The sequence below is a fragment of the Phoenix dactylifera genome, unplaced genomic scaffold (assembly GCF_009389715.1).
Source record: "Phoenix dactylifera cultivar Barhee BC4 unplaced genomic scaffold, palm_55x_up_171113_PBpolish2nd_filt_p 000678F, whole genome shotgun sequence".
NCBI lineage: Eukaryota > Viridiplantae > Streptophyta > Magnoliopsida > Arecales > Arecaceae > Phoenix > Phoenix dactylifera.
The window spans coordinates 166,960-239,048 of NW_024068064.1; the positions used below are offsets into that span (position 1 = coordinate 166,960).

Here is a 72,089-nt window from a genome sequence, read left to right on the forward strand (position 1 = left end):
CCATATTAGGATATGATCTAATCAAATTAGATCAATTAAAAATCAGATTCGAATCCAATTCGAATCAGATTCGAATCCAATTCGAATCAGATTCGAATCCAATTCGAATCAGGAGCTAAGGTTTGCAACACCTGCTAGGATGTTTATCTTGCAAACATGTTCTAAACCAATTAGACCCTTGATCAGTTTTCTTGTGTGTGACCCATTGGTTTCCATACTTAGCCAGCAGTAGGTGTGGGTTCGGGTTGACCTAACCTGGTTAGAACTCTTCTGATCGATTTAGGTCCAAAATGCGCGAACCCGAACTTAACAATTAGAACCCTTTCTAATTGGTGATCGAATTAAACTCTTTATTTCGTTCAAACCAACAAGAGAAGATTGACGTCTAGCAATGTGTCATGTCTATCCGAAAAATATAGAATTTGGTGAAAATATCAAAAATATCCTTCAGTGGCAAGTTACCGTACAATTCAATCCTTCAATCAAACTGCATCCCGAATATGTATATGAACATGAATCTATGTCAAACTCAATTATATATTCATGTTTCTCTTAATCTTCTAATGATAATTCAAATCATGAAACATTAGAAACTCTTTCTAATTTTCATTCTACTTTGATCAAAGGCTCCTGAAATTATCATATGATTAGAATAAATGGGATGCGATCTTCTCTTACCAGAAGTGATTGATTCTTTGTTGACCTACTCATAATCTTTGTACATAATCTACCATATCTAAAAGATCTCGTACACAACTTATTGTTATGAATGAGTGTAAACCAAAACATGGATTAATGTGCATAAGACACCATGGTGATCTCAGGTCAAAGGATCAGTTGCACAACTCCCACTAAGAGAATCATCTTTTGACATGTAAGTAATACTTCATAAGATATTCTCTTGGCAGGTCAATTCAGTGAATATAAGTGATTGTGAGATCAATCACCCTCTGCATCGAGCATACATAATATGTGTCAGTCTTTCTAGTAATATTGATCCCCGACTCAATGTACCAACGACTGAAAATACTTAAGATTAGAGTTTTAGGATTTTAGGTCTCACTAGTATGATCTCATAGCCCTAAAACCATTGCCCTAATCTAAGGGGTTCATCACAAATATAATAAACAGCGTATGATGAAAAATAATGCCTTTATTCATAATTAAATGTCACATACATGATTTGAAAAATTAAAAGAAAACCCTTCACAATACATATTGCGATTGGCTTGTAGGGCATCTATTCTTTCAAAATTAAATACACGTTGTTGGGCGCTGCTAGTTCAGACGTGCTATAGTAAAAATGCCATAACTTTCTCTAGAGATCTTCAAATGGCATGAGATCAGGTGCGTTGGAAACTAGAGACATAGAGCTTTCCAATGGTATATAACATGCTAGCTGATTAGTCATATATTATTTCCAAAATTAATTTAAAACCAACGCTATCATGCTGTCATGATCAAATCATGACTAACTAAACATATAAGTCGACTTATGAAAGCAATGAGTCGACCCCCGCTATACATGAGGCGACTCATGAAAGTAAAGAGTCGACCCCTGCTACACATGGGTCGACTCATGGAAGCAATGAGTCGACCCCTGTTGCTGCTGCTGCATCATTCTCCCCAGTTTGAAAAGAACTCACCTTCGAGTTGGAATTCAAGTCTTCCCAAAGCAGATGATCCAGTTTCTTGAGCTCCTCACTTGAAATCCATGCATCCTCAAAATTTGGTTTTCCTTGCCAATGGACCAAGTATTGTGTATAAGTGCCATGCCGAGTCATGATAGAACGTACATCCAGAACATCAACAGACTCACGTGGAGGATTAGAGGGGCGGCACTCGAAGTCTTTTAGTTGAAACACAATCTTCTCCTCATCTCCATAATAAGGATAAAGATCACATATGTTGAAGGTAGGACTGATTGAAAATTCTTTAGGCAGTTCAATTCGGTAGGCATTTAGACCCAACTTCTTCAGAATCCGACAAGGTCCAAACTTTCTCTGTTTCAGCTTACTATAAGTACCTGTAGGAAATCCATTCTTTTATCAAATATACCATGACCAAATCTCCTTCCTTGAACTCTAGCTTCCTTCGATGAACATCAGCTTGTAACTTGTACATTTGAGTAGATTACTACAGTTGATGTCGAACTTATTTATGGACCTCCTTTATGTGGTCAGCAAACTCTTCAGCTTCCATACTCACTCTTGTTTGATTTGGTAATGGTAAGAGATCAAGAACATGACTTGGATTTCTACCATAAACAACTTCGAATGGAGGTTTCTTCGTGGATCGACTGGCTGAAGTATTATAAGCAAATTTAGCTTAAGGAATGACAAATTCCCACTTCTTTGGGTGCTCTCCCACTAAGCTTCTCAGTAAATTCCCCAGGAATCTATTCACTACTTCAGTTTGTCTGTCGGTCTGAGGATGGTAAGCACTAGAAAATTGCAATCGAGTTTCCAAAAGTTTCCACAACGTCCTCCAGAAGTGACCAACAAACTTTACATCACGATCTGAAGTTATGGACTTTGGAACACCATGTAGACGAACAACTTCTCTGAAAAACAAAGTAGCTATGTGAGATGCATCATTAGAGCTCTTACATGGTATAAAGTGAGCCATCTTGGAGAATCGATCCACCACCACAAAAATGCAATCAAACCCATGCTGTGTTCTAGGCAAACCAAGAACAAAGTCCATTAATAAGTCTTCCTAGGGAGCATTAGGGACTGGTAAGGGCTGATAATAACCAGTATTTTGGACTCCCCCTTTGGCCTTTTGACATACAAGACAATTTTGCACAAATCGAAAAATATCATGCTTCAAGGTAGGCCAAAAGTATCGCAGCTTCACAAGAGCTTTAGTCTTGTCCCTTCCAAAATGTCCACCAAGTCCGCCAGCATGTAATTCTGCAATAACAAATAATCTCCAAGATCCTTCTGGAAAACAAAGTTGATTGCCTTTGAATAAATAGCCATTGATCAGCAAATAGTCTTTACTTTTATCATTATTCAAATTCTGCAACACCTTTTTAAAGAATAGATCTGCAACATAATAATCTGGTAAAAGATCAAAGCCAGTAATTTCATAAGAGAGTGTTGTCAACAAACTATGCCGTCGACTGAAAGCATCAGCAACTTTGTTTGATAAACCGGCTTTATGGTGTAGAACAAAAGAAAACTTCTCAAGGTATGATACCCAACCAGCATGGCAAGAATTCAGCTTCTTTTGGCCCTTCAAGAATCTCAAAGCTTCATGGTCGGAATAGAGCACAAATTTGACACCAATAAGATAATGTTCCCAATGCCGCAAGGCTTGAACAATTGCATATAGCTCCTTATCATAGGTTGAATATTTCAACTTTGCATTACTGAATTTCTCACTGAAATAAGCAACAGATCTTCCCCCTTGCAAAAGAATAGCTCCTATGCTAACTTTTGAAGCATCACACTCCACTTGGAATGGCTTAAAGAAATCTGGTAGTGCTAGGCTCGGTGCTTCAATAAGTTTGGACTTCAACTCTTGAAAACTTCTTTCAGCCTCATTAGTCCATTGAAATTCTTTCTTCTTTAGAACATCTATCATTGGAGCAGCAATGGTACTGAAGTGTCGGATGAATCTCGTGTAGAATGATGCCAAACAGTGAAAGCTTCTCACGTCAGCCAGACTTCTGAGTGTAGGCCAATCAAGAATAGCCTTTACCTTCTCGTCATCCATCTTCATGCCATCGGCACTAACAACGTAGCCTAGAAATACAACTTGATTAGTCGTGAAAGAGCACTTCTTCAAATTCACATACAACTGGTTTTTATGGAGCACTTTGAAAACATTGGATAGATAATTCACATGCTGTCTACTATCCTTGCAGTAAATCAGGATGTCATCAAAATACACCACAACATACTTACCATGAAGTTCTTCAAAACTTGTGTCATAAGTCTTATGAAAGTGTTGGAGGCATTTGATAATCCAAATGGCATAACCAGCCACTCATACAAACCATCTTTGGTTTTAAAGGCTGTTTTCCACTCATCACCTTTTCTAATTCGGATTTGGTGATAACCATTTCGTTAATCAATCTTAGAAAACACCTTTGCACTAGCCAACTCATCTAGCATATCATCAAGTCTAGGGATGGAAAACCTATACTTGATTGTAATCTTGTTTATAGCTCTATTATCAACACATATTCTCCATGTTTTATCTTTCTTAGGAGTTAAAAGGGCAGGGACAGCATAAGGACTAAGTGATTCTCTAATCAATCCCTTTTGCAATAAATCAATGATTTGCCTTTGTAATTCAGCATGCTCATTAGGAGACATTCGATAATACGGCAGATTAGGAAGAATAGCACCTGGAATGAAATCAATTTGATGCTAAATATCCCGAAGTGGTGGTAAACCAGCAGGAAGGTCAGCAGGAGCTAAGCCTTTGAATCTATCCAATAAGCCTCGAACTTCGTCTGGAACTTCTGTTTCAAGTTCTTCACTTTTTTCTGCAGCAACCAAAGTATAAACAATACCATCTTTTTTGTAGGACTCTTCAAATTTCTTGTAAGATAATAAGCTGATCTGGTTCGAAGAAGGCACATTATTTGAAATGTCTTTCACAGGGGTCAAAACATACTTCACATTGTTGTAGATAATTGTTAGATGTATGCCCTAGAAGCCAATCTGGCTGACACATTGTTAATTCTAGGGACATAATTTTATACTTGACTATTTATTATTGAATGAAAGGCATCTTTTTCATTCATATTGTTATTGTGTCTATGAATCGTCCAAGGAATTAATAAGATGATGATGCATATTCTCAAGAGTTGATAATTTGAGCCATGTATCATTAGTGATTAATTTCTAAACGCTCCTGATCGATAGATCATCACGAGGACGGTGATCGATCCGATGAGATCAGTGCACACATTACTTTCCCTATGGATGGACGAGACTCGAGTCCACGGTGTGGAGACACTGAAGTAATAGTGCAGGTGCTTGTTAGAGAACAAGGGTACTGAGCGTAACCAAGATAAGAAGTCACTTGGATGTCTATCCACTCGTCAGTGACTTGGTTGATGTTGTAGTAGTGTGACTGGTCCTTTGACCTGCGATGCTTCGGCTACTCACAGTGAGGTTATTGTAGTTTGACTGCACAAATACATGGTCTCTAGCCATATGGGTCCATGCAGTGTAGATTGGCTGCAGTAGGTTCACTGTAGGAGTAGGGTATGCATCTACAAGGAACCTATCGACCTTGATAGATAAGGAGAGATCCTATGTGATTTATAAGACTGAGTTCATAAGACCTCGGCCGGGGCAGATTGTACAGTAGAGAAAGAGTTCTCCACTCTTGAACTTAAGTCGAATAAATCTTGACATATGACAGACGAAGGGGTTTGACGAGTTATCCATGACCTCCGTCCTGTAGGGATCCACGATAGAAGAACTATATCATATGATAACTGCACCTAGAGGTTCATCATTCTATTCTACTGGGTAGCCACTACATGCTGCTAGGTGTCGCTGGTGGATGGTGAGACTCACAGAGATTATCTCGATGATCGATAAACCCTAATGAGTTGAGTTGGAATCGTTCCAACCCATTGAAAGGAGTTTTCAATGATATTGAGATAGAGATCACAATATATCTCACTACCAGTCAGAATAGAACCTATGGGGTCACACACACTAGAAGTATTAACCGATCCGATGGTTGAAAAGTGATTATGAATCACGAGTAATCAATTCGATTGATAATAAGTTGAAAGGAATGGGAATTGATTAATTGGACTTAAAACACAAATCCTACTTAGAATAGGATTCCTAGAGTCCTAATTGGATTAGGACTGGGAGTCCTACTTGGAGTAGGACTGGGATTCCTACTTAGAGTAGGATTCCTACAATCCTAATTAGATTAGAATTTTGAATTCATTTTAGATTCCTACTTGGAATAGGATTCCTAGAAATCCTAATTGGATTAGGACTAAAATTAAATAAATCCTAATTTGGATTAGGGTTTCTTAAGTCGCAATTAATTATTAATCTAATGAATCAAGATAACTCCTAATTAGATTAGGATTGAAGAGTTCAATTGAGTCATGGTTCATTGAGTTCTAATTGGATTAGGACTTACCAAGATTAAACCCAATTGGTTCAGCCTTAGACTAAGCCTAATTAGATTAGGGCTTAGCCACATTAAGGACTCCCAAACCTTACTTAATGAGGATTAGGGTTTACCAAGAGGGAGGGGCGCAAGCCCCTCCCCTTTTTCTCCCTTGGTGCGGCATGAAGAGAGGGGCCGGCACCCCTCTTATGGAAAAAGGTCAAGGGCTCCTAACTTGTAGGAGCCCTGGATGCTTTAAAAGGAGAGGTGTGGGCGGCACCTAGGGCATTGGAATTCTCCTCCCTTGGTGCCGTACGCCTCCCTCTCCTCTCCTCTTGGTTCAGCCGCAAGCAAGGAGAAGAAAAGAAGAAGGCCTTGGCGGCCTCCTCCTCCTCCTCCTCCTTCTTCCAACGCAGGGAAAAGAAAAGGCTGTGACTAGCCTTTGGTTCTTCTTCAAAGATCCTTTCTTCTTCTTCCTCTTTCCAAACACAATCAAGAGTTGATTAAAAGGAAGAAATCAGCCATCAAAGTTATCTCTGCAAGGGAACTAGCACCCCGGGGAGATAGAAAGCTTGGATCGGTTCCTGCTTCATGTGGATACCCGTAGAGGCCGGGCACTTGAACGGCTTCAAGCGAACCTTCATCCAAAACCGCGATCATCAGTTTGCGGTGATCATCTACCCGCACAAGGTGAAGATATGATCTTCTAATATTTTTTTAAAAAAAAATTTAATCCTTATCTATCTACGAACGGTTTTAAACAACATTCATGCGATGAACGGTTGATCCCGCGCATGCCTCTTCCGCTGCATCTGAAATTTTTAAATTTTTCTGCGGCATGGGCGGGTTCCCAACAATAATAGTGTAAGTGTTCTTCCTCCCATCATGATAAGCATTCCTATCAAACTGCTATGGTCTGCCAAGAACCAAATGACAGGCATCCATGGGCAGCACATCAAAATAAATTTCATCTTCATACTTGCCAACAGCAAACTTTACTTTGCATCTCTGAGTCACCATGATTTCTTCACCCTTTTTGAACCAGGAAAACTTGTAAGGCTTTGGATGGTGTTCACAAGAAAGATTCATCTTTTCTATCACTACTTTTGACACCATATTCTCACAACTTTCCGAATCAATCATCAAGATGCACTTCTTTCTATAAAAAAGATAATAGGTTCGAAAAATGTTATGCCTCAGCCATTTATCAATCTCTTGAACAGTCAGTACTTGCCAGATTACAGGACTTTCTGCATCACAATCACCTTCACAATATTCTTCATTAAGATCAGCCTCTGGTTCTTCATCATAAATTGGCTCTTCATCTTCTTCTTCCACAAGATGCAATTCAGTTTTCTTCTTTGGATATTCATAGGACCTATGCCCAGATTCACCACACCAAAAATATTTGTTGGAAGTTGAATGAAACTTTCCACTCTCCTTACTCTCTCCATCCTGATGTTGGGTTTGTTTTTCAGAGGTAGGAGCCAACTTCTTACCCTTCTCTTTCACCCCTTTGAGTTTTCACCCTTTCGATATGAACTCCATTTTATTTTCTCTTCTGCCTTCAATGCCTTTTGATATGCTTCCTCTAGAGAATGAAGTGAATGCATCATCAGCTCGCCTTTGAGGTTATATTTCAGTCCACTCACATATCTGGCCACCAATTGATCATCAGATTCTTGTAAGTTCACACGACTCATAAGCTTGTAGAATTGTTCTGTATAATCACCAACAGATTGCTCCACATGCTGATGCAACTGATGGAACTTTTGGTAGAGAGTTTGAGAATAATCCAAGAAAAGAAATTTCTCATCAAGCTTCAATTTCATCTTAGCCCAGGTATTGACTCTTGGGATTCCTCTTCGATCTCTGCTACGCTAATATTATTGCCACCAGATTAGAGCATGACCCTTCAGCTTCGTAGCCACGAACTGCACCTTTCTCTCATATGTAAGAAATTTCCAATCAAAGAAAGCTTCTAAAGATGCCATCCAGTCACAATAGCCATTAGCATCAAGTTTGCCATCAAAGTCTTGCACTTGAACTTGGATGCTTCGATCAATATTCTCCAAAGCATGGGTCAAGCGTTCCATGGACCATTGATCAGCGACACCAAGTTCTGGAACAGGATTGGAAGAAGATGAACGGTCATTTTGGCTGTGGTTGTTGAAGAAGATATTGTGTTCACTTTCTTGACTTCTATGGCTTCGAGTGGGTGAAGCTTGAATCCGCTGACAGAGTTTATTCACCTGTCTATCAGTGTTTGATTCGATTCTCGTAATGCAACAAGTTCAGCTTGCACTTCATCACGCTCCGTATCCCTTTGACATCATGGAGGATTCCTTTGATGCCATGGAGGCATTGTAGAGGACCTGAAGATACGAAGAATATCGAACAATTTCAAAATAAAGGACACCACAACAGAAAAATCTGCTCGGATACCAATTTGATGCAGGTTGAAACTTGCAAGTCTTGGCCAAACCAAAAGAATTCAACCAAAGAAAAGATGATCCTGGACTACCACTCAACCAGGGGTAGCGGATGCCACTCGATGCTACTAATCACAGATACCACTCGATGCGACCAAGCTACGCGTTTGATTGGTAGGAGGATGCCACTCAACTCACAAAGGCAAGAAATGTTTGCTGGAAAGGAATTCTGAAAATAACTACTCTGATTTTCATTTCATTCATTTACCAGTTTTATATGCTATCTTGGAACATCCCTCCAAGCATAGGTAAGACAAAACAGTGCTAAAACACATTGATGGGAGTCTAGTTACATATTCTAATATTTAGAAATACCAAAAGACACTTAAGAAAATGAAACTATGTGCTGAAAAAAGACCAAATTAAATGCACATCGCTGGGCGCTCCGAGTCCAGACGTGCTGTAGTAAAAATGCCATAACTTTCTCTAAGGATCTTCAAATGGCACGAGATCAGGTGCGTTGGAAACTACAGGCGTAGAGCTTTCCAATAGTATATAGAATGCTGGCTGATTAATCATATATTATTTTCAGAATTAATTTAAATCCAACTCTGTCATGCTGCCATGATCAAAGGATGACTCACTAAACACATGAGTCGACTCATGAAAGCAATGTGTCGACCCCCGCTACACATGAGGCGACTTATGAAAGTAAGAAGTCGACCCTCGCTACACATGGGTCGACTCATGAAAGCAATGAGTCGACCCCTGCTGCTCCTGCATCAGCGAACCTGACCCGCCTAGCCAAAAAGTGAGATTTTGAAGCGAGAAGAGGTAAATAACCTGATGCTTCAAAGTGTGTTTTCTAATCTTTGGTAAAGTTATAATTAGTTTATTAACTTTGAATGTGATCTCTATTTTATTCTTGATTAAACGGGTGAGGCATGTTATTATTATAATTTTTTTAAACTATGTTATGTATTATGTTATTCTTGTAAGATGAAATTTGAAAAATATGACTGGATAAATTATGAAATTTGTTTTATATATATGTAGTCTCATCATGGCTATAATCTGATTCTGCCAATAGGGATTATTCAATGGCCCTCTCAATTTGTACTCTGAAAAATTGGTTTCAATATTGAGCTACTGGTGATTAGAATAGTGGTATCTAGTACTTTATACATTTTATATCTGATCCATACCACTGGGTTACGTCACCATAGCCTGATGTTGGGTCTTTAGTATCAATTTATGAAAATAATAATAAATTTTAAAAAAGATATATATTATTCAAAAATTGATTTATTTTCGGTCAGTATCATGCTCTTTAATTATTTATTTATTTAGCATACTTAAACCCCACTTTGTAGTGTTATATTGCTTACTGGGCTAGTATAGATCATTATTCTGTCTTTTTCTATTTTTTTAGATCCTGAATCATGTTTGCTCAGGACTTGGGGGAGTGCGCTATCTTTTGAAGATATTTATAATTATTTGGATCTCAAGTTTAGCTTAAATTAGTTTAGTTCAGATTGAATATTTTATTCAATTTAAATAATAATAATTAGTTAGCATATTTTGACTAATGTTATTTTGAGACAATTGATTATAAGAATAATTTTGTTTAAATCTTGATTAAATTAGTTTTTGAGGATCAAAGAATTTTATTATTATTGCTTTGAGATTATTATGATTTGATCTATAGTCTTGCATGCTTGCATGGCCTACTTTGTAGATTTGCGATGTTTGTTATGTTCTAGGTTTGGGGCATCACAACAGTAGTAATCAGGTGTGTTCCTGACCGTTCTGGTTGACACCATGCAATACTTCCTTCCCTCCCACTAGCAAGCCAGCTTTATTGTTTTTCTTTCTTTGCACATAAAACACACTGCCGCAGAGGGTAAGCAAGCGCTATAAAGGTTGAATTACAGGCAGCAGAGTGAATCTCAGTGATTGATATGCATAGATACAGATATGACTCATTGTTACAACACTAGTAAAGAGTAGAAGCGGAGAGGTAGCAAGCATCTTATTTCATTAGTGAATCACTTGCCAGGAACAAAGTTGGTGGCATAGGCCCATGCATTGTTGGTGGCCGGGTCGGCGAGATGGTCGAAGAGGTTCTCGATGGGGCCCTTGCCGGTGACGATGGCCTGCACGAAGAAGCCGAACATGGAGAACATGGCAAGGCGGCCGTTCTTGATCTCCTTCACCTTGAGCTCAGCAAAGGCCTCGGGGTCGTCGGCCAGGCCGAGGGGGTCAAAGGCGCCGCCGGGGTAGATGGCGTCGAGTCCCTCACCCAATGGGCCTCCGCCGACACGGTAGCCTTCGACAAAGCCCATGAGGACAACCTGGCAGGCCCAGATGGCGAGGATGCTCTGCGCATGAATGAGGTTGGGGTTGCCAAGGTAGTCAAGGCCGCCCTCGGAGAAGATCTGGGCCCCGGCCTTGAACCAGACGGCCTCGCCGAACTTGACGCCATTTCTGGAGAGGATTTCAGGGAAGACGCAGCCTAGGGCGCCCAGCATTGCCCATCGGCAGTGGATCACCTCCAGCTCCCTGTTCTTGGCGAATGTCTCCGGATCGGCAGACAGCCCCGCCGTGTCCCACCCGTAGTCCCCTGGGAACTCCCCTGTCAGGTAGGACGGCGTCTGCTCCGAGAACGGACCCAAGTATTTGGGTCGGTCCGGCCCATACCTGTTTGTTATTGCTAAAAAAAAATTAAAAAACCAAGCCAAAATGAACCGCACATGTGCAATCGGTGTGGTTAAATTATTCAAAAAGAACGAGCGTTTTGTTTATCATGTACTCGTTTATCAAGCAAGAGAAAGGACTCCACAAGGGAGCCTGCATTTCTAACAGTGGAGATGATGTAAGAGCCTAATAGGAGCACGATTATGACTAAGAAGTAGCAAGGGACGAAGGGTAAAGTAGCTGAGGTCGTCGAATGATGTGTACCACATGCTCTGGGGAGCACTCTTTACGGTTCGGCGCATCGAGATCCGGCCTTGGAAGACGCCAACCTTCCGGACGAGCTCATTCTGCTGCTTCAACGCAGTCTGACCAGCGAAAGCGGAGCGTTGGAGCGCGGAAGCAGCAGCCATTAGAGAAGAGTGTTTGATAGGATGAGGTTGGAGGGAGGTGTGGGAGGCAGTAGCACCACCAGTGAGACGGGCGCAGAGAGGTTTAATAGGAGGAATAAATGAGGTAGTGGATGAGGACGCTGCCACGCCCGCACCAAACCATTGGCTCTCCTTCAACACCCCGGATATCGGAGCCGACTCTTTGCAGCCAGCGCTAACCAGATGCTGCCATGTGGTAGCGAGATCTTGGTGGGGATCAGCGTCCGATGGCTTAGCATTGTTGCTGGGCCCGCTCCTATCCGATTCCCCCATGCTCGAGAATGCTGCCCGCTTCGGTAGAGATGCGATGGTCCTGAATTGCTATTCGATTTGTCATCTTCTTAGATATTTCAAGTTCTTCAATTTTCAGTAAAATAAAATTGTCCTTTGCCTCATAGGGCTGGCGAAGCTGGTTGGAACTAGAACTCCAAAGCAGCAGCAAACGGGAACAAGTATTCCAAAACTGCAGCAAACCCATCTAAAGTAGTAAAAAATCATTAGACAGCACAGCATGCAGCAAACCCATCTAAAGTAGTAGAAAATCATTAGACAGCGCTGCATGCAGCAGAAGCACAGAGGTACAGAGAAGCTGGGACTTGCGATGGTACAATCCGATATCCACAGTTTGAAATAATCACCGTCGAAAACACGTCTTAGATTCACTAAGAGTCCAACAGAGCTCGTGCCAGTATGCTGCATTCCGTCTTCATCATAACTTGCCTAAAATTATCATGAACGTGCATACGACCTCCAGAATCTTTATCTAAACATACTTCTAAACAATATCATTACTACAACTAGGAAAAGTTGCTTAACCCAGCAAAATTCGGCTATGAATTGTCAAAGATGTATTTGACATTTCAACCATTAAAAAGTAAAATATGGGAAACACCACGGAATACTGAGCAGAATATCAGCAATAATACATTTCTCCCAGAAGCCAAAAGTAACACAACAATCAACTGCAAAGGGAAAACTTTAGCACAGACCTGCCTATCATTTACAACCAACCAGCGAGCCCTCTAAAGCAGCAGCTTGCAGATTTACTTTCTGTGCGTATATCATCAAGTTACAACAGGAAAATAATTTTCTTAGGTGCCAACCATGAAGAATGCAAGCTCGCCCTTCTCTACAACCATGAACAATACAAGTTTCATTAAAGACGCACCTAGACTCAATATCTCATTCACTACGTACATTCCTTGCCCTCAGCAATTTGCTTTGCCTAACAGCTCAAACTGATACTGCTGTTGACTCTGATTCAAGTGATCAGTCAACCTAGATGATATAGGCCTTGTCAAAAAAGCGAAGACCGAAACCCAACATGGACTTTATCGGGAATCCATAGCCATGTCCTCTTCAACTACAGCATCATTTCCTTCCTTACCCATGATGATTGCAGTCAGCATCAGCTTACCTGCATCAGGAAAATCCTTGTGCTGCATCAGAAGTCCTTCTACTGAAGAACTTACATCTCTTAAATTTGGAAATCCCATATCCTCCTTTTGGAGAGGCAATACTTCCTCAAAGTCACCATCATAGGTCTCCGCTCCAGGTCCATAGCACCGGTTTGAAGCCTTAAAAAGCAGAGTGTTTTTCAGAGATTCTAAGACAATTTCATCACTCCATCCTTCTGCTGTTGATGCCTGGCAAAGCGCAGCCCAATCATCTTGATCTGCTGCATTCTTCCAGCACTCCTCCAAAAGGCTTCTGTTGGAACTACGGAAGGATGAGCTTGTCCAAGCAAACACCTCAAAAGCTTTTAAAGCTAGTTCCGGACCCCCTCTTAAGCACAGCTCAATTAGTTCTCCCGGAGGAAGTGGCTTTTTAGTATCCAGGCCTTCTTTATTGTCTGTAAGATGGCCCAAAATTTCCTGTCAAAAAGAAGTTCAAAAAGCACAACAAAAGTGATGGTAAAGATGATGAACTAGCTGACAAAACAACTCAAACCATAAAAATTGCCAAAAATAAAGACAAGCATAAAATCAACTAAATTATACTGCCAGTAATTTCTCGAGTATGCACACCGAATGCCAATTACATGTTTTAACCATCCAAATTCAAATGGCTAGGTCATTCGGTTATTCCATATTATGGAACCATTTCAAGCACCCCTCCAATGATGAGGTAAGATATAAACTCGAAAATCTGGAATCACTGATTCTGGAATAACATAGAATTTTAAGCCATATAACAAATAAACCAGCACTACATTCTAGAAAGCAAAATATAACTTCCTAATTAGCACCAGATGCAACAATATTAAGAAATTATTCCATTGATGAAACTTTTGAGATTGGTCTTTTGAGCAAGAGTGAATAGAGGTGAACTGCCTCAACAACAGACAACCTAAATACCTTATTAGTTTCCTTGTTTAGAATGTAATTTATGCAGCATATCTAATTGCCACTTTTATTCCAGTTTGAGAATACACGCATTTAGCACGAGCCTGGTAGTTTTCAAATTTATCACTTCTCTTATTCACTGAATAGGCAAAACTGCACAAAACATGTGATAAGACTAACATCTGCTATAATATACTAGGTGACTATAAAAGAACAAGAATGGGTCATCATGTAACTCCAACAATAGGCTAGTGCGCAAACAAAATTGTGATTATTAACATTCTGTAGAACTTCTAAATCTTGATGGATAAATGAGCAGCCAAAGATTAGGTATTTCAGCAACCTTGAAAGCAAGAGCTCACTCTCCTGAAACTAGCTCTAGTTTCTAGCCTCCTATCTTATATTGAAAGAGGGAAAAATAATCTGTAAAACCAGAAGTTTTGCAGCTATTTGATTAATTCCACTGTTAATAGAGGACTGGAAAAAGGGAGATTTATATGTACTTTCTAACTAGGCTGTTTAATTTATCCTCATGCACCCAAGCAAAACAAGAATTAGAGATCTAAGGGCCTGTTTGTGTAATCCAGAAAGATTAGGCTGAATTTCCTGCTAGATTCATGGATTGAGCAGCCCATTTAAGCATGACCCATATCAACCCAACCAACCCCAGCCTGGATCCTGCAGGAAGGAGGAAAAAAGCCTTCATTGGTCCTTTTTTTTCTTCCTGCAGAGCTTTTAGGCTGGGATTTCGGTGGGCCGTTAGAAGATGCGGGCTGCGCAGGCCAACAGGATTGATTCCTGCAGTAATATCCAAACAGAGGCCCTAGAGGACTTCTTGTCCTGTGCGTTGCAAACTAATATCAGTAAAAAGTTTTAGTTTTCACCAGCCAAATAGGGACTTAATCATAAAAAAGTAATAATGTTGAGTAAGAAAAAAAAAAGATCATTATATAGCTCACAGATAAAGAGACTTTATGATTTCACATAATCCGTTGGAGGAATGATAAGGTCTTCAATTTTGTCCTCTGGTACAACTGAGAACGATTCTTTTATTATTTCAATGAAGGAAAAAATACAAATTAGCCTTTTCATTTAGCACATATTCAATGTAAAATATAGCAAAAATATTCATCACATGCAAAATATTATGTGTTACTGTATAACCACTCAATGCAAGATTTCTATAAATCACAACCCGGTGATTTCTTCTAAAAATAAAAGTGATGGTTTGCCCATGATGCAACAAATACAGCATATATTGAGAGCAGAATTAACTAGACTAAAAATAAATTTTCCAGATAAAGAAATGTAGCAAACTCATAAATAAGCATTACCTGCAACTTTAGAATCTGCAAATCAGCTTCAATGCATCTGACCTTCATCTCAAAACCCACATTTTTTCCTGTCAATAAGTTTTAACTCATTAGCTACAAGTAGTGAAGCTAAAGAGAAAATAAATCAAACCAAGACTGATTGGCTAATATACAGTATAGGTGCAAATTGCATGCACAATATAACTTAAATATTTACTGGATTTGTAAAATAAAAGTCAGTAAATTACATCAGAAAGATGACAAAAAAGAACTGGCAGCTCATAAAATTTACTTTGCATTTATCTCAGTCAGTTCAACCAGCTATAGCACCATGCACAGAGAGCATAAAACTGTTTGCCATTTAAGCCACTTACCACGGATTGCGTCGGATCATTGCCCTGTGCTGGTAAGCACCTCCCCTACTATCTAAGCTTATGGCCCATTTCGGTTTGAGAAGCTGTGGCTTTCACATCCACGATCCTGGGAGGTGGTGAGGAAAGCCTAGCAGGTGCCGGTGCATGGGAATGCCTACCATTGATAGGGTGTCACGTAAGCTTGAGATGACCAAACGGCGCTTGAGAAGATGGAACAGGAATGAGGATGGGAATATTTTCAAGAGGATTGAAGGGGCCGAAGCACTGATTGCAGCTATTCAGGGAAGAGAAGAGCAGAATGGAGGTTTGTCTGAGAAGGAGCAGAGGGAGCTTCGGGCATAGTTGGCTATGCATCACTCCTTACTACGACGGCAAGAGACATTCTAGAGGCAAAAATCGCGGGTTCAGTGGATTCTGGAGGGGGACCGCAACATTAGATTTTTTTTCACTAGGCCACAATTATCAGTCGGCAGAGGAATAGAGTTCATAGGATCAGAGAGAGTAGTGGTCGGATGACTGAGGACCCAGACTCAGTCAGAAGGATATTGGAGGATTTCTTCAGGTCCAGGTGGACAGAGCATACTAGTGGTGGGCCGTCCATCCAGCCTACCCCGTCTAGGAGGGTTACAAAAGAGGAGAACACTAAGTTGATCAGGCCGGTGTCAGCGGTAGAAATTCAAGAGAGCCTTTGGTCCTTGGCTGAGGACAAGGCCCCTGGGCCGGATGGGTTCCCTCCTCTCTTTTTTTAGAGGTATTGGCATATTGTCAGGATGGATGTGATTGAAGCTATCTTGTTGTGCTTTAGTTCTGCCACTATACCAAGTGAAAACAGACCTTAATCACTCTGATTCCAAAAAAACAGGATACCACGGAGCCATGCCATTATTGCCCCATTAGCCTCTGCACCACCCTCTACAAGATTATAGCCAAAATCTTAGTGAGGAGAGTGCATGCGGTACTAGCTGAGTTGCTTAGCCTTGAGCAGGGGGCCTTCATTGGGGGCCGGTGTATTTCCGATAATGTATTGATTGCCCAGGAGTTCATGTTTGATCTCAGGCAGGCTTCACGTAGGCGGGGCTTGATGGGCATATGATAGATTGGACTGGCACTTTGTAGCACACTCCTTGAAGATATTTAGGTTCCATCATCAGTGGATCAGATGGGTATTGACGTGTGTCCGGGCTCCATCCTTTGCTATCCTAGTGAACGGCACGCCTACAAGGTTCTTCGAGTCCTCAGTGGGTTTGAGGCAAGAATGCCCGTTGTCACCTCTGCTTTTCATCCTTTGCTCGGACGCTCTATCCTGATCTCTCCGATGTGCCGCTGAGACTCACGAGCTGGAGCCCTATACACCGAGGTCAGGTACCATCCAGATCTTCCGTTTATTGTTTGTTGATGACTGCTTTTTGATGGCACGCACGAGTAGGTCGGCACAGACTCTTCGAAGGATATGGAGCACTGTAGTGTATCCGGACAGCGGGTCAATTTGGCTAAATCAGCTGTTTTCTTCAGCCCAAAGATCGATGCTCAGGTGAGAGGTGCCATCTCGGATATCTTGGGGATTGATGAGCAAGTTGGTACCATGCAGTACCTAAGGGTCCCCATCACTGGTGGGCGACTACGCAGGGTAGACTGCTCTGAGGTGGAGATGAGTCTCCGACAGTGTTTGGAGGGGTGGCAGGCGAGCACTCTCTCCATGATGGGCAAGGTGATCTTGGTCAGGTCAGTGTTGAGTTCTATACCATTGTATATGCTTTCTAATACTATTGTTCCGATAGCGTTTCTAAGGCAATTGGAGCAATTGATTTGGAGGTTTGTTTGGGGCGGGCAAGCACGTGGGGGCGGTATCCACTTGCTTGCTTGGGAGGTCTTCTGTCAGCCAATGAGCACCGAGGGTTTGGGCATTCATTCTCTTATCACTAGGCGGGAGGCATTGGCATTGAGGCATGTGGTCAGATTCCTTCTGAAGCCGAATGGGCTTTGGAGCAGGTTGATGAGAGCCAAATATGGGGAACGGTGCGCCGAGGACTCCTTCAGACCAAGGCGTCAGTGCTCCTACATTTGGTGCGAGATGTGCATTCGAGCTCCTCAGGTACTTTCTTGCATCTCCTGGGCGGTGAGGGATGGTCGCAGTATCGATGTTGTTGAGGATAGTTGGATGGTCAGATTGCCGCTATCCAGATGGCCTATCATGTTCGATCCAGTTGCGACGTCTGGGAGCAGGGTGAGCGACCTTGTTCCGGGAGAGACCAGATGGGATACTGATCGGATTCATCTGCTTTTCGCCGATGATTTAGTTGAAAAGGTGCTGGCCACACCTTTACCCTTCGAGGGGATGGCAGATAGGAGGGTGTGGAGCTCGACTGCGAGGGCGAGAGTTACAGTCGGTGATCTTCAGAAGATAGTGGACCCAGGGATGGCCCATCAGCTAGAGGGCTGCTGGATTTGGCGGTTACGGGTACATCCACGTGTGGCAATGTTCTTATGGAGGATGGCATGAGGCATTCTACCGACCAGAGGGATCTTGTCCAAAAGGGAGGTCCGGATACCAGCCGACTGCGAGGGATGCCCTAGGTAGAAGAAGACCATCGGTCACGTTCTGTTTACATGTCCACAGGCGCTTCAGGTTTGGGGCTTTGTATCCGCTCACCGGCAGACCTTCACTTCGATGGAGTGTTTTCTGCGGCAGTTGAGGAATTCAGCTAGGAGACGTGACACGGTAGATAGGGGAGCAGTATGGGCCTATGTGCATACCACATCTGGCTGGACAGGAGTGCAAGGATCTTCGAGGGCAGAGAATTTTATCCGAGATCAGTGGTCGATAGAGCTCTTGCACATGCAGCCGAGCTGGTGAGCGCTGTAGCTGACATTTCACCTGGAGATTACAGAGACACCTGGGGTTCCTCTTTGGCTCCTGCAGTGCCTGGGCATGCAATGATACCGATGGTATCCTAGGAGCCCCCACCCCCTGGTTGTCTCAAGGTGAATTTCGATAACAGTATATCGAAGGGCGGCAGCAGAAGTAGCGTAGGCTTTGTGATCAGAGACAAGTACTCTAGATTGATTGCGGCCGGAGGTCAGCGCACATTTGGTGGCTCTGTTCTTGTGGCGGAGTTGCACACAGCGTGGGAGGGTCTCGTTCATGCTAGAGTACACCTGGGTGCTCAGCGGGTATTCCTAGAGAGTGACTCCACCACAGTGATTGGCGGGATCCGGAGCCGGCAAGCCAGATTAGATTCACATCCACTACTATGGGACATTTGGCGCTTAGCGGAGGAGCTAGATTCATTCCGGATCTCACATGTGTTTCGGGAGGCGAATAGTGCTGCAGACTGGGTCGCCTCCTTTGCAGTCCACCACTCCGGATTTATAGTATGGGGTGTTTTCGATCGTGTGCCGCTAGCATTAGATCATGTTTTGTCTTGTGATGGCTCTGGGCTCTCTCACAGCTAAGTGTAGTGAGAAGCCGTTTCAACAAAAAAAAAAAAAAAAATTGTCTTGATAAGCATACCAACCACATTAAAAAATCAGCATTGACAAATAATGTTTCTATTCTATTGTTGAATGACAAAATACTAACTGCTTCCATCCATGTTGTTTCCCTCCATTAACTACTTACAGCTTAAATTTGGAAAAGGTAGAGTACATAGGAGTACAATTTAAGGGAGACCAAAGAAAAACTGTGTTCATTAAAGTGTTAAACAGAAAACAAGTTACTGTCCACTTTCAGTTCAACAACTTATATAAAGTTACTTGATAGTGATTACCTTTTGGCTTGGATCCAATCATAATCTTTTTCTTCATTTAATAATGAGACTAGTTTATTAAGTAATAATTACAGAAGAGAGGATAAAGTAGGTATATCTCCTCTTGCTTTCCTGCTTTTCTAGTACTAATTGTACCTGTTATGCAATGTTTTTAATGCTACCTGATTGCTCTTTTTCTGTTACTGCAAAGAACCAGTTCATCTCGTTCTGATATTCCAACAAAAGAGATTCTAGGATGGGCTAGCATGGCATGCCCACTTTGTCACATCATTAGATTGGCACCTTACAGTTGGAAAACTGTTCAACACATCAGCTAAAAGTAAACCAGTTTCAATGTTTTCTTATATGAAACACAGTAAAAGTCCAATAATACCATTTTTGAATCACTACTGCATTCTTGAATTCCACTTCCACATCTCTCACCAACAGCCTTGGAACCCTGCACCGCTACTTTGCTAACCTCAATTAACTCCATCATCCAAATGCTTTGAAGGAAAATGGGGATCAATGAGCCAATAAGCTCCTATCGGAAGAGAAAAGGTGAGGTCTATCAAGGAAGAAAGCCATAAAGGAGAAACCAGGGGGAAGGTTGGAAGCAGCAGCAGCAACACTGAGGTGCCCTGGCAGAGGCATGTGGCAAGGAGGTTGGCAGGAAGGCAGCAAGAGAGGTGGTGGCAACTATGGCAGGCACGAGGTGGATGGTGCGCTGTTGGTGGAAATAGATTCAGATTCAGTAAACAAAGGAGAGGTCAGGAGTGAAAAAAGGACAAGGCAGGCCTTAGTAAGGAGGTACTTTTGGAATAGTGGCCCAGGAAAGCAGGGATTTTCAGCATACACAGCCATGGGAGGGTGAGGAAGGAATAGAAAGGGAAGGAGGAAAAGAGGATGAACCAAAGAGCCACAAGGTTGAATACAAATTGTTGTGATGTATTGCCAGTTGCTCCAACCATAGAGAACCATAATTGTTGCAGCTGATACCACACCATTGGTTGAACCCCATGGTTTAACTCAAATTCATGCCCTCACAACAAAAATAACTTACTGGTGCACCTGGTCCAGCTCAGAACAAGACCATCACACCTGGTGGCAGCACCAAAGGGGGGCTACAGCCTACTAATCCAGCTTAAAACTGACATGAAGTATAGTACTTGAGTCTCAAAATCTGACCCAAAACTTTACCAAATTAGGTTCAGGTATAGGTCAAAGCACACTAAGGCCTGGTCCTATCATAAAATGAATCCGCACCTATATATAATATATGTTTAATATTTCATGTCCCGTTTACTCATCTCAACTAAGGAGGTAATTCCCAACACCCTTTCCCTCTCAAGAGTGAAGTTTCTACTCCTCTTCTACCAAAGGTGAAGGTGACAACAATAGTGCTAGCCAAAGTCTACCGTACCACCCCATACCATCCGGTATGGAAAGTACCGTATCATACCAGGAGAAAACTGGTACGAAACACACCGTCAAATCAGTACAAGTCTCTTATCGCCCGCATCGAGGCGTACCGTGGTGCATACCGGTCTGTATTAAGGCATACCAAGATAAAAATCGAAAAAAATCACTAGAAAGCTATTTCGGCACAAAGGTATACTGCATTGCACTAAACCGTACCGCACCGTACCGAACCGATAAGGTATTGATACGGTATCCAGTATTGAGATTGCGGACCTTGGTGCTAGCGAACACTGGTGTGACAAATAATAAAATGATGATTAAGCATGACTCATTGCCCATCCTCAACTTTCTACCAATCTATCCTTAGTCTTGCCCTTCCACATCTTACAACCAAGAAAGGGCCCAAAATAGCCCCACACCCCGCCATCGCCACCAAGAGAAAAGGATAAAAAAGGGGGAAGAAAAAAAGAAAAGAAAAACCTACATAACAATCCAAAATGGATTTTGCATAAAAATATACTCACTACTGATTTTGCAGGAAAAGTGGGAATTTTATTTTTTTTTTGCAAAACAAGACATTGTGGGGTCTCCAACGATTTTGTCCTTGAATCTAAGTACAAGATAAATAGAAATTGAGCAAACATGTATCGAGAATTTAGTAAATGAGCATCAGATGTTCATTAAATGTCTATCACCCTCTCACAATTAGATCTAGGGGTAAAATTTTCCAGAGACCCCAAAATGTGTATCTTTCTACGAAAAAATAATCCACCACCATTTCTTGTAAAATCAATAATTTGGTGGATTTTTTATGCAAAGTTCACCAGTCTGAAACCCAACAAATACTTGATTATTTTTTGAGTCTAGTAAAACATATGGGTGTAAAGATATAAATTAGGTTTGAATTTAGCTGAGATTGGAAAATATAATTTGTCTTAGAGTAGTGGATACTCGGATTAAACCCAAGATTAGCACTTGCCACAGTAAATGCAGGATACCTCCAAGGTCGCAACCAATGATGTCAAGGCTGGGATCATAACATAATCATAACACGGACCAGGCCTTGCATTGGAGTGCAAATTGTGAGATTAGCTATAATTTCCTTTAAACTTTAAACATGGGGCAAAATAATAAGAACATAAAGAAGCATTTTGGAAGTAATGAGTAAGAAATCATCACTTAAGGATGTAATTAATACAAAAGTAGATAGCGGGCATAGCCACCAGAGTTTTCATAGAGGGTAGTGGATAGCAAACGCCATGAACCCATAGTGGATTGTTAAAACATATAAATTATTTTTCCCTACAAAGTATCAAAAATCAATACTTCATATCATCTTCATGCAAAAATAATTAAAAAAATAAGGACAAATCCATAAGGCAAGGTATGTCAAACCGGGCTGAACCACCTGGTTCACCCCTTACCGAACCAAACCGACGCGAAACTGGCCTAATTAGGCATTTTTTTCAGAAAATATCAGGAACTGCTCCGAACCAAGCGGTTTGGAGTAGAACCGAAGCGAACGGTTTGTTGGCACCGGTTCGCCACACCCCTCTTAAAGGCTTAAAATTGGTAATGTTGAACCGAGGCTGAACCGCTCAGTGCATCCGGTATCGAACTGTACCTTACCAAACTGGTTCCAAAATAGTTTGGCTAACCTTGCTATAAGATATTATCAACTTGCTACTAAAATAGCATATCAACATTCATATAATGCAAAGATCCACAATATAATAACAAATATTATCATCCATGAGTTATAATATCACTCAAAAGATAAAGGTGTCCACAGTCATGTAACATCAACCATAAAATAAAAATGTCTAGCAAGACGAGCAGTGTGGCTATGAAGTGCTGGTGGTGGAGCTCCATCATTGGAGCTTTGGTGATGCTCTGGCTAGGAGGGATGCCTCCATTCTTCCCCAGTCTCCTTTCTTCTCTTCTCTCCTTCCCTGCCCCCCCCCCCCCAACTCCATTCAATTAGGGCACCAAATAAGTGAACTAGCCCTTCTCTTAATAAACACCTAAGCAAGTCAAATTATTGCTTAATTGCTGAACAAGTTCAATTAGAACTAGCTCAGTCCACTTTGGAACATAGCACCCGCTATAAAGCATTAGTGCAGCGGCCACTGTAGCAGCTTTTCACCTACCATATCACGTGATATATGAGGCCACCATGGCACATAGCATAGAGGTTTAGGTCCAAAACCGCTCTAGCAGTCTGAATTTTAGAACAATAATTATGTTCAAGAAATAAAGACCATGTTTAATTATTCAATATAGTTATACACCATCACATAAGCCTAGGGAATATCTCTATTAGACCAACAAAAACAAAGAAAAGAGATGTATGTGACATAGGCCTATTGAACAAAGAAAAAGATACACAACATGTCATCATCATCATTACTATTATCAGTCTATCACCGTCACCCAAAGATTTAAGAATTAGTAGGACAAGGGAAGTCACGGCCATCCCATCCATCCCTATGAGAAAGCAGGACTTGAGAGAAGGCGAGACCCCAAATCCCTTGCATGCAAGGCACCCCATCCATCCCATGGTGGTCCTAGCCAAGATGGGGACCGAAATACACAAGCCACTCCCGCATCCTAGTGTGTTCTCGGTTGATGGTAGCTAGACGTCACATGATGGAATGATTCCCTTTTTTTAAAAGGAATGTAGTGGGATTGGGTCCTAGCTTCACGTGTTGATATTTTTTTGAAGTGGGACTAGATCCCAAACCTAATGTCTTAGTGCCTCTCTTTTGAGGTGTCACGAGCTATTATGCCCACCATAGCATCACCTCTGCAACCACAACTAAATCTAGAACTAAGAAAGAGAGAGGAAGGAAGAGGAAGGGAACAAGCTACAAGATCTGCGATTTCAACGACTGTGGTCGGTTGCTCATCACCAAGAAGCTCCTAATTAAGATGAGTATTTTCTATTAATGTTTGACCAAGATAAAGGAAAGCTGAGGAAACCATGCCCCTTTTCCATTTGGTATGAAATTGTCATATGTTGAAGAGTGAGGATCAAACTACAATATTGTAACTTTTTTATGTTTAATATATATTCTATTTTTATAAAGTTGAAACATTTTCAAGATCAATTGGTGCCATGAACACTATAAATTTGCTGTGTTTGTGGTATTTGATCGATGTGCTCTGAACACCAATATATTTACTTACTGTTCATTATCAATTGCAAATCACACACACACATCAAGTTTTATTCTGCTGCATTTTGTTTAAATTTTTTAAAAAGTCCAATTCACCCCCCCCCCCCCCCCCCCCCTCTTGGGCTGCATAGCTAGGCAACAACATGTAATAAGATGAAATGGACATGTATGTTATAATCCAAAGGATTGCACAATCCACAAATCAGGTCTAGGGATCCAAATTGATCTTGACCTAAGGACACAACTAGATGGCTGAAGACCATTTTCATATGAATCAACGACAACGATCATGGGTTCTATGATCCTAACAACCATGACCAAAATATTAAGAAGCATTGGGCCAGTAGGCTTAGAAACTTGGGAGAGTTAAGAGAAGGGGGCTTGGTTGTTCAAATTTTCTTGAGGGGGAAATAGGTATGTTATGTTTTTCAATTTTAAAAACTGGAAGGTGTCGATTTAACTAGCATGACAAAGTGTGTTATGCTAGGTGTGGCTGCACAGCATCCACTTCCAACCAAGGAGCTTATCTAATTGGAGCTTGGAGATCCAGTTAATTGTAGTATTCATATTGTTACAAACAAAGCATAAAAAAAGGTGTCCGAGTGCATGAGGCTCCCGCCACTGCAGGATCTAGGAGGGTCAAATGTTTGTAGCCTTGTCTCACATGCGGAGAGGCTATCCCCAAGTTCCGAATTCATAATGCCTAGTTCATAATGGAGCAACCTTACTGTTGTATCAAGATCTGCCCTCACATTCAAACCTCAAATACGTGCACCTCTTAAATAGTGTCATTGGCTCATTTACTCATATTCGGATCAAACAATAAATGTCAGAAAGCAACCAACCTGCCACTGCAGCAATTTTGGAGAGATTAAGTAGGCACCTTCTATCAACAAGAGATGGCACTCTCTTCGACTGTGCAAGCTCTAGTTCCTCATCAATCAACAATGAAGAGCCATCACCAATGGATAGAGCCAATGCATGAAGAGTTTCTGAAGCAGAGGAGAATTGGTTTAAAAATATCTCATGAAGCCATAACAGATCTTTATGCTCTTTCAAAAAACTAGCTAGCTCATCCTGGAATTCTTCTCCAAGCCTCAGCAACTTAGCATACTGATGACTCTTAATCAGTTGTTTAAAGACGAAAGAGCTGAAACCTCCTTTCGGCCCAACACTGTCATGCTGCTCCATTTATCACAATAAGAAATGACAAGAAAAATTATGATCAGATAATAACAGAAGATTGAAAATGAAGAAACTCAACTCATATGTACGTGTGTATGCAGACACACACACACACACACACACACACACACACACACATACATACATACATACATATGCATGTATGTATGTATATGTTGAACACATATATTCTACATATTCCAAATATAGTTAAACTTTAAGCAAATAGTAATTTGGAAACAACATATACCAAAGTTTCCAAGGAACAAGTTATAGAATAAGGACCTTCAGAAAAATCTGATACTTGCACCGGATCATCAAATACCCATATCATTACTTCCATGGCACCCAAACTTTCCTCGTGAAGGGAAAATTGACATATAGATATTCTAGATATAAGAGAAAGAAAATAATTTCAAAAGATGCATTTCTAAGAGAATGGAAGCATGTTCATACCATTAGGCTACGGAGGAGCCCTGTATCACTAAGGTCATAACATATATGCCACAAGGTTTTGTAGCCTTCGTGTCGCTGGGCAATTGAAAGAATTGATGAAGTAACCTCTCGAAAAATAACTTCTTTTAGACTGGGATCATCAATGCCCTTGCATGAATCCTGAATAAGAAAAAGAAAACAACAAAGAAGAACATTCATTTCTATTGAATTTGTTTTGTTTAGCTAGAAAAACTAGAGGGTAAACACCCCAAAAAAAAAATCATTGAAGCAACTGTATTTTATTGGGGAAAAATAAATTTGGTATAGCTTATAGGAACATGACATCGTCAAGGGACCTAATCAGCACAAAATTATATCAAGCTCAAGAGCTAAGAAATATCTTAACTACACTCCAAATTTAGAATTGAAACATAGTGATCAACATATATACTTCTCACATTCATATATATTGAAAAGTGAAACATTTTGCAATACTATGCTACTTGAAGAAGTTAGACCAGTAAATGAAATCACCATGATAAATGGGTAATATTTAGGGGCTGTTAGGTTGCCTGCAAATATATTTGCTTGCAAAAGGATTTACAATTGCAAATAGAATTCTACATCCTTTTTATTTGCATTTGCAAAAAACTATATTATTTGGTTTACCTATAACTCATAACAACAAATGCCCTTGTAGTTTTTCAGTTGTATGATGCTGAAAGAGGGGTTGTAACCACTACAAGTGACTTGATAAGATTAGCCCCATGGAAACAGGAGGGAACCAACCATTACTAGAAGAGATGGGCACATACTTAGACAAAGAGATAGTGAGAGAGGAATGGGGCACTAGTGGTGGAGGCAAAGGAGGGAAAGTTGGTGATAATGGACAGGACATCCATGAGAACAAGGGAAGTTAGAGACAGAGGAAAGGGGCCAGTGGTCATGGTGGAGACAAAAGGGGGCAACTGGTGCCAATGGACGATAACAACCATGGACACACACAGAGAGCAGAGGGAGGGAGGGGGGGCAGGCACTGGTGGTGATGGAGCATAAATAGGATCAAGTAACATTTGTTAAGCTTGATATGTTATTCCTCGGTTAAGAAAAATTGAAGCTGGTAACAAGGAACCTCTTGAGTCTTGACGGTATTGTTCAGCTAAACAAATTCAGAAATTTTTCTTAAAAACGCCAAATACAAAACTTGAATTCAGATTTATACTGATTAACTTGAAATTCTGAGACAGAATTTGCACATACATCAATAGTTTTAAAGGTCAAACACATACAAAAGAGGAATTTCAATTTTGATAACACAAGTTGTCCGATCAGGTTAATGTCTAATATGGATGCTGCCATGAATTAGAGGTAATTGACATCTACCCCCTAGATTGATTTCCATTTGATATTTTATCCTTGGTGACCGAATATTTAACTCTTGTCCTTTTGGTTTCGATGACCATTTTATCCTTAGTCCCTAGCCCTATACATACTTATGCACAACAAAACAAAACAACGATGACTATCTGCCCAAATAAGCTTTACCGTAGAGAACACCCGCCAAATTGCGTACAGGGACTCCACAAAAATCAGTAACTGTGACAGGGCTAAACATAAAATAGCATACAAACAAAGTACTAAGTGTTAACTTTCTCCTTGTGAACTAAGAAATTAATGAGTTGGTTAAGTGGCAAACAGAAAAATGGATGAGTGATTAAACTAGTCAGATGGCTCCGGTGCAAAAAAAACAAAAAAAAAAAAGAAATATATCGATGGCTTTCATGGAATTCCAGGGTTGTCTACTTATACTATGCACCTAGTCAACAGCCTTTACTAAAAGATTGTTATAAGTACATGTAATATTAGCAAACACACAAATGTGATCAAGTCAACCAGCCCATGGTCAAACACATCTAGTTAACACCCAACTGTAGGAGCTGCAATAACTTGCTTAGTTGCCATAAAGACACGTAATATATTGGTAATTAAAGTTCATTTTCATGTGAATTCTTGTAAACACCCAACATGGTTAGAGTATTATTAGAAATGAATCTTTGGTGCAGCATACGGTGCAGGCAACAAGTACTATGACCAACTAGACTATACCAAGTATCGTAGGAGCCGGAACTCCAACAAGTTTGTAGTAGAATAATTTTCTTATAAATTTTCGATTAGGGACAATATTGAATTTTATCCAGGATTCTATATTTGTAATAGAATAAATCTAACATATTTCCTTATTGTTGAGTCCCTTTTTGCATGTGATTCAGAGTTCTATATTTATAGTAGGAAAACTCTAGCATGTTTTCATATTATCAAGTTATATTTCAAGCATGATATTATATTGGGTATAATGTCCGAATTAGGGTTAGGGGATCATGTCCTATATATATGCATCAAATACATTGTATAGATTAGCCTTTTGCCATATTATTATTTTTTTGAGAGAATTTCCTTCACCAAATGAAGCGTTCTTCAATCCAGATCACTTCTATTTGTGTGTTAATCTTCAAAGTGTAACCTCATCAATCAAATTGCCCCTTCTTCCTTTACTACTGCATCAAACTTAGAACTATCACTTGGTAGAGTACAACATCAATCTAGATTTATAAACATATCAAAATATCATTTCTATTTGTTAAGTCATTCCAACATTTTTAAGACATCCAAAAGTAGTGCAAACAAACTATGGATCGACTCACAAGATCAAGCAGGATATGATCAAAAGAAATAATTTTCTATCGACTTCACATAAATAATGTATCTTATGTATTTAAATCAGCAAGCAAATCTAAACGGCTAGCACTTTTTCAGAGAAACAAGAGAGCAGAAAAAGTTTATGAAGGAGAAAGTGAGCAAATATGTTATTTGAAGAGGAAGAGAGCTTCTAATCAAGTCATCAATCACCATGGGATAAAGCATTGTGGGCAATAAACCATTTTGTCGCTTCCATCCCGGAAACACAATGGTCATAGTGAAGTTTATATCATAACCAGCCAAATGCAGTTATAAAATATTGTGAAGTATATGAGGCTGATCACAAATTTCCTATTAACAAAGTGCATCGTGTAGGATTTGACTACATATCAAGTTTGGACTAGGGCTGACAACAGACTAATACAGATCAGATATCGGTATATACATATCCATATCCATTATTAGTTGATGAATACAGTATTAATTAGATGCTAAAATTCATATCCACATCTGATTCAAATGGATCTGAAAAAAAATTTGGATATTGACAGTTCAAACATAAATGCAGATATAAAGAGCATGGTTAAACTTTGCAAACCACCATGTCAAAAAAGATACCACTGCATGAAAGAAAAATAAAGTCTAATTTTTTTTAGTAATATCTTTATTCATTTTCTATTAAAGTTCATAAGAACTATAAGAGATTAAATAGAATTCAGACCGAACCAGATATTGGGATACGGATCAGATAATTATCTATCCATATTTGTATCCTTCTTGGACGGATATAGATAAAAACAGATAGATTCGCAAACGGAAATGGATCCAAATGGATATTATCCTATCCATTTTCACCCCCGGCTAGGATTGCAAATTTATTGGTAAAGAATAACCTCCTAATCTAACTGTAGTTCCAACATTGGCTACAATCGCAGCCAGCCAAAAAATATGACAATCACATTAAAAGAATTCCCTGACAATATTATTGCTTTCTAACCTAATATCAAAGCTATGAGTTGCCACCTGATAGAATGGAACTTACTTCTGGTATACCCCAATTGTGTATTCAACTTCATTATGCTTCTTATGATAAGCAGGAATCAACCTAAAAGATTACTTATACTAGGTCAAAGAAAAATGTGATATTAAGAATTACTCATCAAATTAAATCAGAGAAATTTATCTAGAAAAATGTTGCCAAAAATGCTAAATAATCATAGATATTGCAAAAATTTACCTGGTATTTAGCTTCTACAAATCTTTTGGCTAGTTCATATAGGGAGCCGAGAAGTTCATCTCTTCTTATACAGTACTCTTCTACCAAACCTTTGTGTTCTCCCCCACATTCAATTTTAGCAGTGATTATACCAGTATATGCCTCAAGTAAAACATCTGTGAGTTCTTCTAATTCAGACCATAATTTTGATTTCATTGACAGATCGACTGCAACAGCATCCTTTAAAAGCTGCATTACAAAAGATGCTATGCTCCAAAGGCCTGACCGTACAACAGGTTGGCAATTCCAAGGTGTCAATCCCTCAGGAGAAGGATACCAGTTCTTGTGCTCATATCTATAGCGCAAAGCAGTATGAATTAATGTTGTGCAGGCATTTGAGATTTCACAAGCTCGTTGCATCTGAATAAAAAACAGCTTCTCTCCACCAATTACATATTGAAGTTGATGAGATAAACAAGAAAACATCTCCTCTATGTCAGAAACTCTACTATAGAATACTTCAGCATTATCTCGATCCATAAGAAGAACAGTATTTCTGCGAGCTTTCTCACCAACTAATTGAATGAGGTTCCATAAAGAACCAGCAGTTTGAATCTGCGAGTGAGATGGAGAGTCAACCACATTTGACCGATTCTGACTATGTGAATTTTGTAACTCCCTAAGCTGGATCATGCCAGAAAGCTTTTCACCATGTTCCATGATAGTTAGCAAAGAATGTCCTGACAGTAAAAAACAGCAGCTTAAGATTGAAGAACAAAATATATCCCACTGAAATGAAAACAAAAAATATACAAGCTAAGATAGGTAACTAGTTCAGCTATTCCTACCATACGCAGGAAAACTAACATAATTAACTGCATGAGTACTGAATTTAAATAATTTACATAAAATGGTTTGCAACAGCCACAATTTGTATTCACACCACTCTTGCAAATACCAAGAACCATATAACTCTTCCAATATCAAACCACTAAATCCTAGTTCATTGCAGCTGAGACAAGCAAAATGGATCCAATAGAAAAATCAATTTTCACACAAAACTAACTTGAACTTGCAAAAGTCAGCTGCTACCCATGAATAGCTTCAATTTGATTTATTTTCTTAAAGCAAAATATGTCACAGAAAGAACTATAAGAGATGAATCACCAGAAGCATTCTGATTCTTTCGAAGGGTTGGATATATGGTCAAACGCTTTCAGCATTGACTTGACTATAGTCCAAGTGTTAAATATATACAGGGCAAAGGGCATGCAGTCTGGAATGGTCAATTAAAGCTTCTATTAAGGCGTATATACAGGACCATGGGTAAATATAACCTGATTGTGCTGAGTCCGCTGGTATCAAGCACTAAACCTAGGTAACAAGCTATCAGCTAATGATAAGAAAATAAGATGCCAGTATCATTGGTTCTGCCACTTTGGTGAACAACGCAAAGAAAGAATCATAGTATAATCTAAATAAAATATTTGACAACTAAAACCAAATTCCCAGAGAATTTAATCTTTAACAAATAAAGCCATTAAAATTCAAAGGCATTCTTTATACCATATCCTTTTGGTTAGCATTTATTGTTCATTGAAAGAACCTTTTATGAATCAAAAATATGAATTAAAAAACATCCCATGAAAAAAAAAACAGATAAAGTTTACAAGAAGGTTAGGATATAATGAAAACCACAACTGTAATAATCATGAGCTCCACATCAGACTCTACAGAAGGTACATTCAGTGGTGGAAACAGGATTTTTTTTTTCCCCGGTGAGGATGATAGTGGTATTTTGATGATTAATACAATGATTAATAATGAGATAAAATTTGCAATAGGAAAGGGATAGTGAATTCTAAATTCCAATTCGGCAAAGTTTCAAGTGAAACGTACTCTTAAGTGGACAATAGTAATTTTCATTGTTTAGAGTATGTAGCACCACCATGACATATATTCAAAATTGTTTAAAGTTTATTTCATTGATTATATGGATAAATCTAACCTTAAGTTGTAGCAAAGTATGGATTGAGTCGACCCCAAGCTTGATTGAGTCGACCCCGGCACATCAAGAAAACATCTGGCACACTTCTGAAAAAATGGCACGGATGAACAGTACTTGGGTCGACCCAAGTGAAAGTTGAGTCGACCCCATCTTCAAGCCTTAAGAAAACAAGTCTTTGGAATCCCTGAGAGGGTCGACCCAAATGGAACTTGAGTCGACCCAACCTTGAGTCGACCCCAACAGAACATGAGTCGAAAGGCTATGTCATTCAAAAATCAGTTCTCTGGAATCTCTGAGAGGGTCGACCCAAGTGAAATTTGAGTCGACCCAACCCAACCTTGAGTCGACCCAAAAAGTGTTGAGTCGACCCAAGTGAAGGAAGGCTGAAACATAAGGTTCTGTGGTTCCTGAGAGGGTCGACCCCAATGTTGCATGAGTCGACCCAAGTGAAAGTTGGGTCGACCCCAGTAAAAGTTGAGTCGACCCAAGCACGGGCAGAAGCATAACGGCTAGTTCTGCAGAAGTACTTTTTGACCTCCAAACAGTAAGTAACGGCTAGTTTTTGAAATCTGACCAATGAGGGATGTCCAATGGGTGAGAAAAACTATTTAAAAGGACACTATTCATCAGAGAAGAACATCCTTTTGCAAAAAGATCAAAGCTTACACAAGAAAGACAAGTGCCCTAATCTTCTTCATCCAAGTGCTTCATTCAAGAGTTGAAAGGAAGTGGTTGAGCAGATTCCAAGAGATATCAAGAGCTCCATCCACCCTCGAAGAGTGAAGCATTCTTGACAAAGAAGAGAGAAGTCTCATCAAGCGATAACTATTCTCTAAACTCTTCTTTGTAGCTTATAATTATTATATTTGCTCATCTAAAAGCTTCAACTTTCTTCTTTCTTTTGTTAATCACCTTGTAAAGGTTTGTTGGTGAGCCCGCAAAACTAACGATGTAGGTTTATTGGTGAACCCGTAAAACCAATTGTGAAGGTTCGTTGGTGAGCCCGTAAAACCAACAAAGGTTATTGGTGATCCCGGAAAACCAAAGTGTAAAGGTTTTTGGATTGTGAGCCCGAAAAACAATCCAACTGTAATCCGAGAGATTATAGTGAATTCCCAAGGGGTCGCTTGGGGAGTGGACGTAGGTGCTTAGGAGAGCACCGAACCACTATACTTCTTGTGTGTTTGTATTGTGCATTGTTCTAATTTCACTCACTCATCAATTAACTAAAGTAAGATAGCAAAAATTTAGAATAACCAATTCACCCCCCCCCCCTCTTGGCTTGTCACCTTGGGCAACACCCGGGGATTTTGTGTGTGTGTGTGTTGGGGGGTGGGTGGGGGGTCAAAAAAGTTCTCAGCAAAAATTGCAAGAGAAGCAGCAAGCTTATTATACATTATCACAATGAGGAATGTTGTAAGAAAATGATATGTTAATTTTAGCCATCCATGATTTCTTAGACAACCATGATTGATTGGAAGGAAAAAAACAAAAGAAAATTGTTGAGTGCAAGACTGTATCATTTAGGGTGAGAGATAGAGAGAGAGAGAGAGATTAGATTGCGGGATGAACATGAACTAGAGTTCAGATGAGCTTAAAGGTACGGCCATGAGAGAAAGAGGGTGTTAGGGGATGAAATGGTTGGGCATGTGAAGGGGCATGAACAGCAGGAGTTGTAAGGATTATACTTTGATGCAGGAGCAAGGCACCCAATCCTTAGGGCGTATGCATGAAGTTTGAGTTTGATTTTTGGTTCGTTTGTTTTGTCAACTGAGTCCTTAATTGAGCTGTAGTTTACTGAATTGAGTCTTTTAATTGAGTCCATGTAATTAATTACTAAGTGGCATCAAGGGGTCCACGTCATGTAGTATGGTTTTTTGACTTGGTCAAATCCTACTTTCGTTAGAAGTCCTTTAACCCTTAGTATTTGAGTTTAGTCATAAGTCTTAATCTGAGTTTTGTCATTCGATTAGTTTCCTATTATGTTCCAATGCCTCATCTATTTAAAGAGTGGACTTGAAGAATAAAGGCATAATATTTTAGCTGGCAAATTGCTTGTGATCTAGAGGCAAGAGGCTTCTCTTCTTCCCATTTGGTGAAACTCCAAAAGCTCTTCTTCTTTCTTGGTGAGACGCCAGGAAAACTTCTTGGATTTTGGGTATAGGTGAGACTCTTATATTCAGCCCATAGTTATCTCCATTATCTTCAACTCGCAACACTTTTATTATTATTGTTTCAATCCGTCATTCATCATAAATCTCCTTAGGTTTCAGACCTCAAACGTAGGCCTTGAATCCTTCCTTACCACGTCCAATTAACACAAACCTAAGCCATCACACAAGAAAATTAGAGTGAGAGATTTTTGCTGCACAACCTAGGCCGCACCACATCCCGATCCCTTTCCCTACGGTGTGAATTGGTATCAGAGCAATCGATCCACATAAGCACAAGAAGAAGCCGTCCCTACTATTATGATCCCTACTATGATGATCCCTACTATGACGATCAATACTATCCCTACAACATCGAACGACAACAAGATGATCTGATAGATGAAGTTCAAAATCAAATGGCTGCCCTAGCATGAAAAATAAATGTTGTGGAGGCAGAATTATGACGTCGTAGCCGTGTCAAACCACAAGTTGGGCGACGACCTTCAGAACGCAGCAACAAGGCACTCCTCGAGGTATTTCTCCATGCATAAGATCTAAAATTTCTGTAAATAAGGGTACATATCCGAAGCAAGAAACAATAAAATTCAGCGAAAAAACAATGAGTCCCATACCGCGAAGAAGGGCAAACCCACTGAGGAGAAGAATTTCAGAAGATCTTGGTGCTAGTCTTAAAAATTTAGAAGCGTCGTCTGATGATATCCCTGCTACTGAGATCCCTTCCCCTTAAGTCTCCTAAGCCCACTAAGGTTGAGGACAAGGAGAAAGACAACATGGAAGAACAAATTTCAGAGGTGATCCTATCTGAATTTGAGCCTATTTTAGTTAATTTTTCTGATGTAACCCCAAAAGAATTTTTCAAGGAAGACAGTTCAAAAAATTCAGCGGAGATCAAACATGAAGATGGAACCGTGTTCGCATTAGATAGTTCAAAAATTTCAGAAGAGATGCCATCAGATTTTGAGATGAATAATCTAATTTTTAGTTAAAGCCGAGAGGAGCACAGCAGCACCTTCAACAAGATCTTCAGGTTTTTCGATCAGAGTAATTTTATGTAAGTCTGAAAAGGTATTCTGATAAGAGCACAAAAGGGTGATTTACACACCGTTTAAATTAGTATTATTGCTAATAGATAACAATAAAATTTCTGATTTAATATTATATTTTTGTTTGGCACAGGTTATCATAAATTAGAGCTTAAATGCGCATTTGGTACAGATGGCGCAGACCCAATCCTACCATGACCTGGTCAAGCACATTTGCCCCCAAACGACTTCCCATCCAGCCCACGCATATCAGCCCGTCTCCCGCATCCCCTTCTTCCTGATTCACCTCCCGGAGAGCTGCCAAATCCAAGAAGGAATCTGTCATATCTGATGGATCCCCACCAACCATCCAAAGATCTCGAAGCACCATCCAAGGATCACAGAACCGAGCCCGACTTGAAGACATAGAGTAGGGGAGCTAACAGTGGAGTCCCACCAACTGTCCACATCCTTCCGTCGCAGCCTCCACGTCTCTCACCCGTGGATCACGCGTGAGCCCAAGCATCCAAGTCCAGCCGGTCCGTGCATTCCTCCCATCGATCACGGGAGACCCCAGCTCCATTCCGTGATCAACGTCCCAGCCGTGAAGCATCCCGTGATCCAGCCATCTTCTTCAGCCTTCCATTTCCTCATCCAAGCATCGCGTCCATCTTCTTCTTCCGCCCAGCCACGTCCAGCTTCCGAATCCCACGCTCGTCCGACTGCAAGCGTGATCCCAGCATGGCCCGAAGAAGCAAGTCCACACTCCTCCGCCTCTGCATCCGCCTCTTCCGCATCAAAGGGAGGAGCAATGGGTCCAACGGTCCAGCATCCACATCCTCCCAGATTTCCTCCTCGCATCCCCCTCCCATCCGGATCCGTGTTCTCCTCCTCTTCCGAGTTCCAGCATCCGCGAGCAATCATCCCACGCATCACTGGCAGTCCAGCTCTCTTCCGGATTTGAAATCCCAAGCGTCCGCCTCACAGATCGCGTCCGCCCTCTCCTTCCTCCCATGATCCAGCCTCCTCCGCGTCCGAGCTCCACAGATCACGCTGCAGTCAAGCCTCCGAGTCCGCCTCTTCCTTGATCAAGCATCCAATCACGCGTCCGATTCTTTCCGATTCAAAATCCCAAGCATCCTCCCCCTCCTTCCAGGGGGTTGATCTATAAAGGGAGTGCTCGGCTGGTCCAAGAAAGGAGGGGGGGGTAGAAGCTCTCGGTTGGGTACAAGAAACAGGGGAGAAAAGGGTGGAGTGCTCGGCTGGTGAAGAGAGGAGGTGGAGCTCTGTTCAAAAGAAAAAGAAAGGAGGAAAAGAACAGAGTATGCTCTGTTCTTGAAAAAGAAAAAAAAGAAAAAAAAATGTGTGTTCCACTGGGAGGGAGAAGCTTCTTATTTTCTTTTATTTTATTTTTATTTGGAGAAGAGAAGAAGCATTAGGCTTCCAATCTCCATTTTTATTTTTGTAATCAGTTTTCTTTTTATGAAATCCATCAATGCTCTTTCATGCAATCCTTGTTCTAGGTTCAGTTTAATTTCTGTTTTTTTTATGCAATCTTTTAATTTTTCTTTCATGCAATATATGAAATTTTCTCTTATGCATTCTATGTTCCAGGCTTCAATCTTCTTAAGCAATGTTTTCATCCATGCCAAAGTTTTCCTTTGAATAGTTAAATATTTCATTAAATTTATAAATGCTCTTCGATTCCAAATATCTGTCTTTTCGTTATTTTCAAATAGAAAATATTCTCTGATAGACTAGAGAATCATTCAACATCCCCAAAGTAATATTTTTTTCTTATTATTCAAAAATCAGCTTTGAATCCGAGTGAATGTTTTGATTTTTATGCAACTCCAATCGCCTCCATGTGGATCGACCTCTTACGACCACTATTCTTCGAGTAGAAAAGGTAAGAGTATAATTAATTTAAAACTTTGTTTGTCGGTTCTAACAACGATCTGTTTAGTGCATTTTCAGGTAAACAGAAATTCGACAACAAAATTTTGGTGTCGTTGCCGAGGAGGCAAATCGAGAAGCAAGAACGATCACGAAGATCAAATCGAATTTTGGATGCCCGGAGTGAACGCACTCCAATAGTAATTTTTTTATTTTTATTTTTCTTGTTTTGATTATTTAAAGTTAATAATTTCATAGTTATTAAATTCTGAAATTCGAAATTCGAAATTTAAAATTTTGAAAAAAAATTAAAATTCAAAAAAAATATTGAAAAATTAAAAAAAATATTCCAAAATTCTAAAATTTAAAAATTTAAATTCAAAATTTGAATTTTGAAATTCGAAATTTGAAATTTAAAAAAAAAGAACAAAAAAAAATTACTTGCTCATTTAATCAGTACAACCTAATGACATTCCATAAACTTTAAAAAAATCATTGAATATTTGCTGCGTTTAGTATTAAGCATTTGCATAAAATAATTTAAGGGCAAAACCCATTAAAAAGATAAGGTCGGAAAGTCATTATCTGTCCTTAGCCCAAAAATCACCACCTTGCATACATATCCTAAGCGAAATTAAATTAAAATCAATTAGACGTTGGCCTTAAGATTTTCGAGCTCAATTAGGCTCTTGGAAAGAAGCAGCTGAACGCCACTCCAATAAGAATTTAGTAATTGGTAATGTCTAGGAAAGTTTTACAACAGTGAGAACTGTTACGGGTATTGTGTTACTGGTGTATCCCTTCTGGCATGACCACACACCCCGGGACTTTCCTGATCACTGGTTACTGGATCGCTTAACTGGTAAGCTCAAGCTTAATCTGGAAGGGAGATTAGGAGCTGTCTAATCTAGAAGAGAATTTAAGAAACTTTTTTACCTAATAAATCTCTATGCAACTAGATTAAAAGCTACTAAACCTTCTTTAATCTCAAGATTAAAGAGCCAATCCGTTGTGTGGTGTTGATTGTGGTCATCTTGGTCTAGCCCTTCTTCTTCTCTTTTAGGATTTCGTTTAGGAGTCGAGTCTAATTAGTTGTGGATAACGTATGCATGATAGAAGGTCATTAAGGGGTAAGTTAACACCATTTAACCCAGAGGTTGGAAAAAATTATCGTCACATCCAACGAATTAGGCCCTGTTTGGGAGAGCTGTTGGCAGTAGAGCTGTTGGAAGTAGAGCTGTCTGAAGTAAAGCTGTTATAAAAAGCTGTTTGCTGTTTGGTAACTACATTCGTAAAGTGCTGTGATACTTTGTTTTGTGTTTGGTAAACAAACTGAGAAAGTACTTTTGTATGACAAAATTACCATAAAGGACATTGCATAGTATTATACAACAGAACATAATAAAACATAATATAAATTAATACATAAATATACGATATAGTATAATATTATTATAATATAAAATAATATTATGTTAATATAGCATAATAGTAATATAATTATTAGAGTAAATTAATATTTGGTAATATAACATAATATTAAATTATTTAATATAACATATTAATGTATTATGATATAATGTAATATATATTATATTTATAGTATAATACAATAATAAAAGTATAAAATATTATAATTATTAGTATAAATTAATTTCTCATAATATAACATAATATTAAATTATTTAAAATAACATATTAATGTATTATAATGTAATGTAATATAATATAATATTTATAGTATAATACAATAATAAAGGTATAAAATATTATAATTATTAGTATAAATTAATTTTCCATAATATAACATAATATTAAATTATTTAACATAACATATTAATGTATTATGATATAATATAATATGATATTATATTTATAGTATAATACAAAAATAAAGGTATAAAATATTATAATTATTAGTATAAATTAATTTTTCATAATATAACATAATATTAATTATTTAACATAACATATTAATGTATTATAATATAATATAATATGATATTATATTTATAGTATAATACAAAAATAAAGGTATAAAATATTTAAAAAACAATAGATTGATTTTGGAAGGCACGGAGAAGGAATAAAATTTTTTTCTTCTAAAATGTGGTTCAAGAGATGCATACAAAAATTGAAAAGAAAAAAATCTTTTCTTACAGAAGGGAGTCTGACGGCTAGGGTTCTTGGCTCCAGCAGATTTTTAGGTTTATAAAGGGACAACCTATATAATTATTATATTTTAATATGGACATTTTTGTCAAAAATACAGCTTTACGAAAAAACTGAAACAGCTTTCCGAAAAAGCTGAAACAGCTTCCTCCCAAAAGCTCCAAATTGGAGCTTCCTCCCAAAAGCTGTTTTCAGCTTCCCGCAAAAGCTGAAACAGCTTTTTGAAAAATTTACCAAACACAGTTTTTCATCTAAAAGTACTTTTGGAGGGCCAGAAAATGCTTTCTGACCCTCCAAAAGCTCCCCCAAACAGGACCTTATTGATCAACCACCAATCTCTACAATGGGTGATCATATTAGAACCCTGAATGAATTATTCGCTCCTGCCTCCGCTAGTCCACCAACATGTATAGTGTTGCCAATAAATAACGCAACCCAATTTGAAATTCGGGCTGCGACAATAAATATGCTACCCAAATTTCATGGGTTTGAAAGTGAAACAACCCTACATTCATCTAAATAAATTCATGACAATTTGTCAAACTTTCAAAAATCAAAATTTAGATGAAGAAAGTGTAAAATTGAGATTGTTCCCAATGACCTTAGAGGATCGAGCCGCGGCATGGCTATATTCTCTGGCCCCAAATTCCATCACAACATGGGAACAACTATCTAGGAAGTTCATGGCAAAATTTTACCCCATGATTAAAACAGAAAAAATTAAGGATGCCATAAGAACTTTCAGAGGAAAATCTGAAGAGGAATTTTTCCAAACTTGGGAACGATTCTATGACTTATTAATCAAATGCCCACACTATGGGCTTGATAAGGCTGATCTGGTCCACTTCTTTTATAAAGGACTACTTCCGGCACATAGAAACATAATCGAGTCCATGCACAAGGGTAAGTTCATGAACCAAACCCCGGATCAAGCCTATGAATTTCTTGTTGACTTAGCCGAGAACGCCCAAAATTGGAGTAGCTATGGTGAGGAAGTAAATAGAGATGAGTTCGGATCTAGAAAACTAGGTAATTATGAAATAAAAGCAGACCCAGATCTCAAAAATGTCATGTCCAATCTAGTGACTGGAGTGAACAACTTAAGTAAAAAGTTTGATGCTTTCACTGTTTCCACTAGTTCGAGTTCATACAAAGAGTCAAATCCCATCATGAAAGTGGAACACGAGCCACATAGTTTGTGTATCTTGTGTAACAGTCCTGAGCATCTAGTGGAGTGCTGCCTAATCTGCCCACCATAAAGGTCGAGCAAGCAAATGCTCTAAATTCATATAGTGCCTTTAAGAAGCCCACTCCCAACTCGTTCAGCCCAGTTTACCACCCTGATAATAGGTTCCACCCAAATTTCTCATATAAGCAAAATGAACCTATTCAGCATCAAGGTGGTCTACCAGGTTTTCAGAACAACTTCCCCAGGATAGGTCCATCACAAATGGACCAACCTTTAGTTCCATCTGTACCTTCTTATAATGCCCCTATCCCACAGCAACCTTCACTATTAGAAACCATGATGGCTAATATGATGAAACAACAATAAAATTTTATCAAGCAACAACAGACCAATACAGCCCAAGCCCAGACTAACCAATTCGATACGCAAGCAATTGCAAAACTTGAGGTTAGTCTAAGCCAAATAGCAAACTCTCTAGGAGATAGGAAGAAAGGTGAACTACCTAGTCAACCAGTGCCTTACCCTAGTAGACAACAAAATCAAGGTCAAAGAGGTCAGTATCAAATCGATTCTAATGAAAATCCGACCTATGAAGTCCAGGCAATTACCACTTTAAGGTCTGGCAAGCAAGTGGATAATAAAGTCCAACTTTCTGAACACGTAAAAGAAAATAAGAATGAATCCAATAAGAACCCTATTCAAAAGAGGGGTCAAGAACAGAACAAAAGAAAGAACCCATAGAAACATACAAACCTAAGGTTCCCTTTTCCAGTAGACTTCAGGACTCAAAGAAACAATCTAACTTTGATGAAATAATGAAAGTCTTTAAAACTGTTCAAATAAATATACCTTTTCTCGATGCCATACGACAAATTCCCTCCTATACAAAATTCTTGAAAGACCTCACCACGGTCAAAAGAAAAACCAGCATTCCTAGGCAAACTGTTATGGCTGCACAAGCCTCATCTCTCATTCAACAACAAATTGCCCCGAAATTCAAAGACCCTGGTTGCCCCACCATTGAAATAAAAAAAGGAGAAACGATCATCCAGAGAGCCCTATTAGATTTAGGAGCCAGTGTGAACCTACTTCCCTACTATGTGTACCAAAAGTTAGGTTTGGGGGAATTAAAGCCCACAAATATTACCCTTTCCTTAATAGATAGAACGGTGAAGTACCCCAAGGGGATTGTAGAGGATGTAATAGTGAAGGTAAACGAGTTTTACTATCCTGTGGACTTCGTTATCCTTGACACCGAACCTGTAATACATCCAGACAGTCACACCTATAATTTTAGATAGACCTTTCTTAGCCACAGCAAATGTTGTGATAAATTATCGAAATGGCATGCTGAAGTTATCTTTTGGCAACATGAAAGTCGAGCTTAATGTCTTCAACATAAGTAAACAACCACCAGACGATGAAGAAATCAATGAAGTTGACATGATTGAAAGTCTGGTTCAGGAGACTTTCTTACAAACTTATAGTAAGGACCCTTTAGAGGCTTACCTTGCCCATTCCGAGGAAGGGGTCGAGCATGCGCTCCCTAATTCTGTTCCCCTTATGAGCATAGATCGTCATCGGCCGACTGTTCTTCCTCGGACTCTTCCAAAACCATTCTTAGATAATGGTTGAAAAAAAATGAATCTACATTTTGTCTGGCTGAAGACATAAAACTTAGCGCTCTTGGAAGGCAACCCAACATGTAAATATTATTAAAAAATAAAAAAAAAAATTCAATAAATTACTAACATGCAGGTTTGGGGGTTTTTGCCCCAATTGTCAATTTACCTACCCATATCAGGTAACTTCTCCTCTGTCCTATTACTACTTTAAATTTTCTTTAACATTGAGGACAATGTTAGATTTAGGTATGGAGGTGAGAATATTTTTGATTTTTCTGCCTAAAAAGATTTAAAAAAAAGGGGGATTTCAAATTTTTAACTCAAAATCTAATCTTTTTGGCTGTACAAACTAGGAATTGTTTTGACAATAGCTTTGAGTTAAGAAATATGATAGCAGTTCTAGCTTGAGTTTTCGTTCCACCTATCTTCTGCTAACATGATAGAAGACGATTTAGTACCTACACGTAAGCACATGAATAGTGGGGTATGTAAACTTGCAACTAATATGAATACTTTTAATCTTCTGGATAATTTAAAGTTAGATGTGTGATGAACACCCTAAAAAAAAAGATTTATTTTAAGCCTTCTCACTGAGTAACCGGGCCTCTTGCCTGGCAAGCAGCGAGTGTTCGCGTAAAAAGGTGAAAATGACTTAGATTAAACTCTGAGTAACTAATTCGGCCTTAGAGTCTAGTTGACTTGAGTTATTAAGCCTGTTAGGGTGTCTTTATACCTAGTGCCCTGAGCCATCTAGATCGGAAGTCATTGGCCTAACAATTGCTAAACAGGTCAGCTAGAAAGCTTAATAAGGCTAGATATTGCACAAGTCATTCTTCTTAGCATTCAGTCTGATTAAAAGTTAAATCTTGGGTGTTCATTACCATTTAACTCTAGAAAGTCTTGAAAATTAGAGTGATCACGTTGGAAGTAAGTGAAAGCCACTCATTTATATGATACTATCTTGCACCTCACTCCATTCTTGACTTGTTAGCAGATAGATGGGGTGTAATGGAACTTGAGTTAGAGTCTGCTTAAATATGATAGCAATAAGTCTTTATTATCCTTGCAATTCTAGGTTCATACAATAATACTTGTTCAAATTTTGAGTTAAACATTGAAAATCCCTGACTGATGAAGTTTGTGGGTAACTTCACTGCAAACCCTCACGAGACCACTCGTCCACTAGGGTAACCTAGGGGTTTAAAGGCTTGTTGCACATGTTAAGTGCAATCGTGATTTCCTACGAAAATGGGTACATATCTTAGTTTTGTGCATTTAGCTACAATAAAAAAAAGATCATAAGTTAGACTACATCTTTTTGTGCCCTCATTTTATCGTTTGCTTGTTAATTGCTAGAGACTAGCAATAAGCTAGTTGGAGGGTGTGATGAGAGCACAAAAGGGCGATCTACACACCATTTAAATTAGTATTATTGCTAATAGATAACAATAAAATTTCTGATTTAATATTATATTTTTGTTTGGCACAGGTTATCATAAATTAGAGCTTAAATGCGCATTTGGTACAGATGGCGCAGGCCCAATCCTACCATGACCTGGTCAAGCACATTTGCCCCCGAACGACTTTCCATCCAGCCCACGCATATCAGCCCATCTCCCGCATCCCCTTCTTCCTGATTCACCTCCCGGAGAGCTGCCAAATCCAAGAAGGAATCGGTCATATCTGATGGATTCCCACCAACCATCCAAAGATCTTGAAGCACCATCCAAGGATCACAGAACCGAGCCCGATTTGAAGACAGAGTAGGGAGCTAACAGTGGAGTCCCACCAACTGTCCACATCCTTCCGTTGCAGCCTCCACGTCTCTCACCCGTGGGATCACGTGTGAGCCCAAGCATCCAAGTCCAGCCGGTCCGTGTGTTCCTCCCATCGATCACGGGAGACCCCAGCTCCATTCCGTGATCAACATCCCAGCCGTGAAGCATCCCGTGATCCAGCCATCTTCTTTAGCCTTCCATTTCCGCATCCAAGCATCGCGTCCATCTTCTTCCGCCCAGCCACGTCCAGCTTCCGAATCCCACGCTCGTCCGACTGCAAGCGTGATCCCAGCATGGCCCGAAGAAGCAAGTCCACACTCCTCCGCCTCTGCATCCGCCTCTTCCGCATCAAAGGGAGGAGCAATGGGTCCAACGGTCCAGCATCCACATCCTCCCAGATTTCCTCCTCGCGTCCCCCTCCCATCCGGATCCGTGTTCTCCTCCTCTTCCGAGTTCCAGCATCCGCGAGCAATCATCCCACGCATCACCGGCAGTCCAGCTCTCTTTCGAATTTGAAATCCCAAGCGTCCGCCTCACAGATCGCGTCCGCCCTCTCCTTCCTCCCATGATCCAGCCTCCTCCATGTCCGAGCTCCACGGATCACGCTGCAGTCAAGCCTCCGAGTCCGCCTCTTCGTTGATCAAGCATCCAATCACGCGTCCGATTCCTTCCGATTCAAAATCCCAAGCATCCTCCCCCTCCTTCCAGGGGGTTGATCTATAAAGGGAGTGCTCGGCTGGTCCAAGAGAGGAGGGGGGGTAGAAGCTCTCGGTTGGGGCCAAGAAACAGGGGAGAAAAGGGTGGAGTGCTCGGCTGGGGAAGAGAGGAGGTGGAGCTCTGTTCAAAAGAAAAAGAGAGGAGGAAAAAAACAGAGTATGCTCTATTCTTGAAAAAGAAAAAAAAGAAAAAAAATGTGTGTTCCACCGGGAGGGAGAAGCTTCTTATTTTCTTTTATTTTATTTTTATTTGCAGAAGAGAAGAAGCATTAGGCTTCCAATCTCCATTTTTATTTTTGTAATCAGTTTTCTTTTTATGAAATCCATCAATGCTCTTTCATGCAATTCTTGTTCTAGGTTCAGTTTAATTTCTGTTTTTTTATGCAATCTTTTAATTTTTCTTTCATGCAATATATGAAATTTTCTCTCATGCAATCTATGTTCCAGGCTTCAATCTTCTTAAGCACTGTTTTCATCCATGCTAAAATTTTTCTTTGAATAGTTAAATATTTCATTAAATTTATAAATGCTCTTCGATTCCAAGTATCTGTCTTTTCGTTATTTTCAAATAGAAAACATTCTCTGGTAGACTAGAGAATCATTCAACATCCCCGAAGTAATATTTTTTTCTTATTATTCAAAAATCGGCTTTGAATCCGAGTGAACGTTTTGATTTTTATACAACTCCAATCGCCTTCCTGTGGATCGACCTCTTACGACCACTATTCTTCGAGTAGAAAAGGTAAGAGTATAATTAATTTAAAACTTTGTTTGTCGGTTCTAACAACGATCTGTTTAGTGCATTTTCAGGTAAACAGGAATTCGACAACATATTCCTTTGTTGATTTTTAAAATCCCTTCCTAGAATTCATAAATTCAGATCAAGGCAATCAACGGATTACGGCACGCCAAGAAGGATATCAGAAATTCTTGGTGAAGTAGAAGAACCGACCCCTTTCAGATTGTTCGTGGCTGAAGACAGAGGAGATCCCGCGCCAGAATTCAGATTTGCACAAGCTCTTCGGCCCCAACTCGATGGAGTCGAGTTCTTCTCAGCCGGGAAGAATTGATGCAGGAGCACGAGCCCGAGTCATAATGGACATACGTCGAGTTTGGATCCTTGCTTGGAAGTGTCCGAAAACACATTAGGTTCATGATTTCCAGCATTTAATTACATTGGATTGAGCCTTTTTAATTTGGTCTATTAGGTCACATTGAGAACTTTTATATTGGGTTTACTTGAGTTCTTGTTTTGGGTTTGTAATTGCTGAATTGTATTTGCTGGATTGAGTCCATATAATTGAGTTGTAATTGAGTCAACCCAAGTCACTTTGTGTGGACCCAATTGAGGACGTGATGAGGTGTCCATCCGCATAGAAGTCCTATTCTCATTAGGATTTCATGGCATGAAGAGTCTTAGGCGTGGAGATGTTTATGGGATTGACTAGTCAAAGTCCTACTTTGATTAGGAGTCTTGCTTGGTCCCTTGACTTGGTCAAGTCCTACTTTGGTTAGGAGTCCTATAGCCCTTAGTATTTGAGTTTAGTCATGAGTCTTAACCTGAGTTTTATCATGAGATTAATTTCCTTTCATGCTCCAACACAAGGTTCGTTGTACCGGTCGGTACCGGTCGGTACCGAGCGTACCGTACCCATACCGATGGATACCGGTATCGGTACACCAATATCGGTACGGTCGGGTACCGAGCGTACCGTATCGTACCGACACTCGGTATGCCTATACTAGTGCGGCACCGGTACGGGGTTCGGTACCGGTACGGCGAACCTTGCCTCATCTATTTAATGAGGTGAACATGATGAATAAATCAATGTAGAATTTTTTGGCTTGCAAATTGTTTATGATCTAGAGGCGAGAGGCTTCTCTTCTTCCCCTTTGGTGAGACTCCAAAGGCTCTTCTTCTTTCTTGGTGAGACGCCAGAAAACCCCTTGAGTTTTGGGTATAGGTGAAACTCTTAAATTCAGCCCATAGATATCTTCATTACTTTCAACTCATAGCACTTCCATTACCATTGCTTCAATCTATCTACCATCACAATTTTTCTTAGGTTTCAGACCTCAATCGTAGGCCTTAAACCCTTCATTACCACGTCCAATTAACGCCAACCCAAGTCATCACATAAGAGAATTAGAGTGAGAGATTTCTGCTGCATATTCTAGGCCGCACCACATCCCTATTCCCTTCCCCTAGGCCGTCATACTTGTTTCTCCTGCCCCCACCAGCCCACACTCAATCCGCCCAAGGGTACATTATCTTATACAAGCCTTTAGGCCCTAGCTTGAAGCATCATTGAAACCTCTTTACAATCTAATTATTAGAAGTACTTTCCAAATAAATAGTCCAATTCCTAAGTACAGGAATGACAGGCAGAAAACAGATACATAAAGCAAATGCACCTCGAAAAATGAAGAAACGAGTAACTGTATAAATACCTGCATTCCAGCCTAAATATTTGCAGAAAAACAGATATGTGAGAACTCGATCAAAGATACTTATGAGAACAATGTCAAATTGTGTCCAACAGATGGTATGATGAGGGCAAGATATTTTAAGACAGGTAGCCAGAAATGCAAGCATAATCAAAAATAAGGGATGTTAAATCCTTACTCTGCCTGGAAGAAAGTTCCTCATGGCACTTGGACAAAGCAAGAAACTGAAGGTATTTCTGATGCTTCTGCTGCTTATCCAAAAGTAAAGAAGACACAACAGCTGAAGCCACAAATTCAGCTCCTCTGGTTGTTGTCCAGTGCTTAGCTAAAGTGTCAACAATAGATTTGCTCATGCGGGTGAAAACATTGATTTCACCTTCCTTTTCAAATGCTCCTTTTTTCCTTAGCTTCTCTAGCGCACCTTCAACTTTACCAGACAAAATAAACTCATGAAACAAACAACCTAGCAATGCTTCTGCTTCTTCATCTTGGGCAGTTCGTTGTGCAATGCTCATAAAGACTGCCCTTTGTCTATCTCCAGCAATCCATGCCTCAGAAGTAGCCTTCCTAGGATCAACATTGACACCAAAAGCCTGGCTTCCTTTTTCTTCTTCCACAACGCCTTCATTTGAGCTCCCCTTACGTGACAAACTTCGCTCAGGTGGTTCAACCCCACCAAGTAAGACTGCCTTTTCAGGTATTGCCCAAACTCCTGCTTTTTCAGTAAGAACAACCCAAGCTCCTTCCTGATTGTCTTCTGAAGAAGGGAAAACAGAAGCATCTAAAACTTTTCCTGCATCCCATGGTAAATCAAACTGATAAAGTCGAGTGGAACCCCTCCAATAGTTGGTTACAGTAGCAGTTCCATCCCCAGACAGTATAATTGCTGAGCCAGATGGCTTGCCACCAACTCGTAGCCGCATAGAAAACAAGAATTCTTCATCTTCCACTCTTGCCTTTGGAATTATTACCTGAAGAGGAGCTTTTTTCTCTAGAACCCTTTCATTCGTTGATCCACTATTTTCCAAAGAGAAATTTTGACCAAACTTATATTGCATTGTTAGAAGAGAATACTGCATGTAGCTTGAACTGCTTACCCGATCTTTACACAAGGTAGCTACAAGAACAGTAAATTCTTTCCCACGGCGATCCACCTGCACATCCAAAAGCCAGATGTGCTTCTGGCCAGCTAGATCTTTCTTGATACCTAAATCACCATCATCAGCTACGATTTCATGAATCCAAAGTTTTGTGATATTAATATCAGGTGCAAGCATAATATTCCAACACTGAATCTCACAATCTGTCAACAAAAAAACTGCCGACCAGATTCCTTGGGGCAAGCATGCAAAGAACGCCAGATTAATGACCTTGCATGCCTTTTATTCATCTGAGAATGACCAGAACTAATTCCTACTGCATCATGAGAAATTCTTCTCTGACATATTCTGGCCGATGTCAAACGAAACAACCACAAGTCACCATTTGATTGACACGCTATTGCAATACATTCATGATAATTACCAGGAATTGCAGTCACGATAATTGAATTAACTCTATCATGTTCAGACAAGTTATCACTTCCAACACAATTGCTTCCATGGTTCCGGTTGGCAGCTTTCCTTCCATCACTAGTCAAATCACTTTCTCCAGATTCTGGCATTGGTAAGCTAGCAATTGGAATGTTTTCACTGTCTGAGAAGACATCCGGCCAATATACAATAGCTTTAGTCATTTGGTTACAAACGACTATGCCAGCAGAGCTGCATTGCCCTAACATTGTTTCACTGCTTGATGATGCAATATCCCATCCGACAACACAGACCATCCAGTGATTACCATGCATGAACTTCATGTCATCTTTGTCCCCAAATGCAGAAGATGGGATTTCAAGTGCAACACAATTTTTTGAAACTGCAGCTGATAAGTAGCTCCAAATAAAAATCTGCCTTCCACATATTATCCAAGCAAGGGATGTTCCCTCATCCATACCACCAGCAAGCACCGTGTTATCTGCAAGGAAATAAGAAAATCATTTTCTCAAGAGGTAGTTGGAAAGAACAGCATACTAAAAGCACGATTCAAAACCAAAAGCCCTACTAGCAACACTCTTTTGCAGAAGATTTGCTTGAGCACTGCGAACAACTTGGGGAAACTCTCCAACATATACAGGTTGGGTTTGATTTGCATCAACCCCCTTCTCAGTTTTCTTCTCAGTTGGAATCCTGAATAGAAAGAGATAAATGAGAAATGATTATCAAACTCTCTACTTTAGAAAGACTGACTTAAAAACATTTTTGCAGGAGATTGTAGTCCATCAGTCTAATCAATAAACTGAAAATTAACTCAAGAACAAAGAGTTGAATGGAAGAGAAAATAATAATTTCTTACAATATTTGCAGTAATTGAATCGTTCAAGAACCAAATCCCTTAAAAACTCTGAATTAAATGAAACAAGAACAAGGCATAGGAATATCTTCAAACAATAAAGTTTTAGCCAGGAATAAGGTAGAGGAATATCTTCAAATAATAAAATTTTAGCTAGTAAGCATAAACATAGATCCTCACTATATTATGCCATGTACAAGGAGCAAAAGTGCCTATCATAATGTATCTATAATACATCGAATGTCAGCTGGCTAACGGAAGGGTAGAGGAATGGTATCTCTAAGCAGGCATAGCTATGTCCCTCAACTTATATAGATGTGTAATAAACATGTCGTACAAGTGGTACAAGCTTGTACTCCACTTTTCACATTTTAAACATGTGCTCAACCATCCTAAACAACCTTTGTTTCTAAAATAGATGGTTCCAAAACTACTCCAAAGTGATTTTCTTTTCTTTTTTATGATGATTTAAAGACCTGATTTACTAAGTAACATGACAATTTTGAAAAAAGGTTGTCATGTTACATTAGACCAAAAGTTAAAAATCATCTCAGCATAAACAAGCTCCCATGGTTTGACTAACATACATGCAAAATACCCCCACAAACTGGAAATCAAGGAAGAGGCTTGGTCTGTAGTCTTTCTTGAGATCAAGACCATCACAAGGCTTCAGTCGTATGAGCCTAAGGATCAGCATAGCTTAACCTACTCGCTTGATAAGAACAAATTTTATACAATAAACCCCATCTGCAATTTAAGTTAATCTGTTCTCCCGAATAAGAGCTGCCAAGGGTGGGGTTCAAATGCCAAGAAATAAATAAATTAATCACAATGCCCCATCATTCATAAAGCAAATGCATCACCACGGTGAGCCCAAATAAAATTGATTGTCATCTACCTACTTTTAGAATCCCTTTAACCGAATGGCCAATAATGAGCACCTCCCGCTACCATATTGTAATCATCTGATCAAGTGAATTTCCTCAAGAAAAAACATATTTCTGAAAGCAAGAAAACTATGGTCTAATTAATCTATGAGGCACAATATCCAAGAACAACTTAAATGATCATGACAAAGAAATGAATGTTCAACTATTAAGACTACAATAACGTAGGTATGCTGCAAGCAACCTCAAAATTAGTCAACCATGTAGCATGCATAAGCTAATTGCACCCCAAGCAGACAAGTAAAAACCACATTCTTAAAACATGCCCAGATCACAGAAAGTTATCCACCTTGTTTATATAGCCTAGGATAAAGGTCTAAATGGGCCAATAGGTTGTCCAAGAGTTGCATGGTACTAAGTAAACCTCACCTGTACTTATGGACAAAAGAATGTTTTTTTCTTTCAAGTTACTAATAACCAATGGGAATTTGTATGGGTAACAATATTTAATCATTTGCTCTTTGATCAACCTCTTGGTCTTTATGGAGTTAGGTTTATGCTCCAAGCTAAAACTACACCCTACATTTTGGAAATGTGCATGTAATGGCATTTAACCAGAATTTTGACTTCAAAACAAGGAGTTGAAAGGTTGAATATTGTGTTCAAGTTACATGGTGGAGAGTTTGGAATGGAATGAACAAGTGACTCTTCCAACTCAAATATCATGTTGGGGTTCGTAGGAACATTATCAATTTTGCTAATCTTTAGTCTAAATGGATCGTTTGGTCTAATTTCTTGGAATTGTTTCTCGTACATTTGTTCCTCACATTTTGCTAGGCCTTGCTATTCCATATTAGCAAAATAATTTCCTTTTGATTACAATGTATACTATCTATCTTCTTAGTTCTGAATGGTGTAATCTTGATCATAGAGCAACAAAATGATAAACGCATGCAAGTAATAATAAAAAACTTACAATAATGAAAATCTCAACTGTTCCTAACAATGATATCTTAATGTATTAAGTTTTCTGAAAAGATTCCATTGCTGTTAAAATTACTTAAGTAGATTAAGTTATAAGCTTAAGTGTCTCATTATGCTAGCAACCATTTTACCTGATCATATGACTGCTGGCCAATAGTTTAACATGTGTATAGATTTTTATCACAAAAAGGTGCGGAACACTAGGTGGAGGCACTCAAGATTATTAAAGAACACAAGTTGGTTTTAGAAGCTACTTCAAAATGATTTGATTCAGATTTTTAGGAAGCCTGAATTAAAGAAGCATGTAGTCTGCGGGTATTTGAGGTGCTTCAGTCCGAGTGGGTAAAATGATACCCATATTTGCAGATTTTAGCACAGAATGATGGGAAACATTAGGTGGGAGCATGCAATGATTATTAAAGGATGGTACTTGCATTTTAAACATTATGGTTTTCATATGGATTTTTAGGCATGCCTAATCTAAAGAAGCATGTAATTTGGCGGATAACTGAGGTGCTTGAGTTATAGGGGATGCAGAGAGGTGCATAAAACCCAAGAGTTGAAAGTAGTTCAGTAGAGTAAGCATGATACTAAAGAATGCATTAAATTAGCATTACAAGATATATTAAATAAGACAGTCAAACATGATGGCACAAACCATATGGCCATGAAATATCTATTTGTCGATGAGTATGAGGAGGATCCACAACTCATGTTGCAAAGGAAGCAATTTTAAGGTGGCATCTCAGGGGTTCACTGTAAAGAGCGGGACAAGGATAAAAAGGAGAGACATGGAGTTGATTATCGAGAATCTGAGCTTTGTGGTGGGTAAGAGACAACATGACAATAAGATAAAAAGACTAGCTTAACATTAAAGAATGAAAGCATTAAGCAATCTAGGCAAGTGTAAGTAGGGCAAATAAAATCAAAGACACATTAGCATTAATGGCATCCTTAAAGTTTCAATAAATATGAAAAATAAATGCGAACTGCTTGTTAATTTTTAAAAAGAAAGTTAGGACGGAAACTTAATTAATTGCCTTCCTCTAATGTACATTTATCACTAGAACATCTAATGAGGTGTAAAGGGAGGACCAACATATTATGCTCCATATGAAATTATAGGCACATTAGAGCAAAGTTGGAGAGATCAATACATGAATTCCCAAAGCATTGTGCATCTATGGTGTCCCATTAAAATGAGATAATGTGAACACCAAAAAATCATTTCCTTTGAAAGGTTAGGGAAGTTTGTGCATGTGCACCACCACATGGGATTGCAAGTAAAGCAAAAAGACAAAAAAGGATGGATAATAGTTATAAAATCCCATTCATTTATAGAATATTCATACATCAGTGACCAAATGTTGGTTAGATTTTCATCACTTGAGAACAGCAAGTCCATAAATCTATCACAAAGTTGGTAGGTTTCATAGTAAAGTTTGCATCTTAAAGACATAAGGGCTATCGTGGAAGTAAGATTGTTGCAAATCATCTTATCAGTCATGGAAGTACGTTGGTGAATTTATTTCACCAAAACATTTTCCTTTAACAAAAACCTTTGCATTCCCTCTAAAACGTTGTCTTCCACAATTAGTTCCCAAGTGATGACCTATTCATCTCTTTCATCACTTACATAACAAAAATTCCACCTGTGCTATTCATATAGCCTTTCCCATCCAACCATCTGAGCTCGATTTCTTCTCCCAATACCGCTAACCTCCTCTTCACAACAGAAAAAAAGGAAAAAAAAAAGAATACCCCACTAAACAAAGTAGCAAGTCAAGCACCTCGACCATCAACGAGCTCGTTGTTCTCTCATTGGGAATGAAAAAATTTTCTGTATGTTACTGAGATATTTCCAATTCCTTCTCCTATAATGAGCATACACTTCTTCAGAATTCAGGAAGTGTATGATTTGGTGTCTCCGTATCAATCTAAAAGAATACCATTCTTCTGCCAGTACCCGGATTTTTCTATCTATGCAACAGGTTTCCGACCACAGAAGCAGAATACAAGAAAGATTATTTCCCCAACAGCCAAACATTGGAAAATAGATTATTTTCCAAATAGCCAAAGAGCCATCAGTAAACATCATATTTTCACCTCCACCGCTATGATTCAAGCTCACACTTCCAAAAACTTCAGAATAAAACATTCAAACAGACATAGATATCCAACAAGATAGATTTCAAATACCCTAATGGGACTAATCAGTGGCAGAGCTACCAACTGATTAAAGAAATAAAATGCCACAATATTTCAAACATCCAAACTGATCTCACAACCCTAGACTCCCCTTTACCTGGCGAGAACGGACAGGCGAGAAGACCACGGAGCCGGTGTGCCGGTGATCGGCCGGTTGGGGATGGAAGCGCCGAAGACCGACCGGCTGCTCTCTGGAAGAGGCGTCGCGGGGGAATCGAGGACAGCGTGCCCAAGATTCCGGTCCTTCTGAGAGGCGAGGTGGGGTTTCCTCGCCGCCGGAGAGAACATCGCCGATCGGACGCGAGGGTTTCTTGCCCGTGCAGTGAAGGGGAATGGAATCTTCAGAGCTTCTTTCTAGTCTAGGGTTCAAGAAGGAGAGATAGAAAGAGGGAGGTTCCGCCGAGGTTTGGGGGGGGGGGGGGGGGGGGGGGTGTAGGAGGGGATATTTGAATTGCTGGGATGTCGCCGAAGAGAATTGAATCTTCGTCGAGGAAAAAACGACCATAACAAATCCTGGCCGTGGAATTGATAAGCTTGCAGCTCCAGTCAGATAGGTTGCGTCTAGGGCTATTAATGACCCGAGCTGCTCGGGCTCGGCACAGTAAAAATCCGGCTCAAGCTTGGCTCGTTAGTCAAACAACTCCGAGGCCGAGCCCAACATGAGGCCCGTTTACATCCGAGCCCGATCCCGAGCAGCTCACGCCCAAACGAGCTATAGTCTCCCAGCGGCCCAGCCCAAACGAGTGCTAGTCTGAATTTCAAGTCTCCCAGGCTCCAAGCCGGCTCAGCCCCCTCCTGATTGACATTTGACCATTGGCCCCATCGCCCCAGTTGCCCTAGTCTCCGACTCTCCCACTCCCAGCCCTCCCCCGAATCCCGATCCCCTTCCCCGACTTGCTGTGGCGCAGCTCTGCCGGTCTCCTTCTCCTTCTCTATTCTCCAACCAGCCGTGAAGCACTTCGGCGATTCGAAAGCTTGAAGGCTGAAGCCCCTCTGCCTCCTCCTTTCACCGCCGCCCGATGCCCCGGCCTCGCCGCGCTCCACCTCCCTTCGCCCGCACGCCGCGCTGCCGGCTGTGAAGCCCGACTTTACAGACAGCACCACCGAAACCCCCCCTCCAAACCTCCCACACCCTTCAAACCCCCTTTCACCCCTGCCTCCCTCCAAACCCCTCTGGCCCTCCCTCTCCTCCGAATCCCTCACCCCTTCCCCTCCAAACCCCACACCACACTACAAGACCCATCTGCACCTCGACGACTGGGCCCCTTGACTTGCTCCTCCCGGACCTTCCCCGACCTCGACCCCGACTTACTGTGGCGTTAACGGCTGACCCCCGACTTGCTGGTGAGTTCCCTCTTCTTTCCTCACCGTCCATCATCTCTTTGCTCCTCACTCCTCAGCTCCTCTACCATTTTTAGTTTTTCCATCATTTCTCTTTTTTTTATTTATTGTTTCTGTTATTATTGTTATTATTATTTCTTTATTAAAATGTGTTTGGGGAGGAGGGCTGACCGGCTGAATGTTATGCTTTCAAGTGTTTAAATGAATTGGCGTCTAAATTTGATTGGTTTTGTTTTGGCCTTGAATAGGCTTTGTATGGCATGCTTAGGTACTAAATATGTAATTTGATTAGTTGTTTATATGTTTCTAGAAATGTCAAAATCAGATGGCCAACCTCAATTCGATCAACATGCCTCTACAGCTTATAGTGCAAATGAACTTGTTGAATTGAAAAAATATTATTGATAAAGATGATGCAATGGATGAAATGAAAGAAATGGGTACAGAACAATCTTGGGATGACGCAAACAGGAAGAAGAGATCTGAGGTGTGGACTGAATTTGATATCGTAATAGTAGATGGCAATACAAAGGCAAAATGCAATTATTGTAGTGCTAAATTGGCATAGAAGAAGGGGGTGCCACAACTCATCTCAAAAGACATTTAAAAGCTTGCATGCCTCGAAAACTTTCTAAGCCTAACAAAGACAAAGAGTTAAAGCAAAGCTTATTGTCGTTTGATGTTACTCAAGGTCATGCAATGCTAGCAACTTCTAAGTATGATAAAGACAAGATAAGAGAGATTTTTGCAAAGATGTTTATAGTGCATGAGTATCCTTTTAGGATGGTGGAACATCAGTTCTTTGTTTTATTCTGTAAAGCTTTTAACCCAAAATTTGAGCGAATAAAGCAGGTTACTTTGAGGAGTGACTGCATGAAAATGTTTATAATTGAGAAGCAAAAGTTGAGGTCAATGTTAAGACATGTTGATAGAATTAGCTCAACGACTGATCTATGGACCTCAAATCAAACAATAGGGTACATTTGCCTCACTGGACATTTCTTAGATTCTGAATGGAAGTTGCAAAAGAGAATTTTAAATTTTTGTAGCTTGGCACCTCCCCACACGAGAATTGCTATTGCTGATTGTATTCTTAAGTGTCTAACTGAATGAGGGATTGAAGATAAGGTTTCCACTATTACGTTAGACAATGCATCTAGGGTTTTAGGTCTCACTAGTATGATCTCATCATAGCCCTAAAACTATTGCCCTAATCTAAGGGGTTCATCACAAATATATGAAACAGCATATGATGAAACACAATGCCTTTATTCATAATTAAATTTCACATGCATGATTTGGAAAATCAAAAGAAAAACCTTCGCAATACATATTGCGATTGGCTTGTAAGGTATCTATTCTTTCAATCTCCCACTTGCACTAAAGCCAATCGCCTTTATATTTCATCCCCATACAATCAAGGTGGTGATCAAACTGCTGTTGTGGTAGAACTTTAGTGAATGGGTCTGCTAAGTTATTCTTTATGTCTTTCCGTTCAATAACTATGTCTTGTCTCTCGACAATCTCTCAAACGAGGTGGAAGCATCTTAGAATGTGCTTGGATTTGTAATGAGACCTTGGTTCCTTCGTTTGAGCAACAGCTCCAGTGTTATCACAATAAACTGGGACTGGTTCAGCAATCTCAGGAACTACTTCCAACTCAGAGATGAACTTCTTCATCCAGACAGCTTCCTTAGCAGCTTCACTTACAGCAATGTATTCTGCCTCAGTAGTTGAGTCAGCTACAGTTTGCTGCTTGGAACTCTTCCAACTCACTGCACCACCATTTAGGATAAAGATATATCCTGATGTAGACTTGCTATCATCTGGATCTGACTGAAAACTAGAATCAGAAAATTCTTCTAGTTTCAACTCAGATCCACCATATACTAGAAAAATATCTTTAGTCCTTCTCAAGTACTTAAGAATAATTTCACAGCTTTCCAATGATCCTCATCTGGATCAGTTTGGAATCTGCTTGTTATGCCTAAGGCATAAGCAACATCAGGCCTGGTACATAGCATAGCATACATAATTGATCCTACTGCCGAAGCACAGGGAATAGAATTCATTCTATTCCTCTCTTCAGATGTCTTAGAAGACATCTTCTTAGAGAGACGTATGCCTGACTCATAGGCAAGTAACCTCTTTTACTTCCTTCCATGCTGAATCTTTTCAGTACATGATCTATGTACCTAGACTGGAACAAGCCTAGCATCCTTTTAGATCTATCCCTATAGATCTTTATACTAAGTATATTAGGATGCTTCTCCCAAGTCTTTTATGGAAAAGCTTTTTGATAGCCAAGTGTTGACCGATTGTAACATTGGAATATCATTTCCAATGATTAGTATGTCATCTACATACAATATTAAGAAGACAATGGCACTCTCACTAGTCTTCTTAAACACACATGGTTCATCCATATTTTTGATAAAACCAAGCTCTTTAACTGTTGTATCAAAACGGATGTTCCAACTCCTCAACGCTTGCTTTAATCCATAAATGGATCTCCTAAACTTGCATACTTGATTTGCTCTTCCTCTTGAGACAAATCCTTCTGGCTGTGTCATGTAAATCTCTTCCTCAATAAGAAGGCGGTTTTGACATCCATCTGCCAGATTTCATAATCATAGTATGCAGCTATTGTAAGCAAAATTTGAATAGATTTAAGCATGACAACTGGTAAAAAAATTTCGTCATAGTCAATTCCTTATTTTTGCCTGAAACCCTTTGCCACCAATCTAGCTTTGTAGGTTTCTACTTAGCCATCTGCTCCAATCTTTTTCTTATAGACCCACTTGCAACTTATAGAGTTTACACCCCCTGGTGCATCAACCAAAGTCCATACTTGGTTGGTGTACATTGAGTCTATTTCAGATTTCATGGCTTTCAGCCATTTGTTAGAGTCACTACTCATGACAGCTTCCGAATAAGTTAGAGGATCATCATTCTCAACGATGTGGGCTTCATCATTTTCAATGATAAATCCGTACCTTTTAGGTTAATTTCGCACTCTATCTGACCTTCGAAGAGGAGATGTGTTTTGTGGTTGTACCTTATCAATGGGTATATCTGGTTGAGGAATATCTTGTGTCTCCATTTGTAGGTCTTGAACTTCTTCGAGTTCAATTCTTCTATCTTTGCACTTTTCAAAGAAAAACTCTTTCTCCATGAAAGTGGCATACCTACCTACAAAGATCTTTTGTTCGGTAGGATGATATAAGATGTATCCTATACTATTTTTAGGATAACCTACAAAAATATACTTATCTGATCTAGCACTTAGCTTGCATCCAAAATTTCTTTTGACATAAACTTGACAGCCCCATATCTTAAGATACTTAAGATTTGGCTTCTACCTCTCCATATCTCATATGGAGTGCTAGATACAAATTTAGAAGGTCCCCTATTTAATACAAGTGCAGTAGTCTTTAGGGTAAAATTCCAAAGAAAATAGGACGATCTGTAAAGCACATCATGGACCATACCATATCTAATAAAGTATGATTCCTCCATTCGGCTACACCATTTAACTGTGGTGTATATGGAGGTGTCCATTCAGAGAGAATACCCTTTTCTTTAAAATGATTTAAAAACTCACTAGAAAGGTATTCACCTCCTCGATCAGATCAAAGAATTTTAATATACTTTCCAATTTGTTTTTCAACCATACTTTGATACTCTTTAAACTTATCAAAGACTTCGAATTTATGTTTCATAAGATACACATATCCGAACCTTGTGATAAATCATCAGTGAATGTGATGAAGTAGAGTATCCATCTCTAGCTAGAGTTGTCATAGGACCACATAAATCTATATACATAAGTCCTAACAATTCTCTTGCCCTTTCTCCATGTCTTGTAAATGGAGACTTGGTCATTTTTTCCATAAGACAAGATTCACAAGTTCCTAATGATTCAAAATCATAAGGATCAAAGAACTCTTCTTTGTATAACTTATGTATTCTTGACTCACTAATATGACCTAGTCGGCAATACCAAAGGAGGTGTTATTTACCCCTTCTCGCTTTCTTTTATTACTTTCTTCAATATAAAAGACATTGTCATTAAGTGATATAACTAGAAGACCATTTTTCATAATGCCATTGCAAAGATGTTTATTAGAAAAGGAAATAGAGCAACCATGCCCTTTCCATTAATCTCAAATCCTCTCTTTTAACAACAAAGGAATGGAAATTACATTCTAATAATCTGAGCATATAATAACAATTTTCTAATTCTAGGAGCTCTTCCGAAGGCAACTCCAAATAGTAGGTTCCAACAGCTTCTGCCTGGATGGACTCTCCTCCAGCGCCATAAAGCTCGAAGTCATCTCTTCAAACTTCTAATTTTCTACAGTCCATACAAAGATTTGCAAATATGAGAACCACAGCCGGTATCATATACCCATGAATTTGAATTTGAAGAACTTAATGACAAATTAGCATGTAACATAAACATACCTTTTGATGCAACTCTTGCATCAGGCTTTACAGTTGCAAGAAAAACTCTTGCAATTCCTTTTTCCAATGTCCTTCCTTGCTGCAATGGAAACATGTACCGGGTTGGAGATTTTTCTTTCCTTTCTTTTTCTTAATGATGCTCTCTCTTAGGGGTTCAATCTTTTCTTAAAACCCTTATTGCCTGACTTTTTCCTCGAATGCTGCCATCTATAAGAAGGAGTGGACCTTTATTTTTTATGTGCCTTCATTTTGAGCATATTTAACAGCTCGGCAGGGAGGTGTTCAGCTTGTTCATGTGAAAGTTCACAACAAACTGAGAGAATGAATCAGGCAGTGATTGCAGGATCAAATCCTGACTGAGCTCACTATCCATAGCAAAACCTAATTGACTTAATCTGGGATCAAGTCTATAACCATAAGAACATGGTTTTGCACTGGAGTTCCTTCATTCATTCTAGCACGGAACAACTGCTTAGATATCTCATACCTAGCAGTCCTGCTTTGCTCTACAACTCTTTTAAATTGAGAAGTATGGATTGAGTGTCCATGCCTTCATGTTGCCTCTGTAATTCATTGCTCATAGAGGCAAGTATGATACATTTGACAGTCAAACTGTCATTTTCCACATCTTATGTGTGGCAACCTCCTCTTCTGTAGCATCATCCCCTAGATCTCCAAGATCAGGGTTTCAAGTATATAGAAATTTTCTCCTGAGTGAGTACTATCTTTAAATTCCTCAACCAGTCCACATAGTTTGGTCCGGTCAACTTGTTGGCATCTAAGATGCCTCTTAGTGAAAGTGAAGAAGCCATTTAATAATTAATTCTATATGCAAGAACAAAACTAATATAAGCAGACCAATCATGATGACATGTTTGCAACTAGATAAGGACTTTAATCTAATTTGTCTCCTACTATTTTATCGAATATCATAGCCCTCTCCTATGATAAACGTGAAAATATAATTTTTCTTAGTAGGGTTGAGATCCTAATTCATCATAAAAAGCCTTGTGTTTACACAACAAACCTTTATGAGTTCAAAGGTAGGAAACTCTTTCCAATTGCATCTCATGCAATTCTCAACTTTATCTTGTCCTCTTAAAATACTTATTGCCTTGTGTTAGCACAACAAACTATAATTTTTAGTTAAGTCAAACCCTTCATTTCCATATCATATTCGAATAATATTGCCCTTGTGGTTGCACAACAAGCAATATATTAAAATATGCCATAAGCATCTTAATGCACCAAGACAGTATAACATCAGTCCATTGCAAGTTGTGTTACACAACAAACTAGCATGGATCTTGACATAATAATATCGAGGCATGAAGGAAGGCTATCAATTAGTGTTATTCAATTAAGCTTATCCATAATAGAATCAAACAATTGGCCAGGTAAGCAGGTGGGAGGCTCCCCTTACTCAGAGAGTAAGGTCCTAATTAAGTAACCACCTTTAGTGCTTTCCTTAGACACCAATTAGATTAATTGTTCTAGAATGGGTTAGCTCAAATTTTTTCAACACTATGACTTAATATAATTTATTGAGGGCTTACTGGTCTCTTGCATATTCTATAATTGCAACATATTTAACATGTCTATATATATGCTACAATAAACTATATATCTATTTTATAGCATATATAAATCATTACCAATTGACTAAATTAATTATCATACTTCAACATATCTCCATATGAAAAATTCATATCATGACATTTTATCACATATCATATCATATATGAATCCTCCAATATTGCTATCTCAGCATTTCTATAAACATATGACATTACTATCTCATGGTAATTTAACAATCATACATCATGCATAATCATTTGATCGAACCAATTAAGGTTGGCTCTGATACCACTGTAGGGTTCTAACATGTAATGTGGGGTAGCGGAAGCTAGAAATTTTAAAAATTTCTTAATAAAGTTTCTTTATATAAAACCCTATTAAGCCAAGATCACTTTAATGGTAACAATCAAATAATATAATATAAATGCAGAAATAGAAGAATACCCTTAACGTTAATCCAATGTGCAGAATTTCTACTAGATGCCCAAATGTTCACCCTCTAACGTTGATCCATACGAAAAAATTGATTCAAGACTTTAGCTCCAAAGACTTTGATCCTTACAGCAGAATTCTTCCAAAAGAACTCTAATGGCTTGCTTTTCTTCCTTTCTAATTTTTCTTCCACTTTCTAAAATCACTTCTAATCCTTTTGTCCTAAAAAGACCACCTTGTTTGGCTTAAGACACACTAGAAGTAATGTAGGAAGAGAAGAAGCTATGTAAGAAAGAAGGGATAAGAGAGAAAGAGAGAGAGTTGGAATAGGATTCGGGATAAATGAAAACACCAGGAGCGACTCCCTTTTATAGATGGCGTACGGATGCATGCATCCCATCCCTTCATCCATCAAAAGGGGCTTGGGATCCAAGGGAAGCGCCTTTAATGAGAAGGCGTATCATAGAATGGGGCGTTATCAAAAATAGGGAGCCGTATTCATGAAGAGATGTGATAAGGATGAGAGAGAATACTTCATCCTTATCCACTTATAACCTCACGTATTCTCTCTCCCTTCATTTCTCACGCCCCAATGAAGCCCATCATGCCATCATGCCTCACATCTTGATCCTTTCATCATCTTATGATTAAGATCTGAGGGCTATAATGCAAGGAGCCATCACTTAATCCCATTATGTCCTCATCCAATGGCTGATGAAGATCCAACGGTCCAAATCCAAGGCACCATATCTATTGGATTACCCCGCACACGTTGCGACGATCGCAGCGGAAAGACATGCGCGGGGTTGTTCATCTCATGAACGTTCTAGGGAACGTAGATTTCAAAAATTTTCTAGAGTTCTCTAACTCAGATTATGAAATCTAAAGAAAAGATTAAAATTAAAAGACTAGATTAATTTTAGATCTACTACAATTTCTAATTGTATAGAATTTATAAAGATCTAATCTTTACCTTTGAGCGGGTAGAACTTCACCGCTATCTGATGATCGTAGAATTTCTGGTTCTCTTGAAGCCGCACAAGCGTCTGGCCTCTACAGGTATCCACACAAGATAAAGATCACTCCAAGATCTCACCGGGGTGCTAGCTCTCTTGCAGAGATCACCTTTGATGGCTGATTTTCTCTCTTTTAATCAACTCCTTGATTACTTTGAGAGGAAGAAGAAGGAAGACTGTTGCCCATAGGTGCAGCCCAAGAGGGGGGATGAATTGGGTCTTTTTAATATTAATAGCGTGAAGAATGTGAGTTACTGTTATCTTCCAATAACTTGTAGATCTAGCAGCGAAATTAAAGTTACACAAATAAAGTAGTGGACAAGATGAGAAAAGCAGTTAGAAATATGCAGTGGAAGAAGAGAAATAAACTACACACACAAACACCAGAATTTATAGTGGTTTAGTGCACTCCCAGCACCTACATCCACTCCCCAAATCTAGCTTGAGATTTTACTATAACTCAGCATATTAACAGCCTGATTGTTTTTTCGGGCTCACAATCAAAAATTCAGTTAGTTTTTCCAGGCAACCAACCAAAAACCTATTACCGTTTGTTTTCCGGGCTCAAAACAAACCCAGTTGGTTTTCAGACAAACCAACCAAAAACTTTACACCGTTTGTTTTCTCAGACTCACAAACAACCGAGTTGGTTTTCAGACAAACCAACCAAAAACTTTTTTCCTTGCTGAATACTCCCGATTCAACAACTTCCAATCAAGGCTTGGAAATGGCATTTACAAATTTCAAATGAATGAAACTGTTACAGCAACAGTTAATCCAAATAAATGAATGCTGTAACTAGAAAACTTAAAGCTTCAGAGTATATAGAATTAATCAATAAAAATAAAAGCTGAAGCCGATGAAGAAGTTGGCTGTGGAAGAATATCCCAATGCTGGAGTAGCAGCTTTTCTTGATTCAATGAGAAGCTTTGACTGATTTCCTCACATGAGTAAGTTTCAGAAGAATGCCGGTGAGGAAGAATTCCTTTAGCTTTTTCTTCTCTTTTTCTTAGTGGAAAACTTTTGTTGCCCAGATAGACAACCCAAGAGGGGGGGTGAATTGGGTTTTAAATAATTATTGCAATTAAACGCTTTGTGAGTAACTAATTAAATCTTTTTTCGAGTAGATTAATTAGATGCTATATGCAGTGGATGAAGGGAAAGTAAGAGACAATAAAGCAATCACGAACACAAGAGCAAATTTATAGTGGTTCGGAGCTAAACCCTTGCTCCTACGTCCACTCCCCAAGCCTCACTTGGGAATTCACTATAACCCCTTGTTGCCCAGTAGATACAAACCCAAGAGGGGGAATTGGGTCTTTTAAAATTTTTATGCTACATCTAAAACTTTATGATTAACTATGCTAAGTTGTATAGATGCACAGTGAAAGTTAAACTTAGCAAGGGTTTGATGTATAGACTTCGACTTGATTAAATATGCTTGCAACTAAAGGATGTGCGGATAAGAATTAAGCAAGCAATTTATCTAAGTAAGTAAGTGTGTTAGTTAGACAATAACTAGAGGCATTACAAACACAAAGGACATATAGTGGTTCGGTACACCCCAGCACCTACATCCACTCCCCAAGACCTCTTGGGAATTTCACTATAATCCTACCGATTACAGCCGGTTGTTTTACAAGCTCACAACCCAACTTGTTGTTTTACGAGCGCACAAACGAACTCGGTCGGTTTTTTCAGGCTCACCGACTAGAACCAACCCCGATTGTTTTCCCGGGCTCACAAATCAAACCCTTACACGTTGGTTTTTACCCTCGGCCTCACCAACAAACCTAAACCCCGTGGTTTCCCTTTGGCTCACCAACAAACCTTAATCCCGTTGATTCAATCCCTTGATTGAATCAAGTTACAAGATATTAAAAACAAAGAATAAAAACAAATCAAAGCTTCTTAAACAAGCAGATATGACAATATAAACAAAATAGAGTAAAGAGAAGCCCTCAAACGAGTTTTGAAGATGGAGGAGTTCGGCTTCTTCTTTACTTGATCCTCCTCTGATTTGGCATGAAGTAGAGGATCCCGAGGCAGCACACGGATGAGAGGAAGCTTTCGGATTCACTTGGATGCTCTTCTTCTCTCTATTTCGTTTTGGATGGCCCTTTTGTGCTTGTGGGAGATTTCCTTTGTAATCTCTTTGAGATCTCTTTTCTAGATGATCTCTCCCACTTCCATTATTTCTCCCCTAGCTCTCTTCTTGTTTTATAGCTTTAGATGGCGTGGAAACAAGAAATATAGGCCGTTAGAGACAAAAATAGAGCCGTTGGACACAGTCTGCACTTCCTGACAATATTACCGTTGGATCGGAGTCGACTCGCGCGATCAGGAGGTCGACTCGCCTGTTGCAGGAGTCGGCTCGTGCTTTACTGGAGACGACTCGGCCAATGTTCCAAATTTGAATTAAAGTGCATGCCTGACTGGGAGTCGACTCGGCTTAACCTGGAGTCGACTCGCCAACTTCTGGAGCTGACCTGGCAATTTCGGAGTCGGCTCATCCACTGAAGTCCGTAGATCCAATTTTGAATTTTGTCCTCTCGAGTCGACTCGACGTCCGGGAGTCGACTCGAATCTCAGAGCCCGAACTCCCGATCCTCTATCTTTTGGCTCGTCCAGTCTTGGAGTCGACTCGAACTTCCTTGGAGTCGACTCGGCTCTCAGTTTGCGAAACACAGCCTTCTGCCATCTTGGTGTAGCGCTGCCTTGGAGTCGACTCGAGCTGTCTGGGAAGTCGACTCGAATCTCAGAGGCAGTAACTTGGTTTTCTGTCTGTTGATGGTCGCGGAGTCCTCGGAGTCGACTCGTGCAATGCGGGAGTCGACTCGAATCTCAGAGTCCCAAAAATGCTCTCTGACTTTTTCCTTGTGGTTCCGCTGAGAGTCGACTCTTGCTTTCTTTGGAGTCGACCTACCACACCATCGGAGTCGACTCGCGTTCCACTGGAGTCGACTCGAATCTCAGACCCGAAAACTGCTCTCTGACTTTTCTGCCTGTGACTCCTAGGAGTCGACTCGGTAAACATTGGAGTCGACTCGAATTCCTCAGGAGTCGACTCGAAGACTATTCTTTTGAATTTTTTCCTTTGATTTTACTCCTCCAATTTGAATCCTTTGAACTTTAAGCTTGGGCCAATAAATTGTAGCTTTCTTCCAACTTGAGAGCTTTGGAGGCCTTCTTGTGTTCTCCCAACTTGCTATGTTCCTTGCAAAATAAATATCTTTCTCCTTGCAACATAAACATTAGTATCTATACTTCAAGGTTTTGTGATCATCAAAATCAATCTATGAATCAATCTTTGGGTCATCAATCTCCCCCTTTTTGATGATGACAAAACTTGGAGTATATGCAATATAAAAGATATTGATTTCTAGAAGTAATACATAGCTAAGTTGCATGAAGTAGAAAACATATATATGTAAAAACATACTTCATGATAATGCTTTAGATTTAATCAGCTTAACACAATTAACATATTTAAATTTTAAGCTGATTTGTATTCAATTCAAAGTAATAAAGCATTATGAGTATATATAGCATATACTTAGATATTTCTCCCCTTTTTGACAACATCAAAAAGATAGTGAAACATTAAGCACAAAGATCAGAGCAGAACACATCGAGTGTGAATTCAAGAGGTTTTCTAATTTGATACCACAGATAGTTTTCTAATCAAGTGTAGGTGGAATCTTCCTTAGGTTAATTCAAGACATGAGTGGAAATCTAACCTCTTCAATAAGTATGAAAGCTTGTTCATTTAAGACCTTTTGCCCAATCTATTAAGTATTTTGAGAGCAATTTAATTAAGTTTCAGAGTAAAAGATCAAAACTTATATATGTGAAAGACATATCATCATGTTGGATCATTAATTCTTCTATGACTTCAAAGTTCTTCTATGATAATAAGAGCATTGGAGCACAAATACCAAAATATGAAATCATGCAATTTTTGATACATCTTAGAGCTCTTTTAAAGACTTTCTTTTATTTCTTTAGAAAGTAAGCACAATTTGATACATAAAAATATGAATTGGCACACAATTTAAGTTCTAAAGATCAAGTCAATTAGGACTCATTAGTGAATATCAAAATAGGTTTTCTAAAAGATGCTCAAGAAAATTTTAACGTTATTCTCCCCCTTTTTCATTAAGTTAGAGGCTCTTTAAGCTCAACTTGCAATTTGGTTCATGATTTATGCATAAGATATACTAACCAAATAACACGCCTCAAGGTGTATCATAAAGATTTTCAGATTAAATTTCAGATGATACATATTGGAGAGTATTAGGATCATTTTCATTTTGTATTCTTCCTCTCTCCTTTAGTTATAGATATACGCGATTAAGTTCCGTGAGACCTCTCCTTCTGAAATTTTCTTTCTCCCCCTCTATTGATCATTCCATTTAAGAGTTTAGAATTCGAAGATAATGTTCAATAAATTGTCAATCTCAAAAATATATTTTCTATAAGTTTCAGCTCATTTTCATAAGACTCAAGGTTTGAGATAAGACAGCCTTTATAGAACTCATCTCAAGGTATAAACTCATTATATAATTAAAGCAAGTCGTGCAATATAAGGAGGTTCATTAAAAAAATCCATAAAAAAGATACTGAATATCTGAAGCTCCCCCTCAAAAGATGCATTCTTCTTTAATCATTCTTTTCTATTGTTGAATTTCAGATTTTAATGATAAACGTGAATAAGACTGAAATTCTATGATATCGAGAATGTAGAGTAATCTAGTATTATTCAAAATTTGTGGCAATTACTCTTTCTAATCCTTCAAGAACAAGTTATGCTTTCTCTTAATCTTAGAGAAAATGTATAGAAATATTAAACAGAAAATGATTCATTTTAAGCTCAGTTTCTTTCAAAAGCATTTACATTTTCTTTCTTAGAATCATTTGAGTGAGCTGAAATATTTCTAGCTTTAAGATCATTCACTCTATATATATTCTGATGGAAGTCTTGAAGAATGTAGGAGAGAAAAACATATAGATGATCATTGAGGTATATAGATTTATAGAACTCAATTACTTAATCACAGTTTTTCAGCAATGTATACATGAAACACAATAAATCCCTTTTTAATATCAAAATAAAATTATATATTTAGAAATTTTTGTTTGCAATCAAGATCATCGAAAGACACATCATTTGGACCAATATTGGTACACTGTAAGGATAAGAAATGATATGTTTCAGATGCGTATCGGGTCAAACAATCAAGGCATCAGAATTATTCTATTTTTCTTAAACTGTAGTTTTTATATAGGATCATATTGAGTTTAAAAATCAGATTCTGAATTTTATAAAGATTTTCAATAGAGGCTTTTAAATCATGATTTGAGATATGTATCTTTCACATTGAAGCTCATCTTAAATCACTAAGATTGAAAACACATATTTCAATAACATTAGAGCACTTTCAGAATCTTTATTTTAATATTGAGTTTCGATACACAATGGAGGATATTTTAAGTATTAGGACATTATGTATCAAAGTTAGGCAAGTAGAAAGATAGATCAAGATTAATTCATTCTGCCTAAATAGAGATATCTTTCTCTTCTCCTTTTTACAAATTTATTTAACTTTCAGATTTTAAAGATGATTGTGAACGACAAATCTGAAATTTCTTTTCAATAATACCCAAAAATTTATGCAGTATTTCAAACATTCAATTAAATTATCTAAGCATGGAGCATTACAAAATATTGAGAACCCATAATTCAAAACATCATACATGCAACATATATTATGTGTAAGTCATGCATTAAGAACAAGCATGTCAAGGATCAAAATCAATTCTTTTCAAATAAACTCCCTATTTAAATATATCTTGCATTGATTTCATCCTTAAGGTTGTTTCAAGTGACAAAAAAATTGAATTGATTCTTCTTATATATTTCATTTACTTTGTCTTTCATTTTTACTTTCTTATGCTCTATACTGTATTTGCTCCCTATCCGGTGGAGTTGGGAAGGGGCACGAGGTACTACCACTAGCCTCCCTCTTGTGCCGTCCCTAATATGCCCTACACCGAATAGTTGGGTCAAATAGTGCCGGGTACTACCACTAGCCTCCCCATTGGCACCATCCCTATGATGAGCAATATAGAAAGGTTAAAATGTTTACTTCAAACTCTCCCTGTTTGAGTGTAATTAATTATAGATTTTATCCCTTCCAAATGTGCCGAATATATTATGCTTGTTTTGCTTTTCCTTAAGATTGAAGTACTTGCCTTTGCTCAGATTTTTCATCTCTTGAACAATGTCCATTTTCTTTTCTTTATCTCTCTCTCTTTTTGTTATTCTCAAGTAATCTACATGAAAGAGCAGAATAAAGAAATAATGAAATGTATCGTATAGAGGTATATCATGCAAACACTATTTTCATTATGCCCAAGAATTCGTAGCTTCTCACAAGTCATTCTAAATCAGAGTTTTAATCATATACTTGTGTATTTCATGGTTATGATACAGCCATAGAAATATTTTAGATTGAGCAAACCATGAAACAATTTCTAAAAGTATAAGTCAGTCAATACACATATAGACATGATATCAAAAATTAATAATTAAAGAATTTAATCATGCCATAATAGGATTTAAGTTATTGACTTTGCTCAATTAATTTGTGAGAAAGGTATCTAAAATTACCTATTCATTATATGTTCTTCAAGCCAAACTAGATTTCTTATGTGTGAACTTTTGGCTGAAGAAGATCCTCTCTCTTGTTTGCATGTGAATGTTTAGTGTATCTTACATGAAGATATCCTTCAAGTTGAAATTTCTCATTTTTCTTTCTTGAAGGAAGGTCATTAGTTTCTTTAAGATACAAAGCATTCATCCAACATATATATATTTTTTAATTAGATGACTCAATATGAGATATGACAATAGTTGCATGTTGAGTCACTTTACTCAAGAGATTGCCTAAATATAAGCAAGCACATATCACTTGAACTAAAGAGATAGATTCATTAACCAAGATAGTTCAAGGACAAGCATGTGAGGCAATAGACAGATTTATCAAGGTCAAATCAATTTAGTTTAGATTCTATTTGCTTAAGATAATTATCAATAAGATGTGTTAACTAAGTTTTAATCAACTTATCTTAAACGTTTGTTTCTATCAAAATTCAGATTATGACGTATTTGTTATCAATAAAATATGATTCATTAAAGTTAGATTGAAGTCTTGCACAAGGTCACATAATGAGCATACAATCTGGTCTACTAGCTGTATGATAAAATAATTATTCTATCATGCTTCAATACAGCTTTAAACAAATAGATCTACTTTTCATCCTTTACAATTTCTACAAGATGGGGTCATAGATATACCTTCTTCACGCCAATCTTCTATAAGAGTTTTCTTGTGGACTAACGTTGGTCAATGAAGATCCCCTTTCCTGTTTGTCTTAATTTGGAGTTTGAGAGAAGATGTTAATTCATTCATCATATTTCAAACTCACCTTGCAATATAACTCTTCATTAGTAGAACAAAAATGATGCATCAATGTGTGCTATGAGCAAGCAAGATATCATAGATTCTTCTTTTTGATGCATAGATTTATCACTATTACTTTCTATCAACAAGGTTACCTAAGCTTTTATATATCAAGCTTTTGATGCTTGTTTTAAATCACATATTGCTTTATCATATATGTAATGTGTAATTTTTAAATATGGTGGTTATTTAACATAGATCTACTTTTTAATGAAATAACCACATAGGAGTGAATTCTACACATTCATTTGACAGAATATAAAGCTCATGAGTCAAGCAAATGATAGTGGTGATCTTTACTTTTAATCATGCAAGAATCAAGATCTATTTCATCTTTTCTTGATTCAGTCTTTTAGTAGTTATCAATTTTTTTTTAAGTGCATTTCTGAAAAACTCAATTTTGTTATAATTATTAACAAGTTTTCAGATTGTTATATGTAAAAGATTAACCATATATAATTTGATCTTAGTATCTTGACAGTAAATCATTAGTCTCATAGAGAATAAGACGACTTGATATTTTTGCAACTAAAATCTTTTCATTGAATATTCTATATGCATTGCTTGATGAATGATATCCAAGGATAGACATATCTCTATCAGATTTGGCATTATTTTTCATAAGAACATATCAAGCATAACATGTACGACTGAAAAATATGAAAGATATGCAATGGTTCATTTTCCATTTTTCAGAAGATCAAAAGGAGTTTTCATCAAAAAGATCTAATAGAAATCATATGTATGACAAGCAGTGATGATAGCTTTTTAAAAATCATTTAAGTAGATGACTATCATACACAATTGTCTTTTTCATTTCTTCAAGAATTCTATTACCCCTATTTTACTTAAGATGTCCTTGGTGCTGAAATAGTTAATTTCTGCATAAACTTTATCAGGATTTTGGTTTTCAACACTGTGCCATGATACTCTTTATCTTCACAGTTAGGAAACCTTTATCATTTGAAACACTTTTACAAGATTCAGCAAATACAGAAAATATTTTCAAGTTTATTTTCCAAGAACAAATCCAATGTAAGCTTTTGAAAACTTAGAGATGGAAACAACATCTTTAGATTTAGAAATGATTTTTGGTTGTTTCCTTAGTTAGCATGCATAGCAAAACTTTGACCTTTAAGAAGATAATTTAAGTAAGCCAATGGCAAGGTCTTTTGAGATTAAGTATATACTAGCATGAGTTGATTTTGTATGCTAAAGATGGTTTCTTTAATCTTGGTATTCATAGTGCATATATTTAAAAACATACCAAGTACACATTATCATATCTATGATCAATAAACAATAATGCCATGGATAAAAACTCTCAATCAAGCATATAGAGAATTCATAGAATTATTCTTAATAAATTAATCATTTTGCAACTTATCCAATAGTGAGTAAAGTATACTATGAAGTGATTTGATCATATTTCCAAAAGTATTTTCTATATCACAAAATTGATCACTACTAGCAATTCATATCAAATACTAAGCAAAAATAATGATGAGATGCAAGGATTACTGATTTTTGTTAATAACTTTTCATAAGTATATTTTAAGTTTCTTTTGTTCCATGGGTATCTTGGTACACCTATGTGTACATCCTCATTTTCTCATTTTGGGTACCCAAGCTTGCTTGAGTCCTTGAGAGTTAGGACATATGGTTCCTTTTGGAACCCATATCTGTTTAATAGTAATAACTTTACCATTTGATTTAATTATACTAGAACGATAGGTAAAGTTGTTATTCCCATCCTTTTCATTTTTGAAATAACTTATCTTATTTAATGGTTTGCTTGATGAATTGATAACCTTTTTCTCTAGAGATTTATTGTTAAGTAAAGGAATCAAGCCAAGTTTTGATTTATCACAAGCAACATATTGGCTTTCAAACATCATTTTTAATCGTTCTGAACTTACGGTGAATTTGTTAATAAAAGATTTTAATTGATTAATTTCTTTACTTAAGTTTTGATTTTCTTTAATTAAGCTATGATTTTTCTGAATCAATTCTTCTGAAAATGACCTTAAACTTTTATTTTCAGAATTTAGTTTGTCTTGTATTTCAGTAATAGAATTTCTTTCTTTTGAAATTTCCAAATTTAGCTTTTTAAGATTTTTATTTTTCCTAGCTAATTTTCTACATTCACTATACAAATCATGAAAAGCATTTAAAAGTTCATCATAAGAATATTTTTCATGAAAGTCATTTGGTGTAAGATTAGATTCAGATTCTACTTTATCTTCTTGTACCATAAGACATAAGTTAGTTACCTCTTGTAGTTCATTGTTGCTCCTAACTTTCAATTCCTTGTCTGACTTTCTCTTGGTCAAGGCTTTCTTGCGCTTTACCTCTTTCTTCCTTTCTTCTTGCTTCCTCTTCTTCTTTGTCTTTAGGAAGCTGATTTGCCTCGGAGTCGACTCGACCTTATCGACTCGACTAACTTGGGAGTCGACTCTGAGCTACTTGGAGTCGACTCGACTGAGGGAGATTCATCACCCTTTTCTGCAGTCTCATTGTTAGTATATAATTGAAGCATATGAGAGCTAATCTGAGATTTATCATAAATATTTTCTAAAGTATCCCAGATCTCCTTAGCAGATAAGCATGCAGAAATTTCATTAAACTTTGTTTCTTGAATAGCACAATATAATATGTTC

At 38.6% G+C, this 72,089-nt stretch overlaps 2 protein-coding genes across 2 annotated transcripts; both read right to left on the reverse strand.

Annotated features, from left to right (window-relative positions):
- Positions 1-10,371: 10,371 nt before the first annotated feature.
- LOC103721926 (chlorophyll a-b binding protein 5, chloroplastic) lies at positions 10,372-11,950 on the reverse strand. The gene is made up of 2 exons (XM_008812314.4): positions 11,499-11,950; positions 10,372-11,237 (listed from the first exon to the last, which is right to left on the reverse strand). Exons 1-2 carry the CDS (start codon positions 11,933-11,935, stop codon positions 10,586-10,588), a joined length of 1,089 nt encoding a protein of 362 aa, XP_008810536.2. The 5' UTR covers positions 11,936-11,950; the 3' UTR covers positions 10,372-10,585.
- A 549-nt stretch (positions 11,951-12,499) lies between these two features.
- On the reverse strand, positions 12,500-53,483 carry LOC103721930 (nuclear pore complex protein NUP133). The gene is given in 9 exon segments (XM_039119999.1): positions 12,500-13,536; positions 15,342-15,409; positions 24,887-25,223; positions 25,683-25,841; positions 29,596-30,314; positions 46,781-47,917; positions 47,920-48,615; positions 48,703-48,827; positions 53,167-53,483. Coding segments are annotated over 9 exon segments (3,975 nt in total). The 5' UTR covers positions 53,358-53,483; the 3' UTR covers positions 12,500-12,993.
- Between the last annotated feature and the right edge of the window lie 18,606 nt (positions 53,484-72,089).

Excerpts from the sequence above, each read along its gene's own strand:
- LOC103721926 (XM_008812314.4), bottom strand. The coding sequence starts at position 11,935 with ATGGGGGAATCGGATAGGAGCGGGCCCAGCAACAATGCTAAGCCATCG. Across the intron at positions 11,238-11,498 it reads AGTGCTCCCCAGAGCATGTG|GTATGGGCCGGACCGACCCA; the intron begins GTACACATCATT and ends AATAACAAACAG.